The 72,089-nt window shown below is 35.9% G+C and overlaps 2 protein-coding genes across 4 annotated transcripts in view; both read right to left on the bottom strand.

Annotated features, from left to right (window-relative positions):
- Positions 1 to 7,421: 7,421 nt before the first annotated feature.
- On the bottom strand, positions 7,422 to 26,881 carry LOC129759100 (peptidoglycan recognition protein 3-like). The gene is made up of 8 exons (XM_055756520.1): positions 26,634 to 26,881; positions 15,859 to 16,519; positions 15,576 to 15,797; positions 14,459 to 14,610; positions 8,505 to 8,652; positions 8,208 to 8,437; positions 7,905 to 8,058; positions 7,422 to 7,826 (listed from the first exon to the last, which is right to left on the bottom strand). The coding sequence occupies exons 2-8, from the start codon at positions 16,412 to 16,414 to the stop codon at positions 7,540 to 7,542; spliced, it is 1,749 nt and encodes a 582-aa protein (XP_055612495.1). The 5' UTR covers positions 16,415 to 16,519; positions 26,634 to 26,881; the 3' UTR covers positions 7,422 to 7,539.
- An 18,876-nt stretch (positions 26,882 to 45,757) lies between these two features.
- Positions 45,758 to 72,089, bottom strand: part of LOC129759101 (peptidoglycan-recognition protein LA) — a 39,042-nt gene continuing 12,710 nt past the window's right edge. The window contains exons 1-5 of one of the 3 annotated variants that reach the window (XM_055756523.1): positions 70,655 to 71,170; positions 61,950 to 62,159; positions 61,611 to 61,843; positions 61,333 to 61,539; positions 45,758 to 46,477 (exon numbers count right to left, since the gene is read on the bottom strand). In XM_055756523.1, coding sequence (XP_055612498.1) covers positions 46,301 to 46,477; positions 61,333 to 61,539; positions 61,611 to 61,843; positions 61,950 to 62,159; positions 70,655 to 70,844 — 1,017 coding nt within the window. In that variant the 5' untranslated portion in view covers positions 70,845 to 71,170 and the 3' untranslated portion in view covers positions 45,758 to 46,300. Of the gene's footprint in view, positions 46,478 to 61,332; positions 61,540 to 61,610; positions 61,844 to 61,949; positions 62,160 to 70,618; positions 71,171 to 72,089 lie in introns of those variants that run through there. The other 2 variants (XM_055756522.1, XM_055756521.1) reach the window with 2 other exon arrangements.

Genomic DNA, 72,089 nt, shown 5'->3' on the forward strand with positions numbered 1-72,089 from the left:
CTGTGTTGATTTCCATCGACTTGGTCTTTCCGACATCGATTTTGAGACCTGCTGCCTTGGAACTTTCGGGGAGGTCGTCGAGTTTGCTCTGCATGTCTTGTTGTGTTTGGGCGAGCAAAACAATATCGTCTCTCAGGTCAAGGTCGTTCAGTTGCTCAATTGCTGAATTCCACGGCAATCCTCGGTTCGGTGCACAGTCGATCGATCCAGTCAGAATCTCATCCATTACGATTAGAAAAAGTAGCGGTGATAAAATACATCCTTGTCTCACTCCAGCAGTTACCGGGATTGGTTAGGACAAGACACCGTCGTGCAAGACCTTGCACGAAAATGCCTCGTACTGTGCTTCGATGAGATGGACTAGTTTCTCTGGGACCCCTCGTCGTCCAAGAGCAGCCCAGATGTTTTCGCGGTTCAGTCGGTCAACGAACACAAGCAGAAGAGAGTCCTGGAATTCGTTGAATTTTTCCAGTATTATTCGTAGCGTTGTGATGTGGTCCACACATGATCGTCCGGATCGGAATCCAGCTTGTTGCCGTCGGAGTGTAGCGTCGATTTTCTCCTGGATTGACAGTCCCGGAAGCTATGAAAATGCTGCTTTTCAAGCCGCAGGTGCAGATGGCTTGCCAAACCAGATATTTGTTCGCGAACTTTGACAGTTTCATGTGCTTGAAAATATCTGCTACCTTTCCCCTTCCTTTTGCCGTATAAAACTCCTGTTCCGGAAGCAGCTTGTAGTCGACTTTGACGTAGGTTTCTTCGTCCATTACCACGCAGTCAAACTTCGTCAGCATCGTCGTGTACAGCCTCCGGGATCACGCTTTGGCCGTCGTATTTTGTTTATCATTGCGATTTGGAGTCAATACCTTCTTGTAAGTCGATAGTTCGGCTCGTTTTTTGGCTCGATGCACGGTTGTAGACGATACACCCAGCTTATTTTCGGCATCTCGGAGAGAGAGGTTAGGGTTTCGCTTGAAACTACCGGCAACTCTCTTTGTCGTCTCAGCGGCTTCCGGTTTTCGATTTCCCCCCGATCCAGACTTCCTGGCTGTCGACAAACGTTCCCCAAACACTTTAATTACATTTGTAACGGTTGATTTGGCAACTTTTAGCGATTTTGCCAGCTTTGCGTGCGAGTAGCCCGGATTTTCGCGATGCGCGAGCAAAATTTTGATACGCTGCTTTTCTTTCTTGGACGGCATTTTGACAACTGAAGAGTGAATTCCAAAATCAAAATAGGAGCAACATTCTACACACACACACCTCCAAAATGAGGGGTGTTCAGGTTTTTTAAATGCAAAATTGAAAAAAATACGTCAAGTTGATATTGACCAAATTTTGATCGTATCACCAAGACACATTGGTAAAATTTCGCTTTCGGCCAAAAAACTAAATTTTCAAAACAGGTAAAGAGTAAGAGCGCCCCTCCACCCTCAATTCATTTTCCTTCTAGCTGGAATGTTTTAATTTTAATCCGCCCTTGAGTGCCAATATTACAGTATTGGAAGTTTGGTGGCTTGTATTTTTATTCATGTACATAAAAAAAAATCTGGGACCCTCAATGAATTCATGATATATTTAATTTTATATCATTACTTTTTTTGGATTTTTTTAAAGAACAGACAAAAAAAATCCTAATCAGACCTTGAGTGTCAATTTGACACTCCTCGACTAAAATCGCTACATGCCTTTTGTTTCTAAATCGATTTTGACAAAATCTATAATTTTAGAAACCTAGAAACCAATGAATTTAAAAAAAAGAGCAATAGATGTACAATTTTTTTAAATTTTTCGATGCCATCAAAAACTTTACCCAGTATGAGGGATTGGCTTAGTGATATCACCTAGAAACCTTATATTGCTTTATTATCCTATATCAACACTGTTGGTTGGGTTTTAAATAAATGTTTTCCTAATTCAGTTACCAGTCTAGGCTTAAAATGTATCAAAATGCAAATCGAAGATTCACCTTTTATAATTGGATTCCATATGCTGGGATATGATTTTTTACATCACGCGCTTCTTAATTTCAGAATTTCATCCATCCATATATTAATTTTTATGATTTCAGCTAGTTTTTTTTGTAGAATTTTTTACCCCTAAATCTATGCAGCACCCTTATGCTCTTTCTTTTAAAATGTCCCATCAACCTTAAAACTTTTGATGGAAGATTCCTCGTGAATTATAATTAGCGATTTAAAAAAAGGTTGCAAAATATTCAAACGCGTTTTTATCGAAACGCCATAAATGAACCTATACCCTTTTCACGTGTTGGTGCTGATATATCTTCATATGCAACGTATAGTTTTCAACTTCCCGAGCAGACTGTGATGCCAAAATCGATAGCAAATTGATACTAAAATAAGGTGTCGACAGCAAAATGAGAGCATCATTTGGTGTTGAATTTTACGCGATAGCAAAATAAGGCATAATTATAGTTTCAAAAATGCTGTATTGATAGCAAGCTGAGATTAAAATAAGGTATCAACAGCAAACTGGAAGCAAAATGTGATGTAGCTTTAATTTTGAGAGCAAAACTAGGCATCATTAAGGTATCCAAAATTATATGCAATTTTGAAGAAAAAAACATTTCAAATCAAAATTGAAAATGGTAGCAAATCTGAGGCCAAATTGAGCCTTTGATACCACAATGATAGCACAATTTGGTGTTGTTTTTCTTCATGGAAAGATTACGCTTGACGCATAACTACACCCGACATCAAATGCAAAAGTGGGCATAATCGAGGTAATATTTTTTTTTAAATAAAGACTAAATAAGGTTTTTAACAAAATGATTACTTTTTATGTTGTTGTCATTTTTTTTTTTTCAATTGAATGATAAATTTCGTTGGAAAAAAACACAAACATGTGATAAACATGACAAACATGTTTTCTTGATGCATGCAAATACAGATCCGATTTTGGCACATGTGCCAAAGTCGAACGGTTTTTAGAAGCGAGTTTTCTCTAAAGCAGGACCAATATAACACCAGGACAAACACCAAAAATACGTTTTGACGTTCAGAAATGGTGATAGAATACAACAACAAAAACAATTTTTTTTTACAAAATTTATTAAGTACTCAAATTACAAAAAGATGAAAAAATAAAAAAAATCTAAAACAAATACAAACAAAAAAATAAAAATAATAAAATCAACTTAAAAATGATGAAGAATGACAAAAACAGCAAAAACAACAAAACAAAGACTATAAACAAAACAAAAATAGTGCAAAATGCATCAAAAACATGAGAAAAAAAACTATAAAAATTCTAAAAATGGTCGGAATTTGGCTTAAAATAACGTTAATAATAATAAAAATAGTTATTTTGTAAAAATAAGAGAACAAATTTTTGAAAAAAAAACCGTTCGATTTTGGCAACATTCGATTTTGGCAACATTCGATTTTGGCAACACAAAATATTCGGACATGTTGCCAAAAACGAACGGGATCTGCACCACAAAATATAAAATCTCAACCAAGAAACATGGCTCTAATGAGTTGAACAGAGCCTGAATCGAAGAAAATTATACAATAGGATTAAACTCCTGGAACAAATGGGATAAAACTTTTTTTAAAGTACAGCTGTTTATTTTTATCCCTGCAATTCAAAATTTATGCATTTTCGGGTGGCAAAAGTCATCAGCTGCAAGATAATGTACATATATGTGATAGAATAAACATTTTCATGTACTGCGCACAATACCAAAAATTAGGGTCCTTAATATTTAACTGCAGGAAATTTTACACGAAATTTTAGTACATTCTTGTTTTCAATTCAAAATAAAATGCTTAAGAATAAATGGAATTCCGCGCCACACGTAAACATTGAAACAAGTTATCTGAAATGTTAAGAACTTTAGTTTTTGCTAAACTTCAATTTCTAATCGTGTACGTCCAACAGAGTTGTTTTTGACATTTCTTATACGCACACTTGCTGAGCGTGTACAGATGAGACGGGACAATCAACCTCAAAAACTCTCGGTACAAAAAACGGGCAGCCGGTCGACACACATGGTCGTTTTTGAGGTTGATTGATCCAAAACTGAAAAGTGTTGGTGAAACAACCAGCATATTTAATAACACGAACACTACCAGCGGCAAATAGGACTACTGCGTGAACACGCTCGATTTACGTAATCATTCACGGTTCAGAAGTAACCATTTCAGACTTTTACCCAGGTAATTCAATTTCATGACTTCTCCATGAGAATCCATAAAATGACTTCTCAAAGTTTTGGAGAAGCTGAAAAATTTATTATTTAACGTTTATTTATATCTTATTTGAGAGATTTATCTTTTGAAATAAGAAAAATTGTTGAATGACATTCATATTGTAACAAACAGTTCAGCAAAAACCATAAATGGTTATTTTTAACTATAAATGTTTATTCAAAAACGAACGTGTACCGTACATCATAACAAAAACGGAACATAAACAAACAAACAGCGAAGTTTTGCGAATTTGTTTCAAAGTTGAAACTTCGGTGATGAAAGTGTTTTGCATCAAATGCGTGCCTTTGGATTATTTGGATTATATTGCCGCTGAATTGAAGGTATGATTTGAAAGAATTGTTGAATCCGTACAATACGTACATCCGTATTACAATGTCTTCGTTTTTTAATTTTAGCAACAAACGGATGATGCGGTATTGGAAATCGTGCTGTACGGGTTCCGGTGCCGTTCAAGGAGTCCTGCAGCTTTGGATGTGAGCAGAATAAATCCAACCGTAACATACTTTGACGACCAAGATGCCAGAGTATCTAGAAAAAAAATGGCAGCCTCTTTACCGGAACTTTTACTGCAGGAGAAAAAAACCACCTGATGCAGTAAAGATGAAGCATTCCGGCTTCCGGTCTTGCTTCAGATGTGCTGCTTGGCAATTTAAATGTGCGTATAACCGTAAGTATTTCACAACATGTTAATATTTGTTAAATTTGTCTGAACTATAAGTTCTTATACTTATCCGTTAGCGTATCAAAACATGAGGCAGTGAAAATATCACGTTTACCCGTTTTAATTTAATTACTCAGACTATAACAAACACTTGAAATCTGTCCAGCAACTGTAGAAAAGAAAAAGTTCTAACAGTAACGGATGTTTACAACCGATTTCCGTTTTGTCACATCTTTTTGTGGCTGTAGCATATGATGTTTAAAACTTATTCGTAAATAATTCATTTCAAAAATGTTAAAAGTTGATTGGATGGTTTCCAACAATATTTTAAATCCTGAAGCAAGTATGCGAATAGCTAATCACAGTGAAACTAGCATTATATTTGGCAATTGCTAATTAATTAATTGCGCATTTAAGTATAAAATCACAAAATTTGATAGAGTGATTGCGACCTTATTCTTGAAAGTAATGGATATTTAAAATCTGAATTTTGCAATCTCAATTTAGTAATGGCGATTTGGCACTTTCTTTACTCACTCTCTCTACCTCACAGCGTAACGCCTGAATTTATACGAAGGTCATAAGACTTATACAAAAATTTAAAATAATGTTATGTTGTTGACAAGCTGTAGAATTACAATTTTAACGAAGGAAGGGGGAGAGACAGATTTAACACAAAGAACTTATTGAACAATTTCAGATCTAAAACAATGATTGAAAATCAAATTTCAGATCAGATTTCGAAAATTAAAATGAAATCAATTCATTCAAATGATCTAAGTACAAAAAATAAATAATGTTCGCAAATTTTTTTTTTATCAAATGTCTGTAACTCTTAAGACTCATTGGTGGACAGGTTACCACCCTAATTAGGCCGGGACAAATTTGAAATCCGCGCTTCTTTCGTCGCTCGGATTTGGAACATCACGAGAGGGAGGATGAAGGGTCTGTTTGCGAATAATAAAAAATTGTGCAAAAATTTAATAATTTGGATCAAGTGGCACGAAAGCTTGTATGCAACAAAATTGTATTCTATATTATTGCACAAAACTTATCAATCAAGTCATTTTTTATCAAAAAAATTAATGGAATCAAGGATACAAAAGGTGATTACACCCCCCTGTTTCACAATTTGTTTTTTGCTTTTGAAATCTTTCGGATATTTATTTGATATATTTTTCGAAATTTCCATAAAATACTTCAAACTTCCTTTATTCATTGGTTGTCGGACACCCCTCGGTCTCAATAGCGTCGGATTGACGAGCGAGTAATGTAGTTTTTATTACGCCTGAATGCATACAATACGATTATTTTAGCTATTTGTTGAGTATATATTCGATGGAAATTTAATCAGCTCTTGAAAAATGAACTTTTAAAATGTGTACAAAGATTTTTGTATATCTTGAGCAAGCCTTTTTCGCTGTCATCCCTTTTTATCAAAATTTGGATCATTTTGCGTTTGCCCTTATCAAGGTGGTAATATGCCATATCCTATGGTGCTATCACACCTTGAACGTTAAATTTGCTCTCATTTTGCTCAACATACGGTGGTACAGAGCAAAAAAGAAAGCAGGATTATCATTCATGGTAAGCAAAGTGATTGGCATCACTGCTTTTTTCGAGACCCACGCGATACCTCGTTCTTTTTTAATTTTTGAGAGTATATTGAGGCCAAATTTTGCTTTCATTGAAAACAATGCGATGCTTTATATTGGCATCATTGTGCTCTCCAAGCTCTCGGAAAATGAGGTGTAGTTAAGGTCTCAGTTTTAGCAAAATTTGGTATCACTTTGCTAACCAAGTATGGAAATCTTTGCTCTCATTTTTGCTGTGTACCACCTTATGTCAAGCAAAATGAGAGCAAGTTCGGCTCTCAAGGCGTGATAGCAAAATTTGCTATAATTTTGCCATAAAAGTCTGCTCGGGAATTCAGCTTTCTTGGACACTTAGTGAACTTTTTTTTTAAGCATTTCGTAGCTGATTTACAGCCTTTTTCCGAAACATGTTTTTTGAATTTTTTTTCTTAGACCTTGTATAACGAAAAACTAAAGTGTTTTAGCTGAATATTGTCTGAGCAACATATTTGAGAACACATTACGAGGTTTAAAAAACAATAAATTTTGTAAAAATCGTTTGGGAAACAACAGAGATATATTGGTTTTAGTCAGGAGTGTCAAATAGACTCTCCGGGGACTGGAACGGGTAAAAATTTCAGTGACAGATGACGGTTAGGTAATCAGTGATTTCCACTTTTAACTACTCGAGTCCTAAGTTCCTTGGGTTTTAAGCCTATTATTGGCAAAATTCACAAAATTAGCCTAATTAGATTTTTTGCATACAACTGCAGTGCGGTTTTCGAATTGTAAGTAAAACGCCAATCAAAAATAGGTACAGATATACGAACAAAATAAAAATAAGTGTTGGGATAAAGGGTTCCAATATAAATCTATGACAGGATTGAGTCGGTAAAAGAATAAATTATGGAGTTTCTTCAAAATATGTATAACAAGCAAAGTTATCGGTTTGAAATGGCAATATAGAATTATATTCTCGTTTTCAATCACAGAATGTTCCGTTTATCTTATTTTATGAATACAATATTTGAGCTGTATGGTTTTCCAAAAATTTTATTCGACATCTTCAAATCAATTCAGGCTGACTCGTAGTAACATCTGGATCCCTCCAATGACCGGGAGCCAAAGTGTTAGACCAGTGCGGCCAGGTTTGAATAATTTCGTACAATTTTTTCCCGGGGCTTTCGAATGGAGCTAGCTGCCGATGCCCATAGAGCGAGTATCTTTTTGATAGTTTCCCTAACTGAAGGCCGAGGCCAATCAACTGTTTAGCAGCTCCGAGTTGCGATGCTGGAGGAACATGGTCGGTAAAAGTTCCGATGAATGCGATGCAGATGCTGTCGTTGTTATACCCTGTGAATAGACAAAAAAAAAGGCACAGTCCATAATTAACGAGACGAAGCTCTAAATCATTGCTGTGGTTTTACATGCCTAATGTGTGTGCACCAACTTTATCCCAACCTCGGCCCTCGTATGCATTGCCATCTCCTCCCACTAAAAAGTTGTAGCCGATGTCGAAAAAGTTTTTGGAATCATTGGCCATGTGGAAATCCTGGATTTTTGAAGTTATGAATACACATTCAGCCTGAAAAAAAACAATGTAAACCAATAGATACTTATTTTGGTACAGTTAATTTAAATTGATCAATGATTTCAGTTAACTAACAATTGGATATATCATTTCAGTCTTTATTGTCGTTTTGGTATTTACAATTAGAAGGTAGTTCATCATGTTCTACTATCAGAGAAATGGGAATGGTTTTTCAATCTTTCAAACAACAAATCTCCGGGGCTCTCAGTATTTTTCCAGGTTCTGGCCCCATACAGCTTGTAATTTTTCGATAGGTATCCCTCACTGACTCCTTTCCTCAGCAAAGCATCCAGTTTTTCCATCTGAGCCTCTGTGGCGTTCATGCGACTGTAATGTCCTACGAATGCTATCCCTTCACTTATTGCGTTTTGTCCTAGAATAATCAACGAAAATTTGAAATTAATAAAATTTGAGGGCGTCTGGCTAGTTGCTTGTTTTACCTCTGAGAAATGCACCGACTTTTTTCCAGCCACGTCCTTCATAAACTTCGCCATCGCCACCGATCATAAAGTTGTAAGCAATGTCGGAGTAATTGTCCGTTTCCATATGTTTCACCTGCATGAACCGAATGCGATAGGAGCAAGCACTCTAGAAGTGTAGGGACGGAATAAACAAAAAAGTTTTCGGTTTGAGCGCGGCACTGGATCACAAAACATCATTGAAATATCCTTATGGTGTTTCTGAATGAGTCAGTGATGAGAACGTAATCCTACCTTCTCATTTATTTAAAAAAAATCATGCTAGCAAAATCTAATGGTTTTCTGTTATTACTAAATGAAAAATGATAAAGTTTCAATTCAATCTCGAAAATTTAAAATGAACTTCAGAATAGTAAAATACGTTTTGTGAAATAATTTTTGTAATCCATAATATCTTTGTACATTAGAGCACAATCGAAAGTATGAATAATATCTATGTGTGTTTGGAATGTTACTGCCTACAGTTATAAGTTTATCTCTCGAGATAAAACCAATAACACAAGGCAACAAAATTTACATTTTTCCGAGGTGCAAAGAACTTAGGAACTGATCTAGACTAATTTGGGGGCGCTGATTCCAAATGAGCGATATGATTTTTTCTAGCAGCTCTTGTTTTCGAAACAACTTTGGAAAATGGGAAAAAAAATCATTTAATGAATTAGTGCACTTTTTTTTACAATACTTTAGAAGATTACAAAGATTTGGAAATTGAAGGTTTTAGTTAAATAATGAGCTTCTTAAAGATCGCGAGTAATTTTGACTTCTGAGGTAGAGGGTTTTTTTTATTGTTTATTTTTTCCAATTTTGCAAAATACGGCAATTTTAACGAAGTTTTCGAGAAATGTTAACCCAAATTGGATCTTAGATATTTCTTAAACCATAAGTCCAATCGTTTTGTAGTCTTCATCAAAGTTCCTCAATGAATTAAAATCTTTTATATCAATAGTTTTCTTTACACATTATTTGAAATTATCAGTTATTTGTGGAATTTTTTTTACAACAATTATAGGAAACTTTAGCTTTGAAGCAGTCTGAACACGTTTAAATTTGTTTCAGAATTTGCAAAAAATGTTTGAAGTGTATTAAAAAAAAAGAAAAATTTTGAAAATAAAGTTCTTTAGCCTGTGCGATTTAGCAATTTTTGTAAAAAATGTTCAAAATTTGTCCTCAACGATAAAGTTTTCCGTAGAAAAAAAGTTGATTATAATCGAAAAATTTAATTTTTATATATTTTTAAATTTTAGAGAATTAATTTAGGTTTTGTTATTTTGTTTGTTTATCAACGTTTCCAACAGATGGGTTAAATTTCAGAAACAAGATTGGCTGGCGGGCCAAACATCAAATGTTTCTGGAGTGTTCAAAGAAAAAATATACAGACCCAGTTCGTTTTTGGCATTATCCGTGCTAAACCGTTCGTTTTTTGGCAACATAAAAATGGTTTTTTTTCACTTTTTTTGTTTTTTCTTTTAATTTCAAATAGATCAAACTTAACGTTAAACATAATATTTGCATTTAATTTTTAAATTTTTCTCAATTTCATTAGTAATTTATCAGTAAAAAAAGAATTATTCACTTTTTACTGCTGAAAACTAGTATAATTGAGCCAATCGAAAAGAAAAAAAATCAATGGTAAAATTGTGTTTTACATTAGTTTTGATTGATTTGAAATAAAAAAGGGACACAAAAAAACTGTTCGATTTTGGCAACACAAAACTTACGAGCGTGTTGCAAAAATCGTCTGTAACAACAAATTTTTGAAAACGCTATAAAAAACATTTGCCTAGGTCACATGGAGTATAGATTCATCTTAATAAGTCATTTTTGTTACTGTCATATTTTTACAAATTTGGCCTTCATTTGATAAATATATAGTAGAAATATTATGCAATATGAAATGAGCTATTCCCCTTAATTTATGTATGTAATATCCCAGAAATTTTAATACGCCCTACAATGGACATTCAGTCAATTTTATGGTCTCCAAATATAAAAAAATGACGCCCAATTTTCCAAAGTGTTCAAATCACACATTCTCCTCAGAAAAAAACTGATAGATAAATTTAAAAAAAAAACGACAGAATAGAATAATTGAAAAAAAAGTTCATAAGCTTTTAGCATTGGAAAAATTGACGAACTTTAGTTTAATCATAAATAATATTGATTTTTCAAAGTACGAACCTCAACCTCCATTCAATCCCACTCTTTCAAATTTTCGAGTATCTGGATTTGCGAAGCTTATTGGGAAAGTCTTCTTTAAAAAGGATGAATACGAAATTGATTGTTTTATTACCATTGCACCTTTTTTAAGTATTCATTTTACTTAAAAAAAAGTCGTTCTTCTGAGAGATTTCTCAGTACCAAACCGGTTCTAGTTGAATTCTACTATCCAACTGTAAATTCGGTCTAGTTTTTCATTATCGATGTACATAAAAACAAAGTACGTTGCCAATTTAAATATTTTTGGATTTCGGTGAACTTTAATAAATATACCACTTTCTGTTAAGGCTGAACAAAAAATAACAAATTGGAAAAAATCACAGAGCAGATATTTTGCATAGTTTGCAAAAGTTCTTAAATTTGATGAACGAAGTTGTTGAAATAGAATTTAAGTTACGAATACTTGAATCTTTTGTAAAAGTATGATTTAAATGATGATGTTAAAGTTAATATGATTTTTACGATTTTTAACGTTTTCGATACGATCTTACTATCTGTCAGAGGCTATCCAAACTCCTCAAGATTGAGGCTAGACATCGCTTGAATGTTCTTCATACCAATTGCAATGATATAAAGTTGCCAAAACCCAATCGGAAACATTGAAAAATGTGTGATGGATTTTACAGAGAATGTGTCGAATACCATACAATTGTACGTAATTGTAATTGTTTTCTTATTCAGTGATAGTAACCGTTTTTGTAAAATTATATGAGGCCTTTTAAGCCTATGTGCTAAAATGATCGATTTTGAGTAAAAAAATATTGCCAAACGATTCATAATCTTCAAAACTATATTTGCTGATTTTTTCAGATTTTATAAATTATATTCGAATGCGTTTACGTTCGAACGAAAAATTGCAAATTTTCGAGAAATGTATGGAAAATGGCCAAACACAACAATTTAAAAGCGAAATTAGTTTTTATACACTTTTACACCCATTTGGCTTATATCGAATCAAAGAGATTTTGAGATCTTTGTTTTAAATTTAGTTAGTGTAGATTCAGGTATAATCATCCAAATAATGTTTGCAGACCAAGAAAAACGTTCAATTCTTAGAACATGGTTTTTTTTTCCAAAAAGAGCTACGCGGGCCACAAAAAGATGGTCTCACATGTGGCGCGCGGGCTATGGTTTGGCCACCTATGGTTTACACAGTTTCTTGTACAAACTTTATAAAGGCCACAAATAAACTCCATAAAAATGCTGTATTTTTTGTTTTCTCCGTGTTCAACCATTAACCCTCTACCGCCAATATATTTATTCAAAGTTTCTTTCCCATTTTTCAGTTGACTTCAGAACTGTAAAAGATTTCAAACCATCCAACATTCAACAAGCATTTATAAAACCTGAATATTTTTTTTTTCATTTCTTACACTACCGTCAAACGGGGCATCATGCAACAGCAGGGTTAGCTGCAATATTTGTATACCACAACACTTATTCAATTTTATTTTAATAAAATGTAATTAAAATTATGTCAAAATTTTTTTTTTCTTTTTTTTTCGCATGTTTTTCAACATCGATTTTCTCTTATCTAGTCCCTGAAATTTCATCTAAGTTGGATTCATTTCTCTACAAAAAAAGTTTCGCTGACTGAATGTTTGAGTCAAGACCCATCTCAACCCATCGCAATTTAAAAAAAAAAAAAAAATATGTCAAAATTTATTGAAAATTTCATAAAAATGTCTTTGTAATTTATTGGAACATAACGAACTTTAAGTGCTTTTTTCGAAATTAGCTTTTATGCACTTATACCACTGACCAAACTGACTGGACACTCGATTTCGTTTTCTGGATAATTTTTCCAACAGTCGCAATGTCGATTCCAGAGTGCGCATCGATCGATTTGAAGAAATGTTATCCCAGTTAGAAAATGCCACCCAACTTTCAAAATAAAACACGCAATTTCTACGATAAAATCGGGCTAAACAGGACCATTTTTCCTACAGGGCATTTTTTGTCAAACTTTTCAGGTTCGCCACCTGCCGTCGGTATTGCGAACCTTCAAAATCTGACAACAAAAAATTAGACAGAAAATGATTGAATGTTTGTGCTAAGTGTTATGTCAGTGTGGTCAGTGCTTATACCCCTGTGGTTCCAAGGGCCTCAAATGGAATTTTAATAACTTTAATGGAAAAAAAATTAACATAACAATTTAAATAAAATTTCATGATTAAAAATATGAGGTAAATAGGAAAAATAAAATAAATAATTTCAAAAGTATCTACAAAATGCAAAAATTCTGTGAACTCTGAGAAAATTTTCAATATTCTGTGGTCTGTGACACAGATTCTGTGAAGGAAATTCGTCAAAAAAAATTTAAAATTACAGATTACTCTGTGATTTCAGCAACTTTGCTATGAGACTCGAAAGTTTTGATAAAAAGTTGAACCTTGAGCTGATTAAAATCCTTTAGAATATTGATGCTTAATTCGAACAAGCTTTCAAGTGACCGTTCTATGGAACTTTCCATTATTTGAGCATTTGATAATAGTTCCGGTTTTCCTCAAGAGTATAGGAAAAAACGTTCTTGACATTTTTAAAATGGCACATACAAATCCACAGACATCAACAGAACTCGTCGAGCTGAGTCGATAGGTACCTATAAAGGTATGCCTAAGACCCATAATTAATGATCTCCCCAATCGACCGATAACCAAACCTTTCTGTAAGAAAGGCAAAAACCGTACCTATCAAGTCAGTCTCTAGTATTGGCATGGAACACCAATAATGATAAGCAGTCTTTAGGATAGTGCAGGAATCAAAATTCTGCACGAAACTGAAACTTAAAATCTCAGGAATAAATAGAAAAAAAAACTTCAGGAGATCGAAAATAAACCAATTTAATAGATTTTTCCAAGGCTAAAGAATCGATCAAAAAATCGAAAATTTGAGTACAAAAGATCCATCTCGCAAAGATCGACCCAAGATTGACCAATCCTAGTCAGTATCAGACAAAGTGAATTTCAGAAGTTTGACTACTACTCAATTGTTTTTGCATACTTTAAGGCGCAATATTCTAGTTTTTTGATAAATACTGTCTTTTTTTAACAGATGAACTGGATGAACATTTATTATTGGACACATAATAAGTAATTTTGTGATAACCAATAAATAATTTTTTCAGAAGTTTTTCTACTAAAAAAACTAAAGTTTACTATTGCTTTGGAAATATGACACTATGAAGTTCATATTACACTCTAATATTTGACATACTGGAATAAATATTTCTATTATAGTTTTTTCATGCGGGAATCATTTTAAAGTGATAAAAAGGTCTTCGAATCACATTTTGTAAAATTTTTGAAACAAAGTTTGATAACTCGAAAACATTTTTTTTAAATTGTTTTTGAGAAAACAGCATTGTTGTTTGTTTTATTTGGCACATTTTTTAAACATTTGAATTTCGTAAGACATTCCGGTTCCAAAATAAAGCGAAGGAATCAAGTATCCCCAGGGATCAAGTATCCTCATTCTCCCCAGCTTAATCAACTTAAACTAATTAAAAACATTTTTGGTGTTTTTGGCGTACATTGATTAATTAGAGATCAATAAATTTACTTCCATTGACAAATTTTTGTTTTTCTCACCGGATTCATAGTTCATGCAGTAGAGGGTTAACAAAGTTTAAATTATCGTTTCTTATAAAAATTGGCCATGTAGGCCATGGTATATGAAAAAAAAAAACAAATTTTTACCTGTGTATTACAACCTTCGGTTGCTGTATGAGCTATGATTACTTGGCTGACTGGAAGCTTAAGTGGATCCAACTCTCCTCTGGCAGGCTGAGCTAACCACTCTAGGCGGCTCACTATTCGCAATGGTTTCTCTCCGGGAAGTAGGTCTTTATCTGCAATCAGGTAAATCGGGTTATAATCAATGGTAAGATAAGAAATTACTAGTCATATGTATTTCTACAATAAATTTAACAAAACGCGATATTGTTCATGGCTCATGGGCCTGCGCGTTAGATTGGACTGTCGAAATTGGTTGACTTCAATTGATCATTGCAATGCATTGGTTGGCATGCCGAAAGGTCACCTGCAAAGTTGAGGGACGATCGGACAACGGGAAGAGCTACGCAAAGTGCCTTAATTTCGTATTATATTTTGAAACGTTCCGTTTTGGAGAAGTATGGAAAAGAGGATCATTATCTTTTATTTCATTACGGTCCAGTTTATTTTAAACCTTGATTTTCTGAAAGCTCAAATTTTCATCAGCATTTACAAATGAGCAACGCACTGTGTGATAGATGACATGTGCGACCGAAAAACTTTAGTTAAAATGCTTGCCATTTCGTAAAAAATGAACCGATTACAATCAATTTCGTTTAACTGAACAGCATTTTTGTTTTACTGTTTATCTAAATCTTAACTGCTAGAAATGTCGTTTCCCCATATGGTCATGATTACGAAAGTTTTTTTTGAGCTTAATAGATGCACGTTAGGGTGGCAATGCACAGGATGTATGGGAAAAATTTCATGATCGACCTCAAAAACTGACCATATACATTTTGTAGATTGGCCTAGAAACTGACCTGTGCAAAATTTTAGCTTAATCAGACTTGATTTAAGGGTGCCTCAAAGTTTCGGTTTTTACTTTCAAAAATCGCCAAAGGTGGGACCAAAGGAAATCGGAACAATCAAAATTTTAATATTGATGCCAAATGACTTAAAAAAGCGAGTTCGAGCCCTAGTAACAATAAAACTCAGTGAATGGAATGTAATACTATTTAAAGTATTTTGTTAATTAAACTGAATTCTCGATATTCCTTCTATGTATCAGAAATGAAAGTATAAGCATTTGCATATGTACCTATGCCAGTATCAGGGGGTACATTAGTCCGATCATCGTCACCATCACCGTAATGTGGGGCTTGTAATCGACCTTTACCTGAAAGTATTACGGCGATTACAGAAGATGTGATGATGACCATTACTGCCACTAAAATTATCACAACCAGAATGGGTTTCTCCTTAACGATGGTTTTAAGACTAGTTTTCCACGATGGAACTGGATTGATGGTCACCGGCTGATCTGGAACAGAACAAAGCTGATTAACTGGTCTCATTCCACAATCCTTTTTCCACAAACATACCTTTGCCTACATTTTTGGCTCCAAGTTCTCCGTCGGATTCCTGATATCCCTGATTGATGGCACCATTCTTCTGGTTATCGTGGTAAATGTTTTTGATCACCACCTGTCCCTTGATGTACGTTTTATTACCAAACGTGATGTCTGACGAGTTTTGTACTGCGATGCTCCCGATGTTGGGACCTCGAGATGATCCCGGGGAGCCGTTGTTGCCATTGACAGTCAACATTCCATTCTGAACTAGCTGACTGCCAGGCTGAAGTGTCTGAGGAATGCGATCGATCGCTCGCTTAATCTCCTCATCATCACACTCACTTTCGCTGCTCTCGAAGGCACTCGAATCATTACCCCGGTCATCTTCATGAATTGAGGATATTGAAATGTTTTCATTGTTGCTGCTGCTATCGACCTTATCTACAACTGCACCAGTTTCTATCCGTTGACTAGTACTGTTTGCACTAGTGTTAACACTATTATCGCTCTCATTTGAAGTCTTTTTGAGGGTTGGTTCTGTGCTGGAGGTTGTGACAGTATTTTCAACGCTTTTTGCCTTTGCCATAGTTATATGTTCGTTGAATATTGTGATAGAAGTCTATTCGACAGTTGGACTTCTTTATCTCTGGCATTGCATTTTTTATCAATTGTGAATTTGGCAAGGGAAAATCTGCAAAAATAAGATATGCATTTTGATTATTGTTTATTCGCATACTTGTTTTGTATAATGTCATTCAATGCTAGTTATTTTGTAAAACAAAAACTGCTTATCACATCTTAATATGTTTCCAAAACTGACTTCGGTTCTATTTTTAGGATCCTCGCCCCGGAACTAATTTTCAAAACAAAATCTAAAAAATTTGCTCTGAAGATTGAAATCATTGAAATTTATGATGAATTCTTGAAGATTTTTTTTTTTATAATTCTGACCATTTGTTTGTTCTAATTGAACATTTTAACAGAACGTTCATATAAATCATGAAACGCCTGGATAGCAAAAGGAAATGTTTGGGATCAGTGTGTTGACTATAAAACCAAAAAAAATCTTGTTTACAATTTTCACCAGTCAAAAGCGTAGTGTATTATTTTCTTTTTACGCCTTAGTTGCGCCTCAAAGTAAAAAAAACGGATTTCGTCAATGAATCTCCCAATATTTAATATTTTTGTAGTCTTGTGAAACTGGTAGGGAATAGTTGAAAAACGAACCTCCAACCAAATCCACAAAACTTTTTTTTATATCGATATAACATTGCGAATGCTTATGAAAATCTTAGGGAAGAATGAGGAGACTTGATCCCAGTTTCTTGTTTGCATCATACCTTTTTGGAAAAAAATAATAACACCGAGCCACCTACCGCAATCATCAACAACTATTGTTTGTGATCAATATTAAAATCAGATATTATGAATTGTGAATTGTGAAAAACTACAAAAATATGTACCTACAAACTTAACAAAAAAAAAAAACATAAGCTAAATAAAATGCAAATTAAAAACGATCAGGAGGTTTTATGCCCTTTGGAGGGGTCAGATGAACTGTGCTGCTCCGGGGGGCTTTTCCCTTCTCAAAAAACTCATACTCTTTTATAGTTTCTTAGAATGTTGCTATGCTCCAAAAATAAGGACGATTTGTGAACCCAGAGATAGATCAAAAATATTCATACGAAAAAATCCAAAACAGAGTCCAAACGTCTTAAAACAGAGAATTCTTTGATTTTACGTTCTGCCATATGGTTCATCTCAGAGAATCATGGAATAGAGGAAAAATCAAAATTTTCTAGACAGTATCAATCTTTTGAGACTTTGATATTGGTAAAATTCACAGTTGTGATGAATATTTTTGATATAATTTCGAGCCACCTAGAATACAAATATGCCTTTCTGAACTCTAGGCATCAATTAAATCCATTTACCTATATCCGAACCTATCATAAACAATGAAATGATATTGTAAAAATCAGACTTTGGTTCATTAAGCCTGTGGTCCAAATCATTTCGAATAAACGAATTTAAAAACAAAATGTAATTGTAATAAACAAATGTAATTGTAAAAAATGTTTTTGTAATAGTTTTTTCGTGTTGAAAACATTTTAAAATTTAGAAAAAAGATCTTATAGTAAAATTTTGTTAAATTTTTCAACCAAAGTTGAACAGCTCAAACTAAATATTTTTTGCAAGTTTTTTAAGGTAACATCATAGCAGGGCTGATCCATTTGGCACATCTTTGTAGTAGATTCCTGTTACGAGATGTGGCCGAGGAATCAAGTCATTCCTAAAAACAAGTTTTCTCAGTCCTCACTTTGCGCTATTGGTTTTCTAAAATCTCGAATCAGTAAACGATGTGAGCTTTCATTATGTTGTATGAAACAAAATGTAAACAAACAGTTGTATTACAAAAAAAAAACATACAAACTGGTGCAGCAAATAGAAATTCGCTGCAGCATTTTTTTTACTTTTCGACAAAAAACTGAGCAGTTTTTGAAAATCAACAAAACGTTTTCTTTATGTATAAGGCGCGCTCAGTTTGATGAAATTTGCAGACTTTTCAATGAAAAACTTTCTTGAAGAATAAACATAAAAATTAAATGATCGTTTCCAAGAAACAAAATTATGTACCCACTCACTAGTCGGTGATTTAATCAGACCAAATTGACAGTTGAGTAATTTTTTTCATTTTTTCCTGTTTTCCAATCCTGGACATATACTAGTCGCAAAATCATTTAATTTTGAATATTTGTGGTTTGGACAACATATTCATGAAGTGATATACAAATTTTAAACTTTTGCAGTCGTTATCGCTGAATCTTGATGATGTTTCATACGAAGCAAAGAAAGCGAACGCGAGATTTGTATTTATATTTAAATTTGTAATTACATTTAAACTACAAGGGTAAATACATAGACTAAGGGTGCTGTTGTACTGAGGCGACAAGCAGCGCGTTAATTTGCGTCCTGTTCACGCGACATAACTGCTCTCATTATGATCTGATAAGTTGTTAATGGCTCCCGATCGGAAGGAGACGATTCCAAGCATTAGCAGATGCAGAGAAGTGATGATCCGTAGTGAAATTCAAAGCGCCAATATGACATATCAATGCGTTGCTTTGCTTTCTTATTGGAACGAAGAATGCGGCGCGACGCTTGTCGCCCCAACATGACATATACCTGAGAAGCACGATTTACTAAAACTCGACCAATTTACAAATCTCATTGGATTCGCAATTAAAATTTAAAAAAAAATTGATCAAGTAAACTTTCAGCAATAATATGTAGACAATATTGAAATGAATGAAAAAATAGCAGTTAGATAACGAGTTAAAAACTAAAAAAGTCCCCAAAAACTCATTTATTTAAATTTGTTCTTTGTTTTTTGAAGTATTTGATTCGAATGTTTTATTCTAAAGGACCATAATTAATGGATTGATGCTATGAAATGAAACTGATATTTTTTGAATTTTAAACAACTCTCATACTTAAAAGATTTAAGAAACATTGATACTATTTACCGTTATTTTACAAGAAAACAATTTCACGAATCTGTAGAAAATATGTTCCTCATCGAGGAGGATTTTTTTTGATCGCCGCGCTTCAATATAATTTTATTTTAACCACGTTTTTCAGTGGATTTTAGATTCACAAACGTTTCTACAAGTTGTCCAGATGTTTCGAGCTATTCTGGCTCTCCCTTCTCTTCAGTGGACATAAAAATTATATTTTTAACACTGAATTTTCATCCAATTAACAATATAAAGAAAAAACTTTCAATCTGCTGGCTTTCTTATACACTTATTTGATACAAGACATAAGTAATGACGGAGGCCAGTAAATTTTTTAAAATATTGTTAATGAGATGAAAATTCAGTGTTAAAAATAAAATTTCAGTGTCCACTAGAGTGCTCCAAATTTGTATGGAAATTTTAAAACCTGTGGATTGTTATGAGTTGCAGGCTAAAATTGGTTCTAGGCCTAGTACAAGGTCCCATGCCAAATTTGGGCCAGATCAGACCACGGGAAGGGGTCGCTCAACGAGCCTGAAGTTTATATGAGATTTTGAGACATTTTTTCAAGGGGGAACATGTAAATCCAGTTTTTCATCAATAATATCGGTCCCTTTAAACCGATTTCTTTTGAATATGGTTTTTCTTAAAGTTTAAACTATGACAAATATTTCATCTCAAGACCGTATTTCGATAAGAGTTAAGATAAAAAAGTTAATTGGATAACATTTTTAAGGATGGTATTCATTACTGTCAATGAGGCGTTAAAATGTTTGACCGTCCCGACTGGAACCGTCAATTTGAAATGAATGCCATAACCGATTTAACCAGTTTTGTTGCGATAGATTGCAAAATCTTTAGATTTTTTTCAAAAATTTGGTTGCGAATCATATCCACATGATGGGTTGAAGAGCAGTCCAGGCGAAACTGTAGGAGATATTCGGATTACTGAAGCAATTACAGACTCTTAGTTTTATTATGATTACACACAACTTTTGTCCAAAGAAAAAAAAAATTGGTGAGAAATATATTCGCCAATTTTTTTAAAAATTGCATAACCACAGAGGCCAAAGAACTTAAGTACTGAAAGTCAAGTTCGGTTGTAGTTTTTGTACACTTCATCCCGGGGAACTGAAATGAAGTGAGAAAATTCGCCAATGACCACACAAATTGTGCAGCCAATGATTGAATTTTTGGTAATTTATGGCAATTAGTTAGAGAAAATTAGAGGGTTTGAGTTCAAATGAGAGAAACCAGTGCTCAGAGAGAGTGAAAATGATTTCAATTCCTTGCTTCAACCTGTTTCATAGCTAAAATTTTATATAATTTTTGATCAAATAAAGAACTGAGATATTTCAACGCATATGAAAAGTAAATATCAAAATTTTTACGAATTGTTGCCGTTGTTTTCCAACCCCGCCCTTAGACAAGGTATATGTTTCATTTCGGCTACCTACCTAACTTGGGTTAGGTACGGTAGGCAGGTAGGTATTTTCTATGGTAAAAGGACTATAATTGATACAAAAAAATGAGTTGAAATATTCTAGTTCTTTGTTATACAATTTAAACAAAAATTATAAAACAATACAGCTAAGAGACAAGTTGAAATGTGTAAAAACTACAACTGAAAAAAAACTGAAAGTGATGTTACTTAGCCCCTGCGGTTATGCAATTAAAAAAAACTGCCAAAAATATTTTCTCGGTGAAAAAGTTTTCCGTTGGACAAAGTTGTTTATTATCATAAGACTATGCTTCTGTGATATTACAACTAAAAAATGAAGTTGGTTAATTTTCCATGAAAGATATGAAAAAAAAAAACAGGAAAACCAGATCAGTAATCTAAATCTCCCCCACAGTTCCGCCTAAACTGCTGTCCAACCCATCATGTAAATATGATTCGCAACAAAATTTTTCAAAAAAATTTCAAGATTTTGCAATCTATCACAACAAAACTGGTTAAATCGGTTATGGCATTCATTTCAAATTGACGGTTCCAGTCGGGACGGTCGAACATTTTAACGCCTCATTGACAGTAATGAATACCATCCTTAAAAACGCTATGGAAGAGAACGAATTAGAATGTTATAAATCTCTCACATATATTGATGGCTTAACAGCACAAATAAAAAAAAACATTAGGTCCAGGTTTTAAACATATTAAAATCGCAACCAAACAAAGTAAAACGATCGGATCACTTCTACCGGTCGTGAAAGACAAAACTCCGCACGACGAGCATACTAATGTTGTGTACAAGATTGAATGCAATGGTAATCCAGACCACACCGAAAATTCAAACAGCTCCGAACGGAAATGTAACGCCTGCTATATTGGATGTACTATAGCAAAACTGAAACAACGAATGTCACAACATAGAACACAAACGAACGAGCTAAAACGACTGTGGGACAGAGGATGCACCGACCAGGATTACGAGATAACAACTTTGAGGCAGCAAACAGCATTATTGGAACATGAAGCAGCTATACACCACCTGTTCAACATCGATAAGGCCAAAATCATCGACAGGGGAGACAATCAAAATAAACTCATGATGCTGGAAAGCTGCCACATAAAAACAACATCATCATCAGTTAACATTAAAAAGGATACAGATATTTTACACTCAACATACACAAATATTTTTCAGTGTTTAGAAAAAATCAAAACCCAAGAAGCAAAACACAATACCAAGGATCAAAACACAACATCATAAACATTAAATTACACCAACACAAATTAGTGAACGCCATATTTAAAAACAACTCGAAAACCAAAACAGTCCACAGTGCAAAGTTCGGATGCAGAAAATTGTAAAACTCCTAAAATTCAATAGAAAAACGAATATTCTACGAAAATTCGTCAGCAGTAAGTCTCACCAAACTTTAAAATACATGAAACACAAAATTATAACCAACATAATCCAACACAGAAACCCAATGACAACAGTTCAAGATAAGCCGAATCAAACTTAACAAGAAAACGACACTTTATCGGTAAGCACCAACAAAATTCAAAGTCGATTTTCACTAAATTAGCAATAAATTGTAGCCCCTGATGAAGATCCAATAAGGATCGAAACGTTGGAGTAAAAAACAGTCGTTTTTACTTAAAAATCCGAGACTGATAGCCGTTAAAAATCCCTAAAAGAATCTGATATCTGAATCTGAAATCTGAATCTGAAATCTGAATCTGAAATCTGAATCTGAAATCTGAATCTGAAATCTGAATCTGAAATCTGAATCTGAAATCTGAATCTGAAATCTGAATCTGAAATCTGAATCTTAAATCTGAATCTGAAATCTGAATCTGAAATCTGAAATCTGATTCTGAAATCTGAATTTTAAATCTGATTCGGAAATCCGAATCTAAAATCTGAATCTGAAATCTGAATCTGAAATCTGAATCTGAAATCTGAATCTGAAATCTGAATCTGAAATCTGAATCTGAAATCCGAATCTGAAATCTGAATCTGAAATCTGAATCTGAAATCTGAATCTGAAATCTGAATCTGAAATCTGAATCTAAAATCTGAATCTGAAATCTGAATCTGAAATCTGAATCTGAAATCTGAATCTGAAATCTGAATCTGAAATCTGAATCTGAAATCTGAATCTGAAATCTGAATCTGAAATCTGAATCTGAAATCTGAATCTGAAATCTGAATCTGAAATCTGAATCTGAAATCTGAATCTGAAATCTGAATCTGAAATCTGAATCTGAAATCTGAATCTGAAATCTGAATCTGAAATCTGAATCTGAAATCTGAATCTGAAATCTGAATCTGAAATCTGAATCTGAAATCTGAATCTGAAATCTGAATCTGAAATCTGAATCTGAAATCTGAATCTGAAATCTGAATCTGAAATCTGAATCTGAAATCTGAATCTGAAATCTGAATCTGAAATCTGAATCTGAAATCTGAATCTGAAATCTGAATCTGAAATCTGAATCTGAAATCTGAATCTGAAATCTGAATCTGAAATCTGAATCTGAAATCTGAATCTGAAATCTGAATCTGAAATCTGAATCTGAAATCTGAATCTGAAATCTGAATCTGAAATCTGAATCTGAAATCTGAATCTGAAATCTGAATCTGAAATCTGAATCTGAAATCTGAATCTGAAATCTGAATCTGAAATCTGAATCTGAAATCTGAATCTGAAATCTGAATCTGAAATCTGAATCTGAAATCTGAATCTGAAATCTGAATCTGAATCTGAAATCTGAATCTGAAATCTGAATCTGAATCTGAAATCTGAATCTGAAATCTGAATCTGAAATCTGAATCTGAAATCTGAATCTGAATCTGAAATCTGAATTTGAAATCTGAATCTGAAATCTGAATCTGAAATCTGAATCTGAAATCTGAATCTGAAATCTGAATCTAAAATCTGAATCTGAAATCTGAATCTTAAATCTGATTCGGAAATCCGAATCTCAAATATGATCTCTAAATTTGAGTCTGATTTCTGAATTTGAAATTTGAATCTGAAATTTCAATCCTAAATCTGAATCTGAAATCCTAATTTTAATTTGAAATCTGAAAACTCGATCTGAAATATGAAACTGAAATCCGAACTTGTATCTGAAATCTGAAACCTCGTAACTCAATCAGAAATCTGAAATCTTGAACTTAAAGCTTTTAAACGACAACCAATTTTAGGTTGGAAAACAACACGTGTCAATCGCATCAATGCGTGTCAACCAACTAATAACGTAAGGATGAGAGTTATTAATCAAACACTAGCGACACCATGTCCTCCATAGAAATATTTAGATTAGATAGGAAGCTTTAGGAGAGCTTTTGAAAACGGCCATACATTTGTCCTAACTACAAAACGTCAAACACCTGGCATCGCGGATAGTAAACTATCAGTTTTTTTTTCAAAAAGAAGTTTTCCAAAATATATGTTACGGGTATAATTGATCCCTAGAGCCCAAAATGAAATATTTTCTTTTGAATGGATCCTGATCATTGGTTATAATGGAATTATTAATATCTGTCTAATGATTTATGTTCATCCAGTAATTATCTGTCAAAAAGGACTAAAAATACTGTATTAATTTAAAAACTAGAAAATAGCGCCTTAAAGTATGCAATGAATCGAGGGTAGTAAACAAACTTTTTGAAATCTCTTTGTCTGATACTTACAAACTGGTAAATGTCAAAAAAATAGTTACCGGACCTTTTATCTTCGGATTTAACTAGATTTTTGCCTAGGGTTAGGGCTCCCTGAATTAAGGATCAAGTCTCCTTTAGTAAAGGATCAACATAAACAAATATAACAATTTGCAAAAGACGAAATGCAAAAGACGAGGAGTTGCTAAAATTTCCCAAAAAGTTATGATGAAAATAAGAAAAAGGGATCAAGTATCCCCATTCTTCGCTATGCAAAAGAAATCGGTTCAAAGGGACCAAGATTATTGATTTCATGATCCTCCCGAACAAAATCCCATTCTAATTTCAAGCTCGTTGAGCGACGCCTTCCAGTGGTCCGATCTGGCCTAAATTTGAAATGGGAACTTGCACTAGGCCTAGGACCAATTTGAGCCTGCAGCGCATAACTTTTTCAAAAGTCGGAGCCTTCGGGGCCATCTAGTGTCCACTCAAGAGAAGCGAAAGCTAGAGTAGCTTGAAATGTCTGAAAAACTGATAAAAACGTTTTTGAATCAATTTACCTTTTATTTTTGAATAGAACCACATTAGTTGAATTACCATGGCATACCATTGAATGATTTTGTTTTATAAAAAATATAAAAATTGAAATATTTAGCTTCATATGCCGTTCATTTCAAAATCCGTTGACAAACGGTACAAAAATGGTCATATAAACTTTCGTTGTTTTGATACTTAGTCTGTGAAAATTTCATCAACGCCTCCCTGAGTTCAAAGATTCTTTCGCCGTCTTGGTGAATATCACTTTGAAGATCACTGATATATAGAGAAAAAGCTAAGTGCTGGAAAACGAAGGCAGTATATGCATTAAATTGTCAAAGTACAATACCTATGTGTTCATCGAGATCAAGCTCAAATATTCGTCAACCCAGTGTTCAATAAAACTCCCCGCTGAAAATGTTACCATGGCATAACACAACGATCACAAATATTCAATGCCAATAATACTGTACCCAAAATGTTTAATTTTGTTTTAGTGGCCAGAGTTACCTTTTGTGAAACGCTACTAGTCAATTTAAAGATTCAGAAGATCTAAAAAATCGTCTCAATTAAAAAAAAATACAATTTCTTTTGTACTCAGTCCGCCAAATGATTAATAATGCTGACCGCAATCTTAGCTATGTAAATGCAAGCTTATGAATTCAAATTTTTGTAGCATCGTTGTTTAAGTATTTTATAAAGCTACCATGAATTTCAGCGCCTTATTTCTAGACGAGCTTAAAGCTAAAGTTCTTTTAAAATTTGTATCGTGTATCAATATTGGACAAAAAATCGCTCGACGTATCATCCGTTTGAATTAATCATCGCAGATAAATGTACACTGCAAACCAAATATCGGGTTAACCAGACACAGGAATAAAAAAACAAACTATACGTCTACATAATCGATTGAGTACACAGTACAAATACTACGAATATGAATAAAATTCTCAACTCAAACATGGTTCATAAATTGTAATGTTTCCCAAACAGTATAAATACGACAATTTCAACGAACGGATGCCAGCCACTCTTTCTTTGTGAGCCCGGTCAGAATTCTCGGATACGCAAATAATAATATAACTCAAACAGAGAATACCTACCTACTAAATGTTAATGCCCGCCAGCCATTCTGAGAAGCTGGCCGAGTAAACAGAACCCTACCCTTTATTCAATCGCCAGCAGAAGCCTATGCTTGGCAAAATTTCTAAGTCCTTTCCGGGTTTGAATTCCCATAGCTGATCATATTGCGCCTTACGAAATTTATTTCACCTGTATCACGTGCAATTCTCCACAAACCAATTCTAATATGTAATTATTTAGAAAAAAAAAACACAATCGCCATCGGTATTCAGCTGTGGCGAGAATACGTGGGAGATTGTTCAAATTGCCTTTAAGATGATCAAAATGATCTGGTGTAATCGATTTGACAAAATCGTCGACAAAATGATCGATGTTTCATATTGGAATACCCCTGTTTATGAAATTTGGAATAAATTAAAAACATACGGCAGCACACTTTCACTTATGTTGTTTACTTATATTGTGTTGTTTTACAAATGAGATCTCATTTATAATCTCGTCTGATTCTGTTATCAGGTTGGTTGAATAATTATTGTATTAATCGCACCTTTAGTTCTTGGAACTGCACTGATAAGCTTATGCAGCTAAATAGTCCCTGGGTTGTGACTGCAGTAATCTGGGAACTGATGAGATAGTTTGCGCTTTCTGGTATATGACAGTAATTTAATTGCTCTGGCAGCAAATCTATACCAGACACCGAACGATCACTCGACACTTCACATTTAGTAGACTTTCGCGATCCACTCGGCTGCGCGATTCATCGAAGACTAGTGGATTGCAGCCGACAGATGAAACACTCACTACTTCACAGGAGATGAATACTTACACTGACTGGAACGGGGAGACACTATCGAATAATGTTGACAACCCACTAGCCATGTTGGTGTGATAGAGTAAATTTTTCATTCCGGTTTTTAATTTCCAGCTCAATAGTGACGACACGGACGTTTCGTTGAGAACGATTGGAAGCTTTGTCCAGCAGATGCTCACACAACATCACAACATTTGCATACGCAAAGTAAATAACCGATCGTTACGGCTCTTCAGGGTAGCTTTGGATTTGGAAATCAAATAATATTTTTACTATTTAATCTATATTTTCAAATGTTCATAAATGTTGAAAAACTCTAACATTGATTAAAGTTCACCTATGGTTAACACAAAAGCTGTGGGCCAAAACATTCTAAGCTACCCTAGTTTCACAGCTCAACAACGACGTCAAAGAGTGACGTCATAAAGCGGATTAATCATTCCCGTCAGATCAGTATCAATCCAATAAAATTCTCAAGGATTGTAGCAAATTGAAGTCGTGTCATGACTAATACATACAACGTGAATTTCTAGATTTTGGGCTTTAACATCCTGATTAAGAATCTTAAACCGGTTTAAAAATGGGTAAATATGGATAAATGCACTACATTTCGAAGATTGTCGTTCGAAATTGGCAAAATCGTTCGAATTAAAAGTCTCTCAAGCTTATTATATGCAATGAATTTGTGATAGTACATGAAGCTTAAAGCTGTTCCACAGCTTTCAATAGACATGTTTCTATTTCTTTAAAATATGTTTCACCTCCAGAATTCTTAAATTTGAAAATATTTTTACATTGTAATCCAGAGATTTCAATTTCGAACATGCCGTGTTTTACCCCTAATCCGCTCTTGAGCAGGCTTGTAATTGGTCACCATCGTTTGAATTTTTCCGGAGACAACCACCACACATCGTTCGTGACAATCGTGGAGAGCGCAATCGTTTGATCGGAGAGCAAAAAAATGTCAAACGAAATTTTGATCTTTTTTGTGGTTAGTCGTTTGCCTGTCATCCCTCTTGCGTAGATAATCGAGATAATCATTCCACATTGTTCGACCAACACATCCAAACATCACCCGGCGCTGCAGAGTGACGAGTTTTTTTTTTCAACAGGAGGGAGTGAATAGAAAAGATTGCATTTGCTTATTGAGTCTGTAAGTTTTGCTGCGTGAAAGAGATAGGCGATGTCGTAAACTGTCGGGAATGATGGTCGTTTGACCATCAAATTATCCCTCTCGTGTACCAAGACACGAAATTTCGTTCGACAATCACACAAAGAAGAATGAATGTCGTTTCGTTTGATGGTAGTCGACTGTTCGGCAAGTTTTCGGTCGCATTCGTTTGATGGCACGAACAATGATACTGATAAAAGCAGGCTGTGCGACTGTCAGAGAAAATGTCGATGGTTTACAAGTCTGCTCTTGAGTGTCAATATGATGCTATTGGAAGTTTGGTGGCTTGTAACTTCATTCGGGTTCATCCAAATAAAAAAATCTTCGTGGACCCTCAATGAATTCATGAAATCTTTAATTTTGCATCATTACTTTTCAATGGAAGCACCCTGAAAGCCCAAACAAAAAAAAAACTCCCTAATTAGACATTGAGTGTCAATTTGACACTCCTTGCTTAAATTCGCTATATCTCGCTTGTTTTTCAAACGATTTGAACTAAATTTATAGTTTTGGAAATTTATTAATGCAACTCAAATATTTCTCAGAAAAAAAAAATACTGCTTCAACTTTTCAGTTTTCCGTTTTTCAAAGTCTAAGAGGAAAAATCTTGATTCAAGGATTTATTTGGAAAAAAACCATAATAAATAAAATAAAAGTTATCAAGAAACCTTATCCAATGTTTTAAAAATCTTAGTAAAGCTTACTAACCAAAGCTTCAACAAAAAAAAATTCTTGATTGAGAACAATCTCGTTCGGGAAATTCTATCTCACAGCCTGTTTCTGAAAAAAGAGAGGTTTGGAAACAGAAAAATGGGTTCGTTTTTAATTTTCGGATTTTTATGGCATGAAGGTTAATAGAGCTTTTTTTATTTCGGGGACATGATATTTAATCAAAGAAAACTTATAAAAGCCATTGCACAGTGGAAATGAAATTAAATATTTGCTATATGCAATGAGCGCAGCAAATCACCAAAATTTTCTTCTACAGTTTTTTTATTTTTATTTTTATTTTTTTTTTATGTAGCGGCCCACCACACTCCCCCATACCAAAAGGCTCCATTGAGTCCCCTGGTAATGGACGCTACTGTTCTCAGCACGTCTGGCAGCAGAAACAACAACAAACAATCTAATACGCGACGCGAGCAAAACATTACTCGTGCTGAGAACTCAAAGTTTATAGTTTAATGCGAGGATATGTTAAACTAATTTATACTTTGAATCTCAATGGAAAGAGGTTTCCTTTAAAGAGATTCATTTACGAGTATTATGTGTTCGTATTCCCGTTGTGAAACGTAGGTTTTGAATAGAAGTTGACGAATGCAGGTTATCAAAGACATACAATATAGTTTGGAGATTACAAAAATCTGATAAGGGTAAGATATTATGGACTCTGGATGCATAAATAAGCCTTGTTGGATGCAGCAAAGGAAGATTGTAATTATTTTTCAAGCATCTATTTTGCAAAGTTTGAAATTTATGTAAGTGTGAAAGAGATGCTCGTCCCCAGACTGTTATAAGATAATAAAATAAAGAGTGAATGAAAGCATAATAGAATTTTAAAAGAACATGTTGTGGCACAAAGTTCTTCAATCTCCACAGTACACCACAGAGGGGAGAAATTCTTTTTTCTAAATGTTGTATATGACAACTCCAGGAAAGAGTACTATCTAAATGAATACCTAGGTATTTGAAGGTTTTCACCTCTTGTATGGCAAACTGATTCATATGTGGATCCCTGTGTTGTGATATTACTTTCCTGGATGAATGTAATAACATGTATTTAGTTTTTTCGTAGTTTAAAGAGAGTAGATTGCTATTGAAAAATGTAGATAGCAATCTCAAATCGTGTTCCAGGTTTTCGATTATTGTATTTGGAGACTTTCCTGTGTAAAATAAAGCAGTATCATCCGCAAAAAGCCGTGCTGTACCAATAAGAGGAAGATTACAAATGTCGTTAATGTAAATAAGAAAAAGTAAAGGACCTATGTTACTGCCCTGTGGAACCCCTATATTGATATTTCTGAATTCGCTTGCTATTCCTTCAACCACAACAAATTGTTTCCTGTTGTTCAAGTAACTTCGAATTAAGTCATTTGCTTTTCCCCTTATTCCGTATCTGTTTAATTTTTCTAATAATATTTCATGATTCAGTGTGTCGAACGCTTTTTTCAGGTCCAAAAATAAAGCTCCGACAATATTTTTAGAATCAACCTCTGTTATAATTGAGTCAACTACACAGAAAAAATTATTTTCTGTAAAATTACAGCAAATATCCTGTAACAAAAAGGAGCAGGACATTTGCCGTAATATTACAGGTCGAAAAAAAATTACGTGTCAGTTATTTTCAAGTGCACAATTTTTTTACAGTATGCTTTAAAATTACAGGACTAATTTCAAACCGCGTACAGGGTTGTAGTTTCTAGCTTACTTTTATGTTTATCGGTTATATTAGTGGATGAAATTAAATGAAACATGATAAATACTAAAACGCAACTGTTTCAATGCTATAAATTGCAATTTTATTATTCAATATTAGAAAAAATCGTTTTCTACCGAGGAACATCAATAACGCTGGCGTTGCTAATACAGTAGTGAATCTACCTTTCTGGCAATACATTGATTAAAAATAAACAAATGAACTTATTCATCCTTGGTATTATCATATCAAATAAGAAAAAAAAATTAAAATGTTGTTATTGAAGTCATGCTGATAAAATGTCCGAAGTAATGCATCCTTCATAAATAATTTGCACCAAATTTCATGGATAAGTAATATTGTTTGATAAAACGAATGGCATTTGTGAATAGTTTTAACGTAAACGCAACCTTATTTCAATGGTTTAGGTACATAGCAATTTTGTAGTTTGTTATTCAAACCTAATTTGTTATTCAAACCTCAGTTTGTTATTCAAACCTCATTCGAGAAATCAATATTCTTAAATTTGTAATGCTACATCGGTATAATTAATAAGATATCATAATTCCGAACCTTTGAATTGTTTGAGGTACCTAATAACTTTAGCATATATTGGTTAAAATAAGTATCCTTGTATTAAATTTCACAACGCTCTTCTTTCAAATCAATATCATTCTAGGAATAATGGAAGGCAGATCGCTTCTTTCGATACGAGGCGCTTGCTGATAAAGCAACATAAGAGGTTGTCACCGGATTTTCTGTCCATTTTGTCACCCATGGAATTTTTCACCTCCAGTTAGTTCTTGATCTCCTATGGGGGCTTTGGCTAGTCGTGGTTACTTCCGTGCACCGCTCTTGTACGATCGCTCTGTTGGTTCACCAGCCCAACCAGCCTTAATGGTGGTTCTTGAGCAGTTTCAGAATGCTAGAAACTATCTCATGTACTTCGTAGCAATAACCGGAAAGTTCCAATTTTTCATAGTCCCGGCTCCGGTTGGTGCAAGCTTCCGGTACTTGCTTGAAAAGTTTGACTGCCGCTGCTACGGATCCAACATTTGACACCATACGGAACTCGTGCAAGTGATCGAAACACAGGAAAATTTTCTTCAATGTTGACTGCAAAACGAATAATGAGTTATCGAATGGTTTAGATGTTTTCAGAAGAAAAATCCTACCTGTTGGTTAATCGAATACGTCGCCAAGACGGATCGACCGTAGAACCTGAATATCAGGAGATAAATGAAAAAAATCATATCAAACTAAGATATTATTTTGTCGATTCTCGGCCATAAAATGGTTGATAATGAATGGTCGTAAGCTTGTGAAGTAGCCTTATTGAATTACACCAAGGGTTTTTTTTACACCGCCTAGGGCTTAAAATATTTTATCTCAGAAAGAGCGTTGATTCACGAAAACCGCGTGAAAGAATCGTACTTATGACAAAAAACCGTGTAAAACAAAGCCGTATTTTGAATATGGAGCAAAACCAACCCGTGTTAAAAAGACCTTAGAGTTGTACATAAAATATTCTATCCAATCATGGTAAATTTTTATAGGCCTTTGATTAAATCGCAATAACATTTTAAACTTTATCAGTTAGAATATTTCAAAAAACAAAACTTCCTTCTTGTCTTAAAGTGTTAGTAAAAAATAGAATGACAATTATTTTAGCTGAACAGGAAGTCTGGCTGATTATTATTATTATTAAGTTTATTAGAGACACTTTACCACTCCTGGGATATTCGTATCTTAAGTCTGGCTGATGTTGATAAATGAATGTTTAATAAATTATCTTAACTAAGACCCGTTTCCTGTTGAGCCCACCAAACCCTCAGCCTATTTTTAATGTGTTTCATAAATATTTGTGTTGAGCATTTTTTTTTAAAGAGCCTGACCATCACCAGATGGTAAGAGATTCGCCATCAGCTGTTGGATTCAATCTTCATGCTCGAATTTCTAATTAAATTAAGAAAAATTAACCAGATCTGAATTAACAGTTGAGTCGCCGCGACGATTACGGGCCCCCAACTACTTACCCAAAGTTAGGAGAAATACTCCCGGCACTCAAACATTAATAAGTAATATGCCCCAAAAAACCATTTGTAATTAAAAAAAAGAGCATCAACGAGTCTGATGGAACACTTGTAAGTGAAAATTCGTAGAAACAAAAAAAAAGTCTAACAATCCCAGTATGAATTTCTTGAAATTAAAATATTTGACCTGGAAAATTTAAAACGAACCGTGTATTTAATTGCATCATCTTTCGATGAAGTTACATAACTATTGGTTGATGAAAAGCATTACTTACTTGCTTAAAACATGGACATGATAATCCGGCCATTTTACACCTGTAATCCTCAGAAAGTTCCATATTTGTTGGTTTTCTTCCATCCATATAACTTTGGTACACCCTAAAAATACAAATTTTACAAATATCGCTCAAAGATTAGGTTTTGTTTACTACTTACTTGCTTTAAGATTCAGTGACGATTGTCTGAAGCATAGCCAAAGTGAATGATCCACTGTCGAAAACCGTTTGCTTCCCGCAATTGTCACCGGTTCGACAGGTTCCAGAGATGTGTTTTTTCTGTTATCAGTCATTTCACTATCTTGGTAAATTTCCGGTGATCCGCCGGTCCAGCCGCTAAACTTTGCCAATCCTGGCTAATCAGGAAATTCCGCTCCAGCGTTCGGACAGGCGATGGCAATCTATTTTACCATTTCTGGTCAATTATTATCAGTTCGACCGGAACATCAATAAAACTCCCCGGCCAGCTTCTCCCGGTGCATTTTTGCTGCTCACTTTTTACGATTGGGCCTGTTCGTCTTCGCGACGTTCACCGGATTTTCGCTGCGGATCAACTACCAATTTTGTTTCAGCACAGATCGAACTTCGGAACCGGAACAAAACAAAACAAATCCGCCCTTTTGACGTTTTTCTTTTTGTTTCGCAACCGGGATGCCAAGAAAGTATTGTAATGAGCAACTGAAAATTGAAAATAATTGGACGGCACACGTTATTTAATGACACGTAATTTTTTCGACCTGTGATATTAAGGTAAATGTCATGCTCCTTTTTGTTACAGGACATTTGCTGTAATATTAAGTCGCTATAAATTTTATTTCAGAAAATTAATTGAAAATTACATGCATTTTTAATTACAGGTTGTTTTCTTTTAAATGCAACCATTTCAAATGACACGTAATAGTCAAAAATTTTTTCTGTGTAGTTCAGAAATAGCTATAAGAGTACTTGAGCCTGCTCTGAAACCGTATTGCATTTTGTATAAAATATTATTACAATTAAGAAAACTCATGATTCTGTTTACTAGTAATTTTTCGAACACTTTGCTGAAGACACTGAGCGTAGAAATTGGTCGATAGTTGTTGACATCTTCTGAATCACCTGATTTGAATATTGGAGTTACTTTCGCTACTTTAAGGCAATCTGGAAAACATCCTGTTTCAATTATTGAGTTGAAAAACTTTGCAAGAATATGTGAAAAAAGCTGGTTGTTATTTTTAATAACACTTGTTGGGAAACAATCCGGTCCACAACTTTTTTTGTTTTTGAGGCCCAGTATTACTAATTTTACTTCATTTTCATCTGTTGGTTGAAGGAAGATTGAATTCCTTACCTCGTTTATATTGGACAAAGCATCAAACTCAGGTTCAGTTGGTATTTCCTTGGCAAGGTCCAATCCAACTGAAGAGAAAAAACTGTTGAATTTGTTACCAAGCATTTTTTTTGTCAGTTATAAGGTTTGGACCTTCGGTAAGTTTTATTGATGGAGAATTGTTAGATCTCCCCAAAAGTTGGTTTATATTTTTCCAAAGTTTAGAGTGCGTTTATTATTGAGTAGTCTTTCATAGTACAAGCGTTTACACGTTCTCTTTTTAAGATATAGTTTTTTATTTATATGTTGAAGCATTTCTTTAAGGTGAATATCATTGGGATGTTTTTTAACACGTTTCAAATAGTTGTTTTTCATGTTTATTAAAATCCATAGGTCATACGACATCCATGGACAGTAACTACCTTTTATGTTTATTTTTTCGATATTGTTTTAGTACACCGTTTGAATAAGTTATTGTATGTGGTTGAGATTTCTCCAATGCCGCTGTTCACGTTGCCTGGGACAAAGGTTCTAAGATAGTTCGAGAATAATTCATTTAGTTTAGCGTGATCCGTAATTTCTTTTGTCAATACCGTTTTTTGTCTTTTTTGTAACATTTCAAAAGACGTGAGAATCTGCAAATGATCACTTACGTCTGAAAAGATGGTATCATTTTTTATTCGTTCTAAATCTTTTACTTTGCAAATAACATGGTCTAAAATGTTTTGTCTTTTGGGCCTTGTCGGGAAACAATTTGTACAGGCAAAGCTAAAAGATTCCAACAAGGTTTTATATTTACATACAGTATTTGTATTAACGAGATGTACAGGGACATTTAAGTCGCCAACAATAAGACACGAGTGTTTATCAGGCACAGATGAAAGAAGAGATTCAACTTGTTCACACAACGAACTAAACGGATACGCAGGGTGTCTGTAAATTCCATGAACTTCGACAATTTGACCACAATGAGATATTTCGACACTTATTCTATGAAAACCATCACAGGTAACATTTAATTTCGTTTTGAAATCTTAGTCGTTCCTAACAAACATAGCTAATCCCCCATACGGCTGATCTCGGCACGAAAAGATTGATGTGAAGCCTGGTATAGTGTAAAGAAGACAGTTATCTACAGTGAGCCAAGTTTCACTTATTACTATTACATCAATAGTTATATTTAAATGTTCAATTGACTGTAAAATATGGTTGAATTTTTCTAAGTTATTCATGCTGCATATATTCCATTGTAAAATCCTAATTGTTTTTTTTTATAATTACAGTTATTATTATTATTATTTTTATTGTTATGATTTATATTATTGTTATTATTATAATTATAATTATTATTATTACTATTATCATTATTCATATTATTACCATCATTATTTATATTATTACCATCATTATTATTATCATTAACATTGTTATTATAATTATTATCGTTATTATTATTATTATCATTATTGTTATTATTATTTATATTATTATTATTATTATGATTATAATTTTAATGGCATGTGCGGCGGAATGAAAACTAGAGAGAATTTATTTTATAGAATTTGAAAGAAAGGTGGATAGACAGGCATTAGTGCGCCAATAGGAGAAAGCTTGATAGGTGTTGAAATTATTATTATTGTAACTAATGTTATTACCATTATTCCGATTAAAGTCTTCGATGTTATCGTGAAATTTGTTTATTTCGTTATACATTTTTATTGATTTTTTTTTTTCAATTATTCATAGAGAAGAAGCATAAATGTTTAGTTTTTCTTACGTTTAGGAGAAGGTGTGTCCTTCTGAGCAAGTGGGGTATTAATGTCAAGGTTTGTCAGATGTTTACTAAGAAAGTTTTTGAGTTCTATTTTGCATTTGATTGATATTGGTTTGGAGTCTTCAGATTTTTTCACTAATATGGCCCCACCCCTCCCGGGCCAAATATATTTCATATTCAATAGATCTTGGGATTCCCGCAGTTCGGTTAATATTTCCATAGCTAACGGGGTTAACTCATCACGGATTGAAATGTATGTTGCTTTTCCATTAACTACCAGTGAAGGATCCACTGATGTAGAGATAAGTTTTCCATAACTACGTTTTTTGTTGAAAATTTCTTCCTTGATTGCGATGTTTTTAAGTGAAATTTCAATTGGCGGTATAGAGTCATTTGGTTTTTTTGAAGAATACAGTCTGACTGCATATTCAACATTTTCGGTATTCAATTCATAACCAATAGAACGGCACATTTTACCAACTTTTTCTAGAGTATTCTCACTGTTTTCGACAGGTAGACCAAAAATCATACAGTTCTTTGAGACGGCATCTCTATTCACTTTATCTAAGTTTTTTTTCTAGTTTATATACTTGAGAATTAAGGTTTGAATGCTTTTGTTGAAGATCAGTAACCTCTGCTTCTAGAGCTTCGTTCCGGGTTTTTAGGTCTTTGAAGTCGGTTTGAATTTCTTCAAACTTCAAAGACAAAAATTCCTGGGAGGCCTCTATAGCAGATGTAACTGATTTCATCTCAGATTTAATTGATGACATTTCGGTACTAACAACGTTCTGAATAATGGCTTTCAACTGGTTATTGATGCTACTGATAATTGTGTCCTGATCTTGGCGCTGTCCGATGATTTTAAAATAAATGTTTGCACAATTTGCATCACAAAAGAATTGTTGTTTTTTCATTTTACGAGCTGCACTACCAAGAATGTTTCTACATCGAAGATGAACACTTTTGAAGCAATAGGCACACGTTAGAACTCTATCAAGACAATTCTCTACATTTTTACACTCTACACATATCACACTCATTTCATAATCCATTTTCTTAAATACAAATTTACAAACAAAAAATTAAAAGCTAAATATAGTCTAACTTGATTAAAAAAAAGTATATAAATTAATGAAAATAGAGAAAGAAAATCAGAAAAATAAGGACAAGAAGAAATTGTGGTAGAATCAATCGTAGTACGGCTGAGATAGATACAAATTCACGAAATTGTTTTTTTTTAGTTTATGGTTGTCAGTTGGAATAAAAAATAAATAAATTAAAATTAAAATGATAAGCAATTATGTCAGTGGTCAGTTTAAATAAAAATAAGAAAATGTTTAACTGCAATTAAAATATAAATAAATACAATATCACAATGAAAATAATAAGCAACAAGCGTTTAAATTTGTTTTTAACCTTCTAAATTTTAACCAAAGCTTTTTGCACTGTGTACTGGTTGTTACAAAAAAAAATGTTTATTTCTGCTGAAACATAAGCATGTACTGTTACTAAATTTGTGTGCTACTGATCAGCGCAAGGACGAGCAATATTGCGTCCCTCACTAGTGCTACTGAAGGTTTGCCAAAACTACACCGCTTAGCAATCGAGATTGACTAACAAGCCAAACAAGTGCTAGAACCACAGTAATAGAGACAATACACATGCTCCGAAACGGCAAGCCACAAACAATTTTACGCACCATTCAAAGTGATGCATCAGCGAAAAGGAAGCTAGTGAAAAACCACGAGCAAGACTCACTACAATCAAGTGAGCTACTGGCAGTAAGCACAAACTGTATTGAACAGCTTTTTGCGAGGTGCTACTGGTGTTCGCTTAATCTACACCGCTTGGCGATCGAGATTCACTAACAGGCCAAGCAAGTGCTAGAATCACGAGATGAGGAGAAGATAAAAATATTCGCAACTGTTTTAGAGACTATAGTGTACATCCACACGGACAAGACAATTAATCAGGCGAGAACTTTTTTTCTGCACTTGATACATTGACCGCCACTTATGGAACAGATAGCAAATAGATGTGGTTAAATAGAAGATAAAAAGAAAATAAACTAGACGAAACGCATTCTACTCACTATGTGAATGGAATGTGGACGATAACGTCGCTCTCACTTTTATTGCAACATGTACCCACTACATTAAGACCACATGAAACAACAGATTTTTTTTCGTAAAATTTTGCACAAAACAGAAAGATTTGTTCCAACAACCGATGACAAATCAATTTCGAGCCACTTATTGAGATCACAAACTTAAATCCGTAATTTTAAAACACTTTTAACATTGAGAAAATAACTTTTAAAGATAGAGCAGATATTAAACAAGATATGCCGAACAAAGCAAGTGCTGCCAGATTTTGAAACTTGCTTGCTGAAGTTTGTTTTGAATTGCTGAAAGGATAAGTCAAGCATAAGTTTACTTTTTTTGGACGTAGCAATTGGCGTTGAGGACCAAAAATATGAAAAAAGGGTGCGAAATAAGAATAGTACCACTTGTGTTTTTCAACAAAATCAAGATTATTTCTTAAAATATACTGTGTAAAAGTGAATAATAATGTGTCTACGAATTATTTATATAATAATAAGCATTTTAAGGAGTTTTCTAGGATTCCAAAGGTTTTCAAAGGATTAAAAGGGGGTTTTATGAGATGCTCTTCTAGAAATAAGGAATTTGATATTTGAGCTGTAATTCTTTACCAAACTACTTACTTTCCTCTTGAAAATGACGTGAAATGTTGAAACAAACATTATGGGTTTATTTTGAATCTGAAATAACAGGTTGGATTTCAAAAACTTTGTTTTTTTTTTCAGTAAACCACACTATTTCCAGTTTCACGTCGTAGATGGCAGCACTGTCTTGCAAATAACACCAAATTACGTCTCATTATTGATTTTCCGGTTTTATTTAGGCCCATACTCATCATTTCGAGGAAGTATCCCAACCCAACACAGTTTAGTTGGAGTTTACGCTTCAGAAAGCTTTTGCGAAAAATCACCAGCACAAGAATGTACAACCACCAAAATTCCTGCTCATCTCAACTTCCGATTCAATTGCAAATCATTCCAATAATATTGCTAGCCGTCTGGCCCATCAAGCTGCATCGGAAAGTACAACATTATTCTGATTATCGGTCCAAGAAATTCACTTTTAGTGTCCTTGATACAATTCTAATTTTTTGATTTAGTTATCTTAGATTTTCGAAGGCGTTCACACGTTATCAAGTACTTATTTCTTGACCAAAATCATCCAGCACACCTTAATTAATCCCGGATATTCGAAACTGAGCATCAATTCGGTTTAATTGCAAGATAGTGCTGCTATCTATGACTTAAAACTAGAGAAATAGTGTTTGACTATTTAAAAACATTAGTATTTTTGAATTTGATTTTTTTGGATTCAAATTCAGCCTCAAATCTATGTATCATCATTTTGCATCATACTAATGTATGTTAATGAAGAAATCAAGCAATTTGATAAAGTATTATAGCTCAAATATCAATTCCTTAAAGCTAGAGAAGCATCTCTTAAAATTCCCTTTTAAAACCTTTGAAAACTTTTGGAATTCTAGAAAACTCTTAAAAATGCAGTTATATATTCAAATAATTCGTAGAAGCATTATTATTCACTTTTAGACAGTAAATTTTTAGAAATAATTTTGTTTTTGTTGAAGAAATACTCAAGTGCTACTATTCTTATTTCGTGCCCTTTTTTCATATTTTTGGTCCTCAACGCCAATTGCTACGTCCAAAAAAGTAAACTTATGCTTGATTTATTCGTTAAACAATTCAAAACAAATTGTTGAAGAAAGTATTGGTGTTTGTTTTAAAAAGTAAAACATATAGTAGTACTATTCTAATTTCGGTCACTGTATGTGTTGTGAGCCTACTTTGTTTAATAATTCTACTGAATCAAAGCAATCGAAAGATTCCCTTTAATTTATCCACGGTAAAAGAAAAGTTCAGATACCGGTATTTCGATAGCAACTTACTATCTTCTTCAGTGAGCATTTTCGATGGATCAATCGAAAACCAGTTTTCTTTTACCGTGGTTCAATTAAAGGTAATCTTCCGATTGTTTTGAAATTATTTGCATTTTTCTCTTAAGTTTGATGCATTTGATATCTTAGACAAACTTCTACAACAGCGAAAGGAGGCCATTTTGAATGAAATAATTTTAGGGTGGTTCATAAAGTTTCTGAGATATGGAAACTATTTTCTAAGTGTGTGTTTTATGGCAACTTGTTTTATAAAGGTTATAGTGGTCTTTCGAAAATCTGTTTTTTCGTTCTACAAAAAATAGATAGACTTTGTAACTGTGTTTTTTAAGAACGCAGAAACTATTTACTAGACCGATTGATGTAAAATTTGGCATGAAGTTGTTTTTCGGATCAAAAACTATTCCAGTGAATTTATGAGTCCCTCCCATCTAAGGGAACGAGGGCTTCCATGCATAATAATCGGAAAATACGATAAAATTCACCTATAATCAATCAATTGAGATGTGGTTTTCATTAAGTTGTTATGAAAATGTAAACATTTGCCTTTTAGGATAATCTATAGTTTACAAAAGATCCTCCCATCAAAGAGGGGGGTTAGCCATTCAATGTAAAGAAAACATTCGAAGAAAACTCCCTGGGTAGTTTTCGTCTAAGAATATGTGAGTATTTATTACATATAATGGACCCTCCCTCTTTACTATAAGGGGTAGGAGGTAACTCTATCTTATCACAGTTCTATGTTCTATTGCATGACTACTTTTCATGCAATACTTTGCGAGGCACCATCAGTGATGTCAATTGAATTTACTGTTTTTCAATGCCAAAAGACATGCCACAATTCAACATCTGATAATTTTTTTGCTTTAAAATACGAAGTTACGATCTTGGACAAAGTTGTTCAGCTAAAAATTTCCTTTAAAAAATAATTAATTGGCACAAAAACCGTAAGCAGGACTGGTTCCACAGAAGAAACAAAAATGATGTTGATTTTTCAGTACAAAATATTTAATTTTCGCAAAACTGCAATAAATTTGACGCAGCTTAGCAATGTCGACATCAGAGGAGCTGGTATCACCTAAATGAAAATTTTTTCATCATGGTAGCTGTGTATTTTTGCATCTCCATGGTGCTTATGTTATGGTTTTCGCTTGTTTTCATTCAGTTTTGATTCGGCAATCAAAGATTTCTTTAATTAGTACTCATAGTACTTTGAAATATAACAGGTAGGCCATTGCGCTTAACCTCATTTGGCAGCTTCGTGTATGTACACGGCTTTCCCACTACAAACAAAAATTGTTATGAAATATTACTGGTTTTCTATGGAATAGAAATCAAAATCGTTAATTTTTCCTTTATGAGCCGTTTGTTTCTTCTGAAAAATGCTTGAAATCAAAGGTTGATTCTGACAGGTCATATGAAACGGTAAGTTTGCATTAAATTTCCTAGTATTGTACATAAATTGTAAACATTAAAAAAAATCAACGAAAAAAAATCTTGCATTCCTAGCAAAGATTTTATGAAATAAGCAGTTTACACAATATTTCAATGACTATTAGTCGTTTTGTGAGATTACTTTGGAAATTTTCACAAGAACTGGCTATCACATAACAAAAATCAACCAAATTTTTGTTTTCCAATTGCCAAAAAACCCACCAAATAAAACTTTTTACTAATTCGAAGAGCCAAACATTGTTGATGATATTAAAAAGCATAAACTCATTTTTTTTCATAATTTTATTGCTTACCAATTCTTTAAAAAAATAAGATTTTTGAATGAATACCATACATTTGCTAACAATTTTCATAACTATTTTTTGGAGCCTTTCACCATCACAGTTGAAGAGGGCGGAATAGCCTACCTTGTCTATTTCAAAGTACTATGATTAGTACTAACGATCATCTGGCCCTATATTGGGAAACAAGTTCTGAAGTTCAGGAGCTGCAATCAAGACCAATGTTCCTAGTTTCACTTCATTTCCCGCGATGATTATGATGCGGATAAGCTGATAACATCTCGTTTTGGAAGCGATGGAGATAAGATAGCCAGTGATGGTTTGAATCATTTGACTTAATTTTGAATCATTTGCTTATAACTTCTTTTGAAAACATTTTTCCCAGAAATGATGTTCTAAACTTTAGTAGAACTAGATCTTAGCTGCAACTTTTGTGACCAACACAAACCTGTATCTCTTATGCCTTATGAATGAGAAATCGAAAAGTTTAAATTTTTGAGCAATGATCGTAATCACAATCATTTGGATTAGCGGGTTGGATTAAATCCTACAATTCATACCACATTGAAGATACATATTTATGACATACAAGAAAGTTGTAGCTTAGATCTGTATCTACTAAAGTTTAGAACATCATTTCATGGAAAAATGTTTTCAAAAGAAGTTATAACCAAATGATTCAAAAATAAGTCAAATGATTCAAACCATCACTGAAGATAGCTATTCGATTGCTCAACTGGCCGAAAATGGAAGCTGTTTGCTGAGGACAAATTATATTGGAAAGACTCAGTCCAGTCATTTCGTTTGAGTTGGCTCAAAAACTACAATAATTAAATTGCATTCATTAAACGATACCGAAAGCCAATGTCACGGAGAACGTGTCCACCAATCTGCAAAAATATGTATAAGAAGACTAGTTTAAAGAAGAAGCCTGCAGCAGAATAAATCTCACTTCAATTGGAAAAATAAGAACACTCTCGCATTACGACACTCAGCATGAAAACGTGTTTTGATATACAGGGTCCGGCAATTGAACTGCTAGGGTAGGTGTACCCTCATCCGTCGTATCCCTTTGATTCGTCGCAATTCAAGAATGCATGTTTTAGAGCCGAAAAATCACTTTCCACTTTAATTGGCTACTTCACATGATAAACTTAAGCTTGTGAATTTATTTTCTATCACAAATTTGTCCCTTTTAAAACTATTTCTCAATTTATTTGATATTGAAATCGCGAAGTGAATTGAATTATTGACGCACTCCGCCATATTGTAAAACGAACTTAGTGATCCCCTCAACGTGTTTCTTTGTTTTATCGCTTTCTGTCAATGCATATAACGATCAAAATCATAAAATTCGACAGAAAAGTGTTGAAATAAAATTAGAAAAATGATTTCAAACTAATCTGAACTGTATAAATTTGTCAATATTCGATTGAAATCGAATCGCTCGGGCCCCATAATTCGTCGTAATTTTGCGACAGGAATAGGAAACCGTTTTGTAAGAATTGGAATTAGACCGGTTCATTTTTACTTTTTTTTTGCTGAACACAATCGGACTCATAGAGAACAAGCATAATGGATTTCCTAGTAATCACAACACAATACAGTAATTTTGTTTATTTTGAATCTAGACACTTGATGCACTGGGAGATAAGTGCAAAAAGTCTATTTATATTAATAAATTACTTGAATGTATTCAGCATTGCTTATGATGCATGGTTTCAAATGAACAAAGAATTGATGGAGTTTTTAGCTTAGTGGTTGGTGTTTTACAAATTATTTACTAACAGTATCGTGCATAATTAAATAGACGTTTGGGTGCACGCAAGAATATCTCCAACTTTCACATTTCTAACGATCAACTGCAATGACATTGTTTTTTCAAAATTATTTCATATTTTAAGATTTGATTATTTTTGGTTCTATTATCTGATGACACTAAACCTTTCTCAAGTGTTTGAAACATGAGATACATCAACTATTTGAAAATTAGACTTTTTAAACTTCTTGCATTCAAACTGCAATATCTAACATACGACCAAACGCTATGCTCTACAGAATGGTCACTGAGAGATCCTTGAAAACTAAAACTAAAACTTCTCCAGATTTCAGAAATTCTCTAAATGGGGATCAACTCGAGGAAAAAATTTCAATTCCTGGACCGAAAACCTCGATGTTTATTGAATCTTTACGATGCATGGAAAAACGATGCAAAAAATTCCCGTTGAAGGTCAAAATGACAAGAAAATTTGGATGAATGGATCATTTAAACTTTGAAATAAGAGTTCATGAGTCTCTGGTTTGGATCTCAATACAAGTTTGGATAAAAAATCGGTAGATATGATTTTTTGTACATATAGTCGTTCAAAATTCAACAAAATCAAACCCGCTTATATTCTGATTTCTACAGTATAAGTTTTAATACTTGACTCATGTTTGCTGCATTTTTATAAATTTTCGGTGAATTTTCAACAAAAGATGTTTTGTCGTTTTTGACATATTACAATTTTAATGAAAAAAGTCGAAAAGTTTAATTTCAGTTGAATTTATCTACGTCATTTCCCAAAAATTTGAACCCAAACAACAAAATGTTAGAATAGCGAAGCGTCAATTTCCGAAAAAAAAAAACATTTTTGCAAAAACTTTTAACGCTCGCAAAAAAAAAACTCGAATAGATGAGCTGAACTTGTCTAATGCGCATTACACGCATCAACGCGGCGTTGCTTTGTGTAGATATCCTTCGCCAGGGTTCCCACATGCATAAGAATACACATGTTGACAAAACGCAAGTGTGATTCTGCCTCTCCTCATATGTCTTACTATTCAGGTCTCATTGCGTAGAAAAACATATAGTACTATTAAAAATGTTGATGTTCTTTAAATATATGCAGTTACTGTGTAAATTTGTGCCATGTAATTAGTGAAAAATGTCTGTTTGAATGTTATAAAATCTTGTTTTACAGACAAATCCTGGATCATGGCAGCCCTGTCCGTTGGAGAGTGTGTTGGTACAAAATACATTTGCAGGGTGGATTCAATTTGTACGGTCTAATATTGTGCTGCCTGCAATTGCCTTAGCCAAGCAATGATACCCAGCTACATAAACGCTACCTTGGGATTTCTTGGCAAGTCCATTTTATTGCGACTGAGATCTCATTCGAACTTTGCAGTTATCTTGCGCGGTTGATCCGTGCGAAGTAAATAATCGCATTTGTATGAACCGCAACCGCAAAATTTTGAATCTATCCCTCATGAGGGAGGAATAGTTTGAGACAATTTCGGTAGAATTGAATAGAAGGTATAATACTTTGCTGCCTGCAGATGCATTAGCCAAGCAATGGTAGACCTGTTTACAATAAAGCTATCCTAGTTTCATAGCTTATTGCGACTGGTTACTCGAGAGAACTTCTGCTGTTATCCTGCGCGGTTGATCCGTTCGATGTAAGCAGATGCTAATTGCATGAACCGCAACCGCATGATTTTAAATGTATTTCTGAAGAGGGTGGAATAAATTGAGACAATTCCGGTCTCCTTGAACGACGGAATTAGGGACCTGGTACGACAATGGAGGAACTTGAATGAGAAAAATAAATCATAAATTGACTCAATAGTACGTAATGGATTGATCTATTTCCTACATAGTTTCATAAAACAGTATTCGAAATATAGTTCAATGAATAAATATCAGTTTCAAATCAACATGGAAGGCAATTCTATTGAATTGATGAAAACAGCTTCCTTAAGCCGTTGTCTTAGATACATTTACCCTACATAACTTTAAGGATGATTATTTCGAAGCATACAATACCGAATTAGACCTTGTCACTTTGTTTACATTATGTCTAAGCTGTCAGAGGATATTTTGTGTTTGTCCTCAAACTGTAAACACGGCGAAGAAATGGCCAGATTTTCATAAGAGTGTCCTGTCTGTTTGTCTGTGGTATATCTATAAGAAAATGTTACAAATAATTTATCCATCGGTTGTGACAATAACAATAGTGGGAGACGGTTCCGTACAATTCATAGTGGAGATAATTTTAAAAACACTATTTCCTGTTCATCAAAGTAGTTTCTTCAACAATAAGATAAAAAAAGACTAATTTTTATTAAACTTAGTTTTATTGTATTTGGGAAATATTACTTAAATTCTGATTATTATTAAACATCACATCCAATTATAAAGTAAATCTTAATTATAACATGACTATTTACGGTTTTCAAAAGTAATATCTACACGCTAGCAATAAAACGATGATTGGTGATCAATGAAATTTCGAGCAATATTCTTTAGTTTAATGATGAAAGTCATTTGATTTAAACTTGAAAAACGATGATGTCAACGGTAATGCACAAATATTTCAGTTTTTCAGCCACACTTTGATAAGGTAAATTGAATTGAATATTCAACTATGTAAACAACTCTTTATCCACTTATAATTAGATCTTACTGCTCAGTTCAAGTGCCAATTTCCGTTCGAGGCTTATTCAATTGTTTGCTTATTCGTTTTGCTACACAGTTGTCGTAGGCACTGCTAGTATCTCTGGGTTGATTTATTAGTATCTTCACAATTCGAAGGCATAATACTACAAATGTGCACGGGAATTATTGTTGAAAATGATTAGCTTATTGATGAAAGAGGTTTGCGGCTCAATGTTGTTGCTAATCAGCTGATTTTATTTATACCGCATCCCTCGGGGTGGAATTACTTTTTTTGGGGAAGTCTTGATCCCACACCGCAGGCAGATCGAGTTCGGATCCGCACTTGCTGAAGCCAGGATTGCCGCAAGGTGACCAGCGGGGTAGTTTCGATACCCGTCTGTAGATGTATGGGCCGGGACTTTTGGTTGATTTAGTCTGTAAAATATATAAAAATAAAAAAAAAACATGTACCAATTTGAGCTCAACCAAACTAAAACCGAAGTTACTTTGGACGGGACGGTCTACGGGACCAGATGTTCACATTACGACAAATCCTTCAAAAATGCCGTGAACACCAAGTACCTACGTACCATCTATTCATCGACTTCGAAGCCGCATATGACACAATCGACCGTGACGAGCTATGGAAAATTATTGGCGAGAACGGCTTCTCCGGGAAGCTAACCAGACTGATCGAGGCGAAACGACAGATGGAACGCAGTTATGTTTGCACATTTCGGGTGAATTATTGAGATCATTCAAATCGCGCAAGAGCCTTCCACAAGGCGATGGTCATGATGTTTAACGTGGAGCTAGAAGGTGTCATCTGCGGCGGTGGAGGAGATCTACCGCAAACTGAAACTCGGAGCAGGAAGGATTGGGTTGATGATTAATACGTCGAAGACGAAGTACAACTGACCTGCGGGTCCGAGATCGACCGAACCCGCTTGTCCCGGCGGCCGGAGAGACCCGGCGGCGAATGATCAGCGGAAGTCATGCCTACTATGGACTCCACAAGGAACTGCGGTCGAGAAGACTTAGCCTTTGCACGAAGTGTAACTTGTATACAACTCTCATTAGACCGGTTGTCCTCTAAGGGCTCGAGACGTGGATATTGCTCGAGGAGGACCAGCGCACACTGGGAGTATTCGAGCGACAAGTGTCAAGAACCATCTTTGGCGGCGTGCAGGAGAACAGAGTGTGGAGGCGAAGGATGAACCAGGAACTCGCGTGACTCTACGGCGAACCCAGTATCCAGAAGGTGGTAAAGGCTGGCCGGATAGACAGGACACTTTTTTGTTGTAGAGGAGAGCCCACTGCGACCAGTAGTTGATCTATTGTGGTATTTACCCCGCGTTACTACATATATGCTTTCAGGTTTACCTGCACTATTGATTGGAGTGACAGTTGAATTTTGATTAAGCATTGTGTCCCATTCGGGTATGATATCGAAGATGTACGTTATAACCTTCTTAGAACTTATGTGCAACCATATGTCTTGAGCGCTTATCAATTTTGCCCCAAGTATTAGCTCTCTCCTATTAAGAAGGGCTTAGCAGTTGCCTAATAGATGGTCTGAAGTTTCTTTTTCGTACCTGCAGAACCGACAGTCTTCGTTTTGAATTATGATTATCCTTTTGAGATGCTGTTTTGTTGGACAATGTCCGGTCAAGAGACCTGTGTAAATACTTAACTCGTGCTTACTTAATTTCAACATGTTTTTGGAGAGTTGTGCGCTTGGTTCAATGAATTTTCTTGCCTGAGTTGCTCCCTCCGCTGTTTTCCAGTTGGAAACAATAGGCGATGGAATCGCTGCCGAATTTGGGAGATGGTTTTCCATAAGTGCAAGTGGGATGCAGCTAAATTTTCACCCAACTTTTGACAGATCTTACGGGTTTTTCTTAAGGAGAGAAAGAATAACTTTTCGCTTCCATCGCCCATAGTGATGCTTTTCCAGTTTTTGAGCTCCATAGTCAAGGCACTTCTCGATACTCCGCAGAAAGGTTCAGGTCCAATCAACAGTTCCTGAGATCCTTCCTGAATCACAGACACCTGAAGTGAGGTTATTAGTGTCCTGTAGTATTTTTCTTTCAACCAGAGCTCTGGAGCAGGGTTGATAGACAGACAGCTGAAAATCAGTTAATTTTACTTTGGTATTTAAGCGATTCGTGGGAATTGTTCACACCCGTAACATCGAACTTGTCAAGCAAATACCGTTCTTTCTTTTTCGCTAGTAGGTAGCACGCGTTTGGTTTATTATTTTCATATGCTGATGTCGGCATTATTCTCGCATCGCTCGAGCCCACAAGAAATGTATTTATGTATGACCAAATGTCAAGACTTGTTTTGGTTGAGTTCTTTATCAGCACTTATCCTGAAGTGCTGATGGTTGCTGGTGTGGATTTTTGTGGATAGAATAGAAATATTAATTACTTATCCCGGAGTATGTATGTATGTATGTATGTATGAGAACCCACCAGTGACTGATAGGTCTTTCGACCCGAGGCGGTACGGGAAGTCTCGATCGCACATTCAAATATTGTTCATGCTCAACTCATTAACAATAATTGCAGTACTACCAAGGGGTCCGTTACCTCTGGCTTGGGACAGGTTTGACTCATCTCACTCCCTTCCAACTGTTCGAAGCAAATAAAGAATCCTGATAAGATACCTAAGAGCAAGTTCACTGGTGTTGGGAAAAAGTGGTAGAAATTTCGACACTTACGGCACATTTTGAAAATTTGCCATGCAAAAACATTTTCAAGATCTGTGGCCATCTAACTTTTTTACAACACGTGTTGTATTTTCGCATGCTGTGATGCAAAAATAGCTATATTTATATCACATACGACTGAAATAGAAACAGTGTTGTAAAAAAATACAACGCCCCAAGATCTTAAAAACATTTTTGCATGGTAAAATTTTCAAAATGTCAAAATTTCTATCACTTTTTCCCAACACCAGTGAACTTGCTCTAAGAGCAAGTCCAATGGTGTTGGGAAAAAGTGGTAGGAATTTTGACAGCTGTAGCACAGATGGGAATTTTTGTATGTTGACCGTCCACCAGTGTGATCTGGGTTGCCAGGTGCCCAGATTTGTCTGTAAAACCAAGACTTTTGACCCTTCGTCCAGATATTGGTCAGACACAGATTTTGCCCAGATTTTTGCTGAGAGTGCCCAAATTTTACAGACTTTCAAAATTGGGTGTTAAAATCAAGTGCCGTAAGTGCCTGATTATACTAGAAATCTTGCTTGTATGCTTGTATTTTGCCAATCATTCATTAAAACTTAACTTTTTAATTGAAATCGGCATGGTACGTAGTAGGAAACAGCGTTTGTTTTATCCTCAACTCGAAACAGAATATAAACCACACAAACACAACAAACATACACCCCCCCCCCCCCCCCCCGCTCACACACAGCACCTACATTTCTGTTTGGGTATCAAATTTGTGATCTTTCTTGTGTACAGACATGCCCAGACTTTTTTCTTCAAATTGCCCAGATTTTTTATCCTCAACACCTGGCATCCCTGAGTGTGATAGAAAACGAAGGTATAAAATTGTGGGCAACCAGCGATGCCAAGTGCATTTGCTGTTCAGTATTTTCACTGTTTTTTCCTATTTTGAATTGACCGTTTAAAAATTGAAATCAAATTCACTTTATTGAAATAGTAGTGCTTATATGAAAAATTTATTATCAATGTGTATTAGACTGCCCCAAATTTGTATGGGAAATTCAAAACCTGTGAAATGTTATGCGCTGCAGGCTGAAATTGATCCTAGTCCTAGTACAAGATCTCATGCCAAATTTGGGCCAGATCTGATCACGGGAAGGGGTCGCTCAACGAGCCTGAAGTTTGTATGGGATTTAGAGACATTTTGTTCGGGAGAAACATGAAAAACCAATTTTTCATCAATAACTTTGGTTTCCTTCGGCCGATTTCTTTCAAAAACGGGTTTTCTTAAAGCCTAAATTATGAAAAATATTTCTTCCGAAGACTGCCTTTCAATTAGAGTTAAGATAAAAAAGTTATAAGGCTTCAAAAATGGGCTAACTTTTTTAAGGATGGTATTCATCACTGTTAATGAGTCGAGGTGGTCAAACATATTGACGCCTCATTAACAGTGCTGAATACCACCGTTAAAAAAGTTAGCCCATTTTTGAAGCCTTATAACTTTTTTATTTTAACTCTTATCGAAATGCAGTCTTCGGATGAAATATTTGTCATAGTTTAGGTTTTAAGAAAACCCGGTTTTGAAAGAAATCGGGTGGCGGAAACCAAAGTTATTGAAGAAAAACCGGTTTTTCATGTTTCTCCCGAACAAAATGTCTCGCCCAAATTTGGCATGAGATCTTGTACTAGACCAAGGATCAGTTTTAACCTGCAGCGCATAACTTTTTCAATAGTCGGGTCATTTGGGGCACTCTAATGTGTATGTACAAATACTGTATAAGTTATAATGCATTCCAATATTCAAAAAAATAATCAGTTCATACGAAAATAAAAAAACAAAAAAAGCGCTCAAATGTCAAATTGATATGACTAAATCATTGACCAGTGAACAGGGATCAAATTTTGTTTCATTAGAATGACCATTCTTAAAACTTTTTCTAAGTTGTTGAGAGAGTTTTGCATTGGATAAGTTTACAAGTTTCACTTAACTGAGCATATCTCATCTATGAAACAACAGCTTTGTTGATTTTGTTTGGTTCCGGCACGATTCTTTGTCTAATTTTCTGTCGAAACGTAAAAAATGCTGCATCAAAATTTCTATTTGCCTGATCTAGGTTATTATATGGTAGTGGTATTGTAACGTTCTTCCAATGCTATGAGTAAAATGCTCGAAATTGTATGGGCAAGTAGAGCACAAATGAAAGTGAATTTGGTCTTTGATGAACTCTTCGAATTTAAAGGTTTTACATATAATTTAAATTAAGTGTTTTTGTTTGGTAACTTTTAATACAAACTTATATTGGTCGGCCGTTTCATTTCTTGTTCCTTTTCTGAAAATCCAACCAGGTCCCACCTGTGGAACGTTCCGATATCAGAACCGTTCCTGACCGTGTTTCAACAAAGGGATCAGTGATCCAATCCACCGGAAGCCAAATTTGGTGCATTCCGGCAGCACAACCTAAAATTTGGAATATGGGGTTTAATTATAAAAAAATTTGCGTTTGATATGATTGACACTCGACGAATTAACAGCGAGGGTTCCGTTTTCTAAAGATGATGAACCATTAAAGGCGGCGTTCAAACTTTGATAACGGACATTCCGACGGAATAACATTTTTTAAATAAAAAAACGAAACTCCTTCTCCCGAAAACCGCTCAAACAAACAAAATTTATTTACCCAGCTATCTGGCATCTCTGCGCCTCGAAATGTATGATAGCCCACTCAATTGGCAAGGGCATGATAAAAATTGGCTGTAGGTTTTAAAGAGTTGATTAACTTCTTTGTAATTCGTATCAATTTAAGTGATAAGAGAATTGTTTACAAAAGAAAATATCACTTTATGTTAAAATCCTGAAATTGGTCAATTTCTTTTATTTTCCCCTCAACTAAGGTTTTGAGTATAAGAAAGATGGCAGCACCGAAGCGTTTCATGCACGAATACTGTATTGCAACGCCGACTGTATCACTCGGTTCGGTGTTGCAAAACATCGTGTTTTTCTATCACCCTCGGCCAAAAAGTGTTATACGATACAAATTTTGCAGCGCGAAACTGTTCGAATATCAGATTTTCCCAACACCGGTGTACGGCAAATGTGTTGTGATGTGTTATAAACCTTCGAAATTTCTATCTCCATCTCAATCAGTGAACTTGCTCTAAGTAGTCTATTCATGATTCCAAATTTGCCGAGATACTCCGGCTGGCTTGAGCCCACAATCCATTGTATATCAGTCTTCTGATCGTTTAATGTCCTGTCCATTCCCCCCACTCAACCCCATAATAGAGTTAAGCTATTTTAGTATATAACAAATTAATAATATTGTTTCATTTATTATCTTCTTACCACCTGCAATTCCATTTCATATTAGTTATTCTCCCTGTTTTCAAAGGAACTCGAAATTTCCTCCATATACAAATTAAAAAAAAATTCATTTGTCTTTTGAAATTAAATTAAACAGCCAAAAAATTAAATATTCTCATCAGGTTTACCGAGGTTTCAAAATCCATACTGTTTAAAATTTGAGAAGCAACATACAGATATAGACGCAGCAAGCTTAGCATTACCAGATTTCAGTCTGGCAAAAGCATGGGAAAGAAAAAAAATCTACTAAAACCGACGATCGCTAATTTTTTACTTTTGTTTCCAAATTGTAATCTTTATGTATTCTTTTATCACTTTCATATACAACATGATAAATTTCATAACATAATTTTCGTTTTACATACATAGATTCATATCAAGTCGGAATTGCAAATGGTAATTGAAATCTGAAAATTGTTTAGTAATTAATATCAAAAAATGTACATTAGGGTGTCCCAAAATTGCATAACTTCTGGTAATCTGGGGGCTCACCCTCCAAATGGTAGATTAGGATGTGCAGAACAAACTTTTGTATGGAGCCGACTAAAAAAAATCATGTTTAGAGGTTCCGCAAGCGCGATCTTTAAAAAAAGTCCACTTTCAAAAGATTTGATTTTAAATCAATTCTGGGTCCAAAACTTTTCATAAAATTTATATATTTTATATTTTTTTAATTTTGTTTGAGTTAAAAACTACACGTAAAAAATACAAAATGAACCAAATTTGTATCAAAATGTAAAACTAGCAAGCTATTTTCAAGAAAAAAAAATTTTTGGTCCAAAAATTTCGTATTCAACTGACCAAAATGTGTACCAAGCGTAAAATATTTTTGATACCAATGCCATCAAAAGATGCGGATTTTTGTGCATTTAAACTTTGCTGAACAAAACATGTAGTTTGTATCAACGTGTGAACAGCTATTCACGATTTAATGCTTAACAAAAATCACAATTTAGGATATTTGATCAGAATCGGACAACAGGAAGGGGTTGCACTGAATCTCAAGTGTGAAAGGGATTCTGAGACATAGTGTTCTAAAGAAGCATAAAAAACTGGTTTTTCATCATACATTTTTGTCTTTAGCAATCGATTGCTTGATTATGAAGGTTTTATTAAAATATCAATTAAGACTAACATTTCACTTGAAGACTGCAACTCGATTGGACTTGAGACAAAAAAGTTATGGCTGTTATTTCAATAAAACCTTCATAATCAAGCAATCGATTGCTAAATGTTATATTTTAACCCAAAAACCCCAACAAATTACTTAAGCATGTAATCGATGAAGAGTAAAAGAGAAAAGAGAAAATACTAAAAAAGGGAACATGAAGCCCTGCAATGCTTTGCCCAATAAATGCTGGTTCATTACATTTTGGATCGTAAAGCTGAACACTACCCGTCGTATTTTATTTATATCCGTCCACCGCGATTTTGGCTTTTTTCTCCACCTTTAAGTTATATCAACTGGCGACGAGGTCAAAAAGTGAGTTTTTTTTATCGAAGTAGTAAGCGCGTGGTTTTCGGGAAAAGTGCCCTGTATTTTAACCGATATTTTATTATCGAGAAGTTTTTTTTCGCGACGGTAGTGGACAATTTGGTTGGTGTTTGAAAAACCACGTTTTGAAGAACAAAGAGTCTTTTGTTCTACGAGGTATATTGTTCTACGAGGTATATTGTTCTACGAGGCTCTTCATTGTTACGATCAATTGTTCTGCGGATTTTTTTTTGTAAATTCCTTCAAAGGATTTATTTTTTTTTAACCAGAACAAGTGCATGCTATGCTACAGCAAGTTTTGTGAGCGAAATCTAACGAAAAGCGATTTTGCAAAGAATTTACAATTTGCATCAACATCCATTGAAAGTACGCCACCATTTTGTTAACCACGAGGTTAAATTTTCGGTCTGTACCATTTTGTGATCGGATAAGATTTTCATTATCCCTTTTTCTTGGTGTTCATCTCACGTCTCACCATAATCTGACCACTGTCTCACCCACAAGACAGTTAATAAAAATCAACTGTGGTGAATTTCAGTTGTCAAAGTGGAAGTCTTTTGTCTGCAATTGGGAGCGAAAACGTGCAGAAGAAACACAATTTGTGTCTTTTATCGCCCAAAGCGTTCGTTAAAAGTTTTTTATTGCTGTTTTTTACATCCAGAGTGGATTCTGCTGGTTGTTGCTGCTGTGGTGCGATTTGGGTTGCCTGCTGCTACCTGGAAGACTGTTGTTGCTGCGGTTCGGAAGTTGCGATTGACCGCTGCTGTGAGAGGAAAATTGGTTTTTTTTTTTGCTGCTGTTGGAAGACAGTAAGTGGTTGCTGTAACTTTTGCCTGGACGGAATTTTAAGCTGTTGGTTCTATACCAGATTTTTTTGTGTGGATTGCTGTTGCTTCGAGAAGAAATTGGTCGAGCGCAGTGATAAATTCACAATTCGAGAACGGGATTTTTTGCGACACGAGCGGATCGGTGCGAGGTTTTCAGATCAGATCTCGCTCGGTGGTCGCATTCTTCAGGCGCACAGACGTCAATTGAAGATTTTGCCCGTTTCTCGCAGAGGAAGGAAATTGGTACTGCATCCCAATAATTTTGATCGACGTAGCAACATTCAGCAAACCAACATCACTCAACAGCATACTAAAAGGAGGAGAGAAGATCAGGACGATGTCAGTTCAGATTCAGATGCTGAAGGTTTTTTCGGTTTCCCAGCCGATTCATTTTTGTTTTCTGAGCAAGAAGCTCTACCGGATTTGGTTCCAATGGAGACGGAACTCGAGCAGCAAGCTGATCAAGAAGCTGTTCCGGATCAGCGTTCGATTCGTCGTTCAACTAGAAAACCCAAGAAGCGAAAATTATGTGACTACGTGTACTTTTGAATAGTTGAAATTTTTTACAATTTCATATCGAATAAGTTTAAAGAACGTAAATATTTTGCGAACATTTTAAGTAGTATTTCAAAATTTAGAAGAATTGTTTTGGAAATTTCAAGCTTGTTTGAATTCGAATTTATAAACAAATTTAAGGGAAAAGGAATTGTTATATTTTAACCCAAAAACCCCAACAAATTACTTAAGCATGTAATCGATGAAGAGTAAAAGAGAAAAGAGAAAATACTAAAAAAGGGAACATGAAGCCCTGCAATGCTTTGCCCAATAAATGCTGGTTCATTACATTTTGGATCGTAAAGCTGAACACTACCCGTCGTATTTTATTTATATCCGTCCACCGCGATTTTGGCTTTTTTCTCCACCTTTAAGTTATATCACTAAAGACAAAAATGTATGATGAAAAACCAGTTTTTATTCTTCTTTAGAACACTATGTCTCAGAATCCCTTTCACACTTGAGATTCAGTGCAACCCCTTCCTGTTGTCCGATTCTGCTCAAATTCGGCATATGGCCTTCTGGTGACTCCTTTAAACCATCAAAGTCTTGTTTTGCAAGTATTTTGATTTTAAAGTAGGTATTTATTAAAACAAATTTGATAAATTAAATAAAAAATATCCTTAATTGTGATTTTTTGTAAGCATTAAATCGTAAATAGCTGTTCACACGTTGATACAAACTACATGTTTTGTTCAGCAAAGTTTAAGTGCACAAAAATCCGCATCTTTTGATGGCATTGGTATCAAAAATATTTTACGCTTGGTACACATTTTGGTCAGTTGAATTCAAAATTTTTGGACCAAAAAATTTTTTTTTCTTGAAAATAGCTTGCTAGTTTTACATTTTGATACAAATTCGGTTCATTTTGTATTTTTTATGTGTAGTTTTTAACTCAAACAAAATTAAAAAAATATAAAATATATAAATTTTATGAAAAGTTTTGGACCCAGAATTTATATAAAATCAAATCTTTTGAAAGTGGACTTTTTTGAAAGATCGCGCTTGCGGAACCTCTAAGCATGATTTTTTTAGTCGGCTCCATACAAAAGTTTGTTCTGCACATCCTAATCTACCATTTGGAGGGTGAGCCTCCAGATTTCCAGTAGTTATGCAATTTTGGGACACCCTAATGTACATGGATCTCTTAAAAGGAAATATTATTTCCACTGAGATTCATGTTGCAATTAAGTTTTGTAACGTAACATCTCCTCGCACTAAGTAACAATATTATTAAAGTTCTCAGCATGAGTAAATTTTTGTTCGCGTTTGTGTTTTTCCTTTTGCTGTCAGACATGCTGAGAACAGTTAGCGTCCATTACCAGGGGGCTCATTTGAGCTTCTTGGTGTGGGGGAGTGTGGCGGGCCGCTAAGAAAAAAAAAAAAAAAGTGCAAGGAACGAGCTCACCAATTTTTAAGCAGCAAAATCCGCATCGGCCGACAAACACTCCAATCAGGTATTCTTCTCACGGTTTGAATAAAATCAAATGGGGATAAAAACATTTTTCCGGAAAACCTGTGTTCTTCTTCCAATAAATATTTTAAGCACTAACGTTTGTTTTACTCTTGAAATATCCCATGTATCGCACTTTCACATTACGTTCAAGAACTCGATGTTTAAATTTATGAATGATTCTTGAATAACCCCATTTAAAACAGCAACTGTACATGTCCCGAAAAAAGTGACCAAACATAACGGGTCGAGCTCACCAATTTTTTTAACAGCAACCAAATCAGATGAAGATCTGATGGAACAACTCTTCCCCAGACTACCCGTAATTTATTTCACTCAACTTATACACAATCGGTTGCACTCCCGTATCACCATCAATTCCAACGTATTTTATTGAAAGATTCTTAAAATAAAGGGTACATTTTTAATTTGAATTTTGGGAAAAATTTACAGCCGAAAAAAACACGTCTTGACAATTCAGCAAACGCCTACTAATCTTATTAATTACTTATCCCGAAGTAGTGCACAAGTATAATTTATTTTTCATTCGAAAGAAGTTGCTGATCTAATGAATAATTAGCCAAATTCACAGTAAGCTTTTTTCAACTTGTAGATATAAATTAGTTTTGTTTACTCAACATTATCTGATATTGATTTTCTTGTCGGGGGAACGCTTGATTTTAAGTCTTCGTCTAAGCAAGTCGATGGATGCAGTACCTCAACTTGAAATTAAGAATCCAGTGATACCTAACGATTTAGATGAATAATAATAGACGCAAATAAAAGAAAGAAAAATCAAATACCAAATATGACAAAATTAAAATTGGTTAAAACACAACAACAAAACGTAGATTCGGTCGAGATCATATGTTCATATGAAAAGGCTGTCTTCCATTCCTGACGAGAGATCTGGATAAAGTTGATTGCGACGGGAGTTCTAATCAAAGGCCGTGGGTGTTGTATTTGGCGATCATCATAATTCAAATGTCCTACTAAAAACATGATTTTTTTAACAATTTAATGGAAGTACATATTTGAAAAGCGAGAAAGGTTTGATGAAAAAGATGCAGGAGATCCCCAATAAAAAAGAGCTTAACTAACCAATTGCAGGTTGATTGTGTTCAAGCCATCAGATCGTCGAATTGCCAGAATGTCCGAGGCTAAACGTCCTCGTTACTCTGAAGATGATATTTTTGTGAGGGAAGAAGGGTCACCTAAATGTTCGATTTGCCAAAAAGTATTCAAAGTGGATAAACTTTACAATTTTAGGAGACACCTGGAAGTCGTGCACACTGATGCGTATAACGATTTGATCGCAAATGATGAGGCAACTGACGAAAACACTTGTCCCAAGCGGAAAAATCCAGGTGTCTTGGTCCCGATCGACCAAGATATGTTGACCGAGTGCTGTGTGAAGATGGTAACACTAACCAAGGCAATGAAAGCGCCCAGCATCAACCGATAGACATTTCCAGCTGTCGGCCATGCATACACGTCAAGCCGTGTTATTTCAGGAAAATGCCTTCCTTGCGGTTCTCTTCTTGGATCCGCGGATCAATTATGCGGGTTCTGAATTTCTATCAGATGATCAAAAAATGCTGGGCGTCAGCATTCGATTAAGCTGTGGGAGCGTATTAAGGAGAACCAGTAGGACATCAATGAGCCCAACCCAGCAGCATCGCTAGAAACTCCTGGTCCTTCCTGTTCCACCACTCCTTTGTTGCAGATTGAAGATATGCTGAGGAAGAAAGATACAGTGTCAGATTTGCCCTAGCAGACGGTAGAAACTAAGCTGAGGGAATTGCCTTTGCGAAGTCGAGTACCCCCAACTCAACCGGTTCTCGAATATTTTTGGAACCTGAAAAGAACGGATCCAGTGCTGTATTCCCTGGCACGTGTCGCCCTTGCTGTACCCTGTACTCAAGTCTCGGCAGGGCGTTTGTTTAGCGCTCTAGGCCGCTCTAGGCGTTTGCGCCTAAGCGACAAAAACTTGGCAAACATCATGTTTAGTGCGTGTTTTAGAGATGCCTGTTTAAAATTTCCAATTTCAAAATTTATCTTAAATACGAAATTCTACTGAAAACATTGTTTAGGCAAATGACGAAATAAACTAATACTTCCCTTAATAGTAAAAAAAAAGTGAGACGGAAGGTCTAATTTGATTAATCGTTGAAACGGAGGTCTAACAGACAAAGGTGAGATGGAAGGTCTACACTTGAATAATCGTTGGAACGGGATGTCCAACAAGAAAAAGGTGAAACGGAAGGTCTTCATCTGAATAATCTTGGGAAGGGGAGGTCCAACTGGAAAAAGGTAAGACGTAATGTCTACACTTGAATAATCATTGGATTGAGAGGATCAATCCAATGGCGTTCTCAAGGTTCACTTTCAAAATGAACAGCGTTGGGACAATGTGACAATCTGGCAGTGATTGAAATCTTCACCAATTTTCTCATCAGAGGCATTCAAAATACACGTTCTGAGGCTTCACATAGCTATACAGGAGACGATACATATACATTCATTCAAACCTCCCCCCATGAGAAGGATCTGCTCTGAGAGACACTATCCGTTTGCTGCCCCGAACGAACTCTCTCAACGTTCGGTTGCTACATGATGCATGAAGAAGACGAGGCACACATATTCATTTACGTTGTTGAATTTGAATAACTCCAGCCGACAGATGTCGTTGAGGAGAACATCTTCACTCTCGCCGCAAAGGTTGAGGCAACAACAAAACAACCGAACTTATTGCCATGCACAGGCCCGCAACGTATGGTGCAAAGAGGGGGGAAGAAAAAGAAATGAAAAAACTAGCTGCCGGCGTGCGGTTGCTGTGCAATAATAGCAATAGCAGAAAAACCTCACGCATTCGATCCAGGCACAAGCGAGGAGACTTGGGTTTGCTCTGAATTCGGTTCCCTCAATGTTGTAACAGGAGATGAGTGAGAGCCATTCGTTTGATTTTTTGGATTCGCTGCCTCGAATGTATATTGTTCATGAAGCCGGGCCATATTGAGAGCGTATGCATCATCGGTTTTGTCGTTTTCGCTGCCTCAAAGCAACCTTTGCTTCCGAGTAAAGCGTTGAGCGAGAGATGGTTGATCAACTCATGCTCAGCAAAATTCAATCACTGCAATCTGGAGCAGGATGGTCAGTACAAAAAGTGGGTTTGAGCAAAACACTTGGTTGATTGGATTGGAAAATCAATACTGGAGTGTTCTGAAAGTTCACCTTCAAAATAGACTGTACTGGGATCAATGGTTGTCTATAGCAGGATGTTGATTAGCGATTGTTTTTTGACCTCAAGTTTGTCCCTTATGCGTATGACTTCAAAGTGGTTCAGGTCAAGGAAAAACGTTGGAATTGTTTACAGAGATGTGACTTAATCTGTTTGAAGGAAAAACGATTTGATTGAAACAACGAATGGCAAAATAACAAAATGCGGATTAAACTGAAACGTTTCTAATGTGCGATAGAGAGTTTAAAAGAAGACTCTTGAAAATTGGGATACGTAGTCATTCCAGAGTCACTTTAGTGTAGAAGTTATAAGTTTATGACGGTATGTCTCACTTAAGAAGAAATATTATTCACATAAATAAGCACAAAAGAAGATGGAAGTTATGCTCACGAAAATGGTTTGATGAAAGTTCGAGGAAACGAAATCAAATATGCGTGTGTTTACACATTCATCGTTTGAAATTTTGCCTCCAAAACTTTTTGTTTCTGTTTTTCTGTAGGGAGAAGATGTGTAGTCGATGATTGCGAGCGCGATACTCTCTCGGCCCATAGACCTTTTCGAGCCAATAATACCCCTCCTTCTTCCTTACTACACTCACAAACACTACGGCTGAGCTGTTAGCTAACAACATTCGGTGAGATAGGTCGTGCGTCTCCCGTTCAGCCAACGGATGCGAAGTAAACTTGTACAATATTTTTCTGTGACTTCTAGTTAGTTATTATGAGAAATTACCAAATTCAAAATCATTCAACTAGTTATCCAACGGGGGTGGTCGTTTAGCCTAATCGCGAACGTCTTTGGTTTATTAGCCAGAGGTCCAGGGATCGAGTCCCGCCACCCTAAAATCTAGGTTAAGGAAATTTTTTAAGTCGTCGAACGTAAAAATTAACACTAATACCACAAAATATAACAATGTATCGAAAACTGCAAACTCTACTGAGTATAAAAGAATGCAAAATATCTCTACGGAGTATAAAAAGAATGTAAACTCTATGGAGTATAAACGGATACGCTGGTCATATTTTCTCAGTAACTGGACCATAATAGGAACTAATCGATAAAGCAGTTCCGAGTTGTGCTAAAAATAGCATCGGCGAGAAAATAGAAGAAGAAGCAGTTACCCCACACAAGAAGCCTTCGAAAAAATCAAAAATCGAAATCAGGAAGCAGAATCGCAACCAAATTGTAGAACGATTCATCGTGAGTCGTGACGCCAAAACAAGGACAGTCGGAAGAGACGAGTGCTGGATCGTTTGCACCATATCTGACATTTTGTGAGGCATTTCTTTCGTAAGCTCTGAAAAACTAAGCTCTAAGCTAAGTATTCAGCTCTCTAGAGCGTTTTTAGAAGCTTGCCCGAAGCTGGTCACGAATCACGATCTGCCTCTTGCTTGTTTTGAGTCGAAGGAAATGAAAATACTTCTGAACCGACTAGTATGTATTGGTCTTAAAACTTTATCGAGGCGATATGAAAATTCATCTAGAAGCTGCATTACGAGAGATAAATAGGGCCAGCATCACAGAAGTGCGCGGCAAATTAGTCTTCCAGGAAATAGATGCTGCTTCCCGACATGCGCGTAACGTACGAGATATGTGGCCAAATTGCAATTTGAAGCATGGGTGAGTATTGCTCAACAACCAAATGGATACATCCAGTTATGTTTATTCTACGATCCCTTACCTGATTGTGTGTCACAATTTTATAGTTGGGTGTTAAATATTGTTCGGCGACTCCGTGCGCTAGCAGATGGTCCAAAGCTGAAAACTGTTTCTCGTTGGGCTCATACCGGATGTAGTCTCCCATAAAGCAAACCGACAACGTCTGGTTGGCATACGCGTTGGCAATGTCCCAACCTCGACCAACATAGATGAATCCGTCACCTCCGAGCTGCAAAAAAAGTTAAAATTATGTTCAAAAGGTCATAGAAGATAGAATTAAAAGCAACCAGCAATACTTACGTAAAAGTTGTTCGGTATATCCGGTAGTTTCATTTCGGCTACCGCCGCATCTTGGATGGATCGCATCTTGATTGAGCATTTGTACATATCTGGACATGGTGTGGACTGGACGCCAATATGGGTAATCAGCACATACGGTATGGGTTTATTTAGAGGGTATGGTCCTCGGATCGAAACCTGAGCGCCCCAATTGTTACGATCGATTACCAAGTGGCCGTTGCCGAGATTCGGAACTGAAATTGAACGATCAGTCTAGCATGATTATATGGCAGATAAATTTAGAGAATTCTTAGGAAATGCTTATATTGTCGACAATGAGAGCTAATCGTTAATACTAACTAGTTCCCGAGATGTAATTGTTGCCGAAGAGAATGTCCGGCTGACTAGTTGGTTGATTGCTTTGTGTTTGGTTGATGATAAAATATAGTGCCACCGAAAAGGCAACGATTGTAAGCAATATTAGTGCTCCGTAGATGAAATATCGCTCCTGTCGTAAAACGGATGTCGGCTCTGGTGAAGGAAGTCCTCGATTTTGGTTGTTACGACCAGCTGAAATTGAAAGAATGAGAAATTTTTATTCGATGAAAACATATTTGAAAATGGACGGTTTACATTACATTCATTGTAACTTATTTCTGATTTATTTTCGTTTGAGTTTCAAGCCAGTAATCAAATGATGTCTAACATGAACAAGGCTTTATGGATACCGAATGAAATTTCACTACTCTACAAGGTTTAACGCCTGTTCATTTTTAGTACCAACTATTTTAAACTTAATATTTTGGAAAGGGTCTCTTTTTGATAACGCATTAAGTTTTTAAAACACTACCCGATCAGAAGAGAAAAAACAGAATTATATCCATTTTATCTAAAAGATTTCTAAAGGTACTTAACTTACACTCGTATTCGAAAGATGAATGTTCAAGAAACTTGAAGTCCAAAACAAAGTATGATGAAAAAATATTTCAAACAAGTTTGTCGAAGATAGCAAAGAGATTGGACCAACGGTTTAAAAGCTAGATTTTTTCTCACTTATAGGAATATTTATCATAACATAAGTTTTCTCAATGAGCTCATTTTACTTTTTGATTCTTCGAAGACATCTTGAAGATGAAATGTAAAAAAAATAAGTTTTGAGTAGGCTATGATCACGTTTTTTTTTTTCTAAGTTTGACCTCTGTGAGATGCAGCAAACACAGGAAGCCAAGGTTTAGTAACAGTTCACTTTGATCCTTCGTCGCGTTCAGACGTGTATTCCGCGCAAGCCCTGAGTAGCAAATATCTTTCTCTATCACGGACGTCTGATTATTGTGACTTTCTTTAGTGAACCTGAAAAGTTTTCTTTCTTCTACCGATCAAGACTGCACAGGAGACAAGTGCATGGCCACAGCCATGGTGGAAAATCCTCCACCGTGGGGACATTCTCCACAACCCTCTACCTCCAACAAGCGAAAGATCCCAGAATGGATGGACCCCAACGGAGAACACGGAGCAATCCAGTTTCTCTTGCTCAAACCCGAATCACCTGCAGAATTGCCGAAATTCCCATTCATCTTCTCTAAAACCGTCGAAAATGCAGCTGAATAAATCGTCGGAGGACATCCGTGCGACCAAGGAAAAGCCCACCTGCTCAAAGTCCGATCGCAAAAACAAGTGGAAAAACTATTGGCTGTTAAACAGCTAATAGATAACACTCCCGTTACAATCAATTTCCACCCATCGCTCAACACCTACAAGTGTGTGGTTACCTGCAGAGAAGCTGCCGGTGCCACCGACGAGGCACTGGAAAAAGATCTTGCAAATCAAGGGGTGATCAGCGTTTATCGATTCACAAGAAAAACAGATAAACAGACTCTCCCTGCATTTGCCTGAAATGCGGACAAGTCGGCCATACCAAGAAGCACTGCAAAAACGAAACCAGCTGCTTAAACTGCGGTGAAAACGAAAACCACAAAAACTGCTAAAAAACACCCTGCTGTATCAATTGCCAGAACCCACACCCCAGCAATAGTCGAATCTGCCCCGCCGAATCTGCCGTAATCAAAATCAGGACCGATCTAGGAATCTCCCACAACGAAGCCATTAAAGAACTTCGGAACCGGCAAAACCACACAGCATCCGTTCAACAACGACTCAACCAAGCCAGCCTCAACTCCACAATTGAAAGCAAGGATAAAGAAATAACCGAACTACGAAACCTAGTTGCATTTCTTACTTCCCAAATATTCAAACTCTCCCGTCAAGTAGAAAAACTGGAAAGACAAAAGAACGAAACCCTAGAGGAATCCGAAAGCGACACCAACATGTCCAACAGCAGCTCAAAAGTCAGCATAATAACAACACCCAAACGGTTTTGGAAAGCGTCATCCGAAGACTCCCCCACCGAATGTGACCCAAAAATCAATCCAACAAATGAACGTCCCAAAAAAAAGCGACAACGAGGAACAAAAAACCAAACTCTTCCACTTACGGCTCCAACATAACCCAGCAACCCAGATAATACCAAAACTACTCCAATGACTCAGGAACAGACCGGTAAGTCACAAAACTAAAATAGCTAACTGCAACAACATTTTCAACATAAAAATGGCTACACAACCAAGTCAACAGATACAACCCCCAACCAACCATCCGTGACTAACCGACCTACTCACAAAAAGTCACAAAATTACGCCATCCAATGGAACACCAGAGGCCTTACGAGGCGGCTATCCGATATCCAAATTCAAACCACACCACAACCGTTTTCGCAATTCAGGTAATCCTGACAAACTCCAATATCCCCCTAAACTTATTGAAAGGATACAACCTGCACACAGTCTCAGACCCGCCATCACGACAAGGAGCTGGTCTAGCTATAAAAACCGGTACTCCCTACAAATTGCCGACCGTCAACACAACACTAAATGCAGTCTGCGCCAGAGTCCATAGCCCGATAGACATAACAATAGTATTCCTCTACATTCATCCACATCTGTCCTACCATGATTTCACCACCAAAATCGAAGACCTTCTGGCCGAGCTCCCTCCTCCCCTTATTATAATGGGAGATTTGAACGCCCACTCCACCAGCTCGGGCTGTTATCACACCACCAACAAAGGCTCTTACTTGGAAGAGCTGGCAACCTTTAAAAACCTCACAATTCTGAACAATTCCCAACCCACAAGAATTGACCCGGCAATCGGAAACACGTCCGCCCTCGACATTAGTCTTATCTCTTGGGAACTCGGGCTTAAATTTGGCTGGCAAGTTATTGATGACTCCTTCAGCAGTGACTACCTTCCCATCCTAGACTAAAACTAGAACATCCTACACCAAAATCATCCACAAGACCACGCTGAAACCATGATGAAGCAGACTGGTTCAACTTCCAAACCGAAGTCGATAAATCTCTTTAACTCAGCCCTCCCACATGCAAAGAATCCTTCACCAAGGTCCTCATGGAAGCTGGTACGAAAACTATCACGAACTAGTGGGGTCCCAGGCAAGACTACAGTCCCCTGGTGGGAACCAGAAGTTCGATCCGCCGTAAAACAGCGGTGCAAAGCCCTACGATCCCTCAGGAGAATCCCCAATGATAACCCAAGAAAACAACAGGCACTCACTTAATTCAAAACAGCGCGTTCTCTTGCGAGAGCAGCAGTTCGCTCAACCAAAGCCGAAAGCTGGCAAAAATTTACGGAAGAAATTCATCCCAACACCTCCACCAAAGTTCTATGGAACAAAATAAAAATTATAAAAGGCAAAAACCGCAGCAATCCCTTTCACCTTCTCCTATCGATGATCCCATCTCCCTTGCCGATTACTTCTGTGACCCCTTCGCATCAATATCCCCCTCCTCCAATACCCCCTGCTCCCCATTCCAACTGACCAAGCCCATAACCAAAAAGACTACAACAGCAAATTTTCATTCGACGAACTGGAGTCGGCACTGAGAAAAGTCAAAGGACTTTCAGCCGGACCAGACGACATCGGTTATCCTCTCCTGAAAAATCTATCAGCCATAGGCAAAACCACACTACTCCACATCTACAAACAAACTCGTCATCCCTATCTCCAAACCAAAACAAAACCCCCACCTCCTCGATAGCTTCAGAACCATAAATCTGCTGGACCGCGTCGGGAAAATCATGGAAAGAATGGTGAACCGACGATTACACGCCTTCCTCGAAAAACAGCAGCTTCTAGAGAACCGTCAGTTTGCTTTTCGAAGCGGACGATCCATCGATGACTATTTCGAGGAACTAGAGTCTTGTATTATTGATCCAACTACACAAAAACAACTTCATATAGAGTGCCTATCTCTGGACTTGTCGAAAGCCTTCGACCGTGTCGATCGAATAGCGATTATCAACCAACTCAACAACTGGGTAATAGGAGGCCGAATGTTGCGATACATAGCCGACTTTCTTCAAAACAGAACAGTCCAGGTCCTTGTTAACGGCAAGCGCTCCTACACAAGACCCATCCATGGAGGCGTATCACAAGGTCCGTAATTGCTCAACCCTATTTCTAGTAGGGATCAACTCGATATTCCAAAAAGTCCCTAGCAACACTAAAGCATTGGTCTACGCCGATGATAATCTCCTCACAACATCTTCAGCTTTCTCTAAAACTACACGAACAAGTTTTCAAAATGCTCTGAACGAAGTAGCAAACTGGGCACCTTCAGTCGGCTTCCAGTTCTCCCCCACCAAACACACCTACTCCACATCGGCCCGAACCGAAAAATACTTGGAAAGCTTCCTATTCTCACCATGAACGACCAGACAATCCCGTTGACCCGCCTGCTAGGACTTTGGATGGACGACCGCCTAAACTTCAAATACCACCTAGACCAAGTACGAAAGAAAGCCACCGGGAAAATACCCATCCTCCAAATACTTGCCAACAACACCAGCCACGCACACAGAGACTCTCTATTTCGATTCCTTCACGGCTGGTTTTTGCCCTCCATACTTCACGGTATAGGTCTCCTCAGTCGTGCCAACATTGAAGTCGTCATCAATAAACTGGAACCTCTCTACAACCGCTGCGTTCGAATCATCAGCTCCGCTTTTTGCACCAGTCCAATTCCATCTTTGATGGCTGAGAGTGGCCTACTATCATCCAAGACTCCGAGAAGCCTGGCAAATGGCGTTTCCAAAGAATCCTCTATGGCAATCCGCACGTACAAATTCCTCTCGGAATTGACAGGCAATGAAATTCAGCCTATCTGCTCCCGTCCTGAACCTACTCTAAGATACTGGAACGATAAAACTCCGAAAGTTTATCTAGACTTGTTGCGCGCAGAATAAAACCTAACGACCCCCCCCCCCCCTCCCCCTCAAAGGTCATTCAAACACACTTCAGACAGCTGGTCAATTTTAAGTATGGCCACCTCCCACACGTTTATACTGACAGATCGAAAACAACCACTGGCCGCGTCGGCAGTGGCATCTACAACGGCAGAAATAACTTCAGTCTTTCCATCCCCACACAATGCTCAGTATTTAGTGCTGAAGCATTTGCCACCCTCAAGGCAGTTCAAACCTGCAAGCTAAACACGGTGATATGCAGCGACTCAGCCAGTGTGCTTACAGCCCTGTCGCTCGGCAACACCAAACATCCATGGCTTCCTTCCATCCCCAAATGGCCCTCGACAAACGGATAACCTTCTGCTGGGTACCAGGCCAGGCCAGGGGAATGAGGCCGCGGACAAACTCGCTGCAGCTACACTACTTGACCCTTCACTGATAGGCATTCCTCAGCAAGACGCCACCACCCACATAAAAAACTTCCTTCAGCTGGCATGGAACCTGGCATGGGACTCAAATCATCACGCGAAGCTCAGGGAGAAAAAAGAACACCACTCTTAGATGGAACAACCGACCAAGCCCACTCGAAAGAAAAACCCTCACCCGTCTTCGCACCGGCCACACACGCCTCACCCACGAACACCTTATGACGAAAACCGACCCTCCGATTTGTCCATGCTGTGACACGGTTATCACAGTGAAACACATCCTCACCGTGTGTCCACAATTCCACACCACCCGATAAACTAGTGGCCTAGCATCAAATATGCGAGAGATTCTCAGCAACTGCCCCCAAGAAGAATCAAAATTAGTTGCCTTCCTCCGCAAAGCCGGATTAATCTACAACATATAGAGGACTACCACGGAGCATGACCCTAATGGGTTAACCAACCAATCGAATCGAGGAAGAATGACCCTAACGGGTTAAACTCCTTTAAAAAAAAAAAGTTTAGTAACACCAACAAAATGCATTTAAATAATATCACTCTCGAATTTTATGACGAAATTGTGTGATCAAACATATAAATAATAGAAACATTTATTTATTAAATAAACATTTATTTATAAAATCACATACTTTAGTGGATCAAAAACAGATATCTACGAAAATTTTATTTCTCGTTTCTAGTTTTTCAAATGTGTAGAACAATCTGGATTCTAGTTTTTCTAACCAAACAGAAGCACTAAAATTAAAAGGTGATAAAGTTCATTGTTCTGAAAAGTATTGCCAATACCTTGATTGTCGTATGCCTATATGAATCATTGTGGTCAGAGATTTTCCACCAGATGGATGCTGTTAAAGTGTTTCGCTTTTGGAGACCTAGCTCATTTTTATTACTGTACTCAATCTCCATCGACTCAATCCTGACCAGCGGTGTGTAGACTCGCTTCGGAAAGAATCATTCGGCTGATTTTTTCCGAGTTTAACTTGTTGTGTGCAGATTGATTTTATCTTCGTTCCAATCATGATGTGATTGCACACAAAACGAAGAGAACAGTTCCGAATTGATGTTTCCATGCCTCGCAGTAATAAAATCACACCAACGAAACAACAGAACGAAGCTTACCGTTCACGAATGCACACGAGCGATCGTTGCCCGACGGACCGAGTGTACATTGCCTCGCACCCTTCTCCCATTCGTTTCCCGTTCCCTTGTATCTATTACTTTTAGCCACGCCCCCATGCGTTGTCCGATTGATGTGTTCGGCTGCCGAACGAAAACGATTTGAATTTTTAATTCGCAGAACTGTACGTTTGCTTCGCTGATGTTTCCCCCGATTGCTGTTTACTCCTGCCGAGTTTACCCGAAGTTTACTTCCTGATGCTTTCCGAGTTGAACTTTCGATAGCATCATTGCAGTTTGAGGTTAACGAAATAAAATCGTTCTGCAAAGAAGGGCAAAGTGCGAGTATGTAGACTCGCGATTTTAACATCTCTGATCCTGACAAAGACGCAATCATTCTTCACTTGCATCAATGAATCATAGTGGGTAGGTTAGTAAACAAAAATCTATAAATACTGAAACGATGCAACATATCGGGTGTTTTTTTCAGCAAGGGAAAGGTGTGCTTTCTGGTTGGTAGAACTTGAAGATTCAATAGATAAAAACGTTTCCAGTTTGCATCAACCGCCCGGAATATGTATGAATATCAATGTGTTATTGTTTTCCATCAAAAGTTTCATACAAATGATGAGTCGTTTTTTTTAACTCATCGAAACCTATGAATCAATCTGCGCCGTATAAAATTGTCATTTCTGTCTAAAACCGTTTAAGACCCGTTAATTTAACTCCAAATTTGAGATTTATTGGGATTTTTTTTTATAAGTTGAAATATCTCGGACATTTTTGGAATAACTTCTACAGTTTATTTTTTTAAATACAGCTATGAGCTAGTCTTAATATGTTTCACCGGGGTATTTTTGACCATCAATAAATTTTTCCACATTATCATCAATAATTTAGTCTATAGTTTGAATTTTTGAAAACTGTATTCTACGTTTGAAAGCCTATTAATTGAGTATCAAATAGACAAAATTTTGTTTGTATTTGAAATTGTTTTCTGTTAGTAAAAATGTAATTTCTAAATCTTAAAATATCCATCTTTCCCAAGGCTCGCAAACAAACAGCCCTCCTGATGATACCAAACAGTATTTAGAAGCAAACGGGTGGTTGAATGTGGAAGAACAACTTTTATTCTATGTATATGTATAATTATAGTGCTATTTGTATAGTAGTCGTTTAATGATAAATTTTTGATATTTAAAAAGTAAGGACATTTTCCAAGAGTAAGCCTTTACTGGACAAATGGATAGGAATTCTATCAAATGATTAACTTTGAAGAATAAATGAAAATGGAAATAGTGGGAGGGCCTAGGAGAATGTGTGATGTATGCAGCATCATTGTTTTTTTTCGATTATAAATGTTTACGAAAGAAAACGTTAAAAAGCATGGTAAAATCGATAAATTAGAATTTTTAAACAGTTATGAAGGTGTTTTGTATCCTTTATGATCAAGAAAACTGTCAAAATGAAAAATGATCAATGTAACCCCAAAGCATCAATTTCTGAACAGCGGCGAAATGGTTTTTTAAATCAATTTTTAAGTAGACAAATAAATTTCTGCAACCACGTTTTACATTCATAGGAGTCCAGTACTGGTTTTAAAAATATGAAACATTCCACATACCCCTTAACAGGAAAAATAATCGAAAAATATTGAAAAAAACGATCAATATTTCCCTGGATTACGGTACTGGAAAATAAGGTTCTTAAGCCCTTTGCTTCAACGTTTAAGATATGTTTTTTTTTAAACTTAACTTCTGTAAGTTTTCAGCTACCAATGAGTTTTAGAGAGTTAAAAATTGAGTTTGAAAAAAGCTTATATTACGGGATTTTTTAAGCTGATTCATTGTTAAAATATGGAAGTTACAATAGACGCGAAGCTGTTATTAACAACAACTTTGAAGCGCCTAATTGAATTTAATTATTTAAGTGAACCGACAACTTACAAATTGTACTTATTTTAAATGTTGAAAGTTCGATACATTTTCTGTTTTCATTCGCATATTATTATATATAACTGGCATATAGTGGCAACGACACAATACGGTCATTTATTAATTTTACATAATAATACAACGAATGTCCAATAAAAGCTCTTATTAGTTACATACAAATATGTGACTACAGTTTCGGAAGTATGCTCACGATAAACAACCAAACCCGTCCGGAGCAAAAACCTACATCGGGCAGCTACCGCACTAGCAGATGAAAGTATCGTGCTCGAATCATCCTGATTAGATGCTATCCGATGGCACGATTCTGTGCTGGACGCACTCGAAGATGATTTGGATGCACGACGGTAAAATTTACGTCTTCGTTGTTGGCTGGAATAGTTGCGATCTTTGTTGTGTATTTTCAGCAGAAGCTTCATGATTCACTAAACTGTTCTTGGTAGTATTCCATCAACGATATGTTTTCACTAGCAGACTCATTTCCCGGCGAAATCTTTTCACTTGTCAGTTTTCATCTGTTTAAACCACCCGAGCGCGCTTTCCAGATGCTATTTAATCCTTTATATTTTAATTAAATTAAAATGTAAGATATGTGCCTGGATTAGTCCTAGCGGGTTATTATCTTCTTGTCAATGTCATTCGTCCACGTGTTTTTGAAACGAACGATTTGAACAAGCTTCGCGAATATCGGTCACTTCGCTTGACCACGAGAATTCGAACCACGCCGGCGGACGGTCAATTTGTAAATGACTCCTCCGTCAATGGTTTATTTAGTTAATCCGATACGGCGCAGTGCCCGAAGCCATAAACGCTGAGGGGAAATGTGTTGTATTTTTCACGGTGCGGTTGTTTGGGAGTTGATGTTCCAGCCAACCAGACATATGCATTTGTTGTCTATCCGTCTGTCTGCTTGTCTGTCCGTTTACAGTAAGACGCATAAACAATGCGAAAATTTCAAGTCTGTTTTGTTTTTTGACGTAGAATTACGTCTTACGGCAACACTATAGGGGGGCAAATTGAAATTCGCGAACCGATCTCGCGTCACGAAAAACGCCTCTTTCAAAGACATCTCTCTTAAAAGACATACCAAGCCTGCTCAACGTTGATTGGCAATTCGAAAATGAAAAAAAAATGTAGACGCTCCGCCCCTTCATGAGTTTTGTTTGTTCCAGCCTACGAAAGGTATAAAACAAGGGGTCAACTGACGGTTTGTTTCATTGTATCAGAGAAATTGAAACTAGTGACATGGGCAGTAGCAGAGCTGACCAACAGCGGCGGAAGCGAGTTGTGTTGTGACTGCTCAGATTATAACCCGACGACCCCACTAACCCATCACACACACACACACACACACACACACACACACACACACACACACACACACACACACACACACACACACACACACACACACACGCGCGCACACACACACACACACACACACACACGCACGCACACACACACACACACGCACACCACCCGCACGTAACACACCACCCACCCATCACACGACCCGCCCATCAAATACCACCACCCATCACCCACCAATCACACACCACCACCACCCATCGCACACCACAGCTCATCGCACACAACCCACCCATCACACAACGACCCATCGCATTCCACCACCCATCACACATCACCCACCCATCACACATCAC

The sequence above is a fragment of the Uranotaenia lowii genome, unplaced genomic scaffold (genome assembly GCF_029784155.1).
Source record: "Uranotaenia lowii strain MFRU-FL unplaced genomic scaffold, ASM2978415v1 HiC_scaffold_102, whole genome shotgun sequence".
NCBI lineage: Eukaryota > Metazoa > Arthropoda > Insecta > Diptera > Culicidae > Uranotaenia > Uranotaenia lowii.

What these genes read in the sequence shown, in the direction of transcription:
- LOC129759100 (XM_055756520.1), bottom strand. Translation starts at nt 16,414, where the DNA reads ATGGCAAAGGCAAAAAGCGTTGAAAATACTGTCACAACCTCCAGCACA. An exon ending in ACCCCCTGATACTGGCATAG is followed by an intron (nt 14,611 to 15,575) that starts GTACATATGCAA and finishes ACCTGATTGCAG; the next exon opens with ATAAAGACCTACTTCCCGGA. An exon ending in AGTTGGTGCACACACATTAG is followed by an intron (nt 7,827 to 7,904) that starts GCATGTAAAACC and finishes GTCTATTCACAG; the next exon opens with GGTATAACAACGACAGCATC.